This window comes from Bufo gargarizans, chromosome 1 (assembly GCF_014858855.1).
Source record: "Bufo gargarizans isolate SCDJY-AF-19 chromosome 1, ASM1485885v1, whole genome shotgun sequence".
Classification (NCBI taxonomy): Eukaryota; Metazoa; Chordata; class Amphibia; order Anura; family Bufonidae; genus Bufo; species Bufo gargarizans.
In genome coordinates, this window is record NC_058080.1 from 90532899 (window position 1) to 90604987 (window position 72089).

Sequence of the window (72089 nt, forward strand, 5' to 3'; positions counted from 1 at the left end):
GGTCCGGGGGTGGTATCGGACTGCCCGACCCGGAGATGTATATGAAGGCCATTCAACTCGCAAGAGTAGTAGACTGGGTTAGAAGCCCCCCTCATAAGTTGTGGATGGTACTAGAGAATGCTTTCCTGCCGTCCCCTGGTAGGGCCCTTGTCTTGTCCAATAGACCCGCCCCGCCCCCCAACACTATTCCGAATCCCATGATCAAAAACACCCTGAAGGTCTGGAGATGGTTTTTGTCTGCCGTAGGAGCTCTGACCCTCCCTTCTCCTTTCCTTTCTGTAGGAGACGTGATTTCCCTAGCCCCCAAAGAATTAAGAGATAGCTGTCCCTCTGCTCTTGCAAATGTAGAGCTGAAAGTTTCTAAACTCCTTAATGATGATGGAGGTATCCTTTCTGATCACGGTATTTGTGACCTTCTTAAGGTTACAATCAAAAACCCTTTCCTCTTGAACTTTATCAAAAGGGAATCACTCCTTTTTGCCACAGAAACCTCGCCTGCTCAGAGCCTTCTTTGGTTTGATAAGCTGATTGGGGCCTCTCAATACCCCACCAAAACCATATCCAATATCTACAAACAACTTAAATCCCCTCCCTCTGTTGTTAAACCTGCTATAATTGGGCTTTGGGAGGCAGATCTACAACGTACCCTGTCCCCCCCTGAAATAACGCAGATCTTGATAACCCCACATAAAATATCCAGATGTATTGTAATTCAGGAGAACAGCTACAAAATACTGTTGCGTTGGTACAAGACACCAGATAAGACCTGTCTCTATAATTCACAATACACTGATATCTGTTGGAGATGCTGCAAAGAAAGGGGCTCCTTCCTCCATGTTTGGTGGTCCTGCGTGCTAATCCAGCCATGGTGGTCGGAAGTATTTAAACTCAGTAATCAGATATGTCAGACCTCCTTCCCATGCACTCCAGAAATCTCACTGCTCAGCCTTGGTATAGGAAGATCTAAATCCCACAAAACTATGCTCTTCTCTTTCATGATAGTAGCTGCCAGATTACTAATCCCTAAACTCTGGCTGTCTACAACGGTCCCTAACCTTGATCATTGGAAGGGTAGGCTAGACCAAATCTATCGTTTGGAAGAGATATCACATTGGGAGTTACGTACTAGGCACATCTTTCTACAGGTTTGGGCCCCGTGGAGAGACTATAGAAAATTTGTTTAGCTGTTGCTAACTAACCCACTATATTGGAATTTCTGTTCAATTCTGTGTTTACACTTGGTCATGTATACGGCTGCCTACTTGCAATTGCCTAAAAGTACTTTCACATCAGTGTTTCTCATCACGAGAGTTAAATAGAAAGCTCGTCCAAATAGAGGATTCTTGAACGTTGTTATACCTATCCTGTTGGGTCCTTTCCGGCCCTCCTTATGTTTTAATGTGTATTTCTTTTATGGTCTTTCGGTTTGTTTTCTTTTATGTACTCAATGGCTGTATCTTATTTCAACGTAGATTGAAATGTCGGATTATTCGGTCTGATAAGTGTAAAACAATTGTGATCATAATTATGTTGTATATGACCATCGCTTTTTCTGTACGATGAAAATAAAAAATAATAAAAATTGTTAATAAAAATAAAAAAATAAAAAAACGCTGGCTCCCTCCCCTTTGTTTGAATCCATGGCCACTGCGTCTGCGCTGTGCAATTTACTGTCACACCCGATATGAGTGCTATTTTCTGTAGTTCTCTTCTCATCAGTTTAATCTCTGTTACGTCCCATATCAGGGATTGTCTTTTGTGAAAAAAAATTTAGTCCGGGTACCTTCGACTGCCTGCACAGTGACAGACCAAACTCTGATACACCAAACTGAATTGATTTTAGGAACTGGGAGATGGAAAAAGCAGCTTGGTCGGTCCTCTTACTCTCAAGTTGGGGCACTGCGCGTGCACGGAGCAATGTGCTGTGAGACCCTATTTGAGTGGTGTCTTAACTAGTACTATTCCTATCAGTTTAATCCCTGTTACGTCCCCTATCCAGGGACGTGTGTCAAATTGATTAACCATTGTCGATTTAACGAACCATTAAAAAAGAAAAAGAAAATGTATGTTTTTTTCTATGAAAAATTATCCAGCCGATCGCTTTTGGTCTGATTATAATGAAGCAACAGCCTTATCATCTAGGGTGTGGCAACATTGCCAACACACTCATAGAGGTGATGATCGCTTCATTGTGATACGCAAGCCCCTTCACCACAACAAGGTAACGATCACGAAGGGGAATTGACACTTGTATGTGCCTTTTTTTGTTTTGTTTTGCTTTTGCAGTCACAGTGCAGCACCAGAGGCCATAAAAATTAGGCATGTACACATGCCTGAAAAATAATGTTATTGTTGCAGCCGCAGTTGTAGCAGCGGCCGGAAAAATTGATGTTTTCAAGGCAGAAAGGTGACTAAAACATTGCGGCTTGAACCCTAGTTGGTGGCGGAGAATTCACGAAAGTCATCCGGTATGCAGACATTAAATACTGCAGCGTGGGGACCATTTTGAGGCCAAGGCATGTCATCAGGCCAAAGCATCCCCCACTGTCAGTCCCTTCGGGATCCATGCCTCATTTATCTTAATGAAGGTGAGGTAATCAACACTTATTTGACCAAGGCGACTTCTTTTGTCAGTGACAATGCCTCCTGCTGCACTGAAGGACCTTTCTGACAGGACACTTGAAGTGGGGCAGGCCAGAAGTTCTATCGCAAACTGGGATAGCTCAGGCCACAGGTCAAGCCTGCACACCCAGTAGTCAAGGGGTTCATCGCTCCTCAGAGTGTCGATATCTGCAGTTAAGGCGAGGTAGTCTGCTACCTGTCGATCGAGTCGTTCTCTGAGGGTGGACCTCGAAGGGCTGTGGCGATGCATAGGACTTAAAAAGCTCTGCATGTCCTCCATCAACAACACATCTGTAAAGCGCCCTGTCCTTGCCGCTGTGGTCATAGTAGGAGGAGGATTACTTTCACCTCTTCCCCAGTTAGATTCCCGTTGTGCTGTGACATCCCCCTTATAAGCTGTGTAAAGCATTTTTTTTTGTTTGGTTTTGAACTGCTGCATCCATTCTGACTGTCGGTAATTTGGTATCATTTCCGCGACTTTCTGCTTATACCGGGGGTCTAGTACTGTGGCCACCCAGTACAGGTCATTCTCCTTCATCCTTTTTATATGAGGGACCCTCAACAGACATGACAGCATGAAAGACCCCATTTTCACAAGGTTGGATGCCGAGCTACTCATTTCCCGTTCCTCGTCCTCACTGATGTCATTGACGGTCTGTTCTTCCCCCCAGCCACGTACAATACCATGGGTCCCAGATAGGTGACAACAACGAGCACCCTGGGATATCTGCTGTGGTTGGTCTTCATCCTCCTCAAAGCTACATTCCTCCTTTACTCCTCTTCCTCATACTCCTCTTGCAGCGTTGCCGCAGGTCCGGCAAGCGATGATGACAAGGCTGTTTCTGGTGGTGATGGTGACCACAACTCTTCCTCTTCCTCTTCACGCTCATCTACAGCCTGATCCAGCACTCTTCGCAGGGCAGCTCCAGGAAGAAAACAAATGGGATAAGGTCACAAATGGTGCCTTCGGTGCGACTGACTAGGTTTGTCACCTCCTCAAAAAGATGCATGAGCCTACAGGCATTGCGCATGAGCGTCCAGTAACGTGGCAAAAGAATACCCAGCTCCGCAGAGGCTGTCCTAGCACCCCGGTCATACAAATACTCGTTGACTGCTTTTTCTTGTTGGAGCAGACGGTTGTACATTAGGAGTGTTGAATTCCAATGTGTCAGGCTGTCGCAAATCAAGCGCATCACTGGCATGTTGTTTCGGCGCTGAATGTCTGAAAAGTGCGCCATGGCCGTGTAGGAATGCCTGAAATGGCCACACACCTTCCTGGCCTGCTTGAGGACATCCTGTAAGCCTGGGTACTTAGACACGAAGCATTGTACGATAAGATTCAACACATGTGCCATGCACGGCACATGTGACAACTTGCCCAAACTCAATGCCGCCAACAAATTGCTTCCATTGTCACACACCACTCTGCCGATCTCCAGTTGGTGCGGGGTCAGCCACAGATCCACCTGTGCGTTCAGGGCGGACAGGAATGTTGGTCCGGTGTGGCTCTCTGCTTTCAGGCAAGTCAACCCCAAGACAGCGTGACACTGTCGTATCCGGGATGTGGAATAGCCCCTCGGGAGCTGGGGGCATTCAGTTGATGTCCATCCAGACGCAGCAGCAGAAGAGGACTCAGCCGAGGAGGTTATCTAAGAGGATAGAGTAGGAGGAGTAGAGGAGGTGGCAGTAGGCCTGCCTGCAAGTCGTGGCGGTGTCACCAACTCCGCTGCAGTGCCATGCTTGGCAGCCGTCAGCAGGTTGACCCAATGCGCAGTGTAGGTGATATATCTGCCCTGACCATGCTTTGCAGATCAGGTATCAGTGGTCAGATAGACCCTTGCCCCAACACTGTATGCCAGAGATGCCATGACTTCCTTTTCAATCGCTGAGTAGAGGTTTGGGATTGCCTTTTTTGAAAAAGAAAATACGTCCGGGTACCTTCCACTGTGGTGTCCCAACAGAGAAAATTCTTTTGAAGGCCTCAGACTCCACCAGCTGGTATGGTAAAAGCTGGCGGCCTAAGAGTTCCGTCAAGCCAGCTGTCAGACGCTGGGCAAGGGGGTGACTCTGTGACATTGGCTTCTTACGCTCAAACATTTCCTTTACAGACACCTGACTGTGGGCAGATGAGATGGAACTGCTGAAGGTGAGAGGCGGAGTGGCGGGTGGTTGAGAGGGGCAAGGAGGACAGCAGTGGTTGACGTGGCTGAAGATGCTGGACCAGGAGGAGGATGGTGGCTTTGAGTTTGTGTGCTGCTTGTACTCATGTGTTGATCCCATTGGCGTTTGTGATGTGAGATCAAGAGAGGTAACTTGAGAGCAGGTGACTAAAGCTGAGCTGGAGGAGGATGGTGTGTCAAGGTTCTTAGCGGAAGCTGTTGAAGATTGGGTGTCCTGTGTAAGCCAGTCAACTATTTTCTCCGAATTTTTTGGGTTCAGGGTACGTAGCCTCTGAACACTGGGCATTATTCCAGGGCCAGTTGAAATCACAGCACCACGATGGCTCCTGCGGGTGGCCTGCCTCTGCCTTTTTATCTGCAAGTTATTTGTGAGTGACACGCTGTAACGGTATGAGTGGTGGCCTAGCATGTGGCCACAGTACAATCTGTGGGCCAGACACACACTGGCTTGCAACTGCAATTATATCACAGAAAAATAAAAATATTTGTTTTTTATCTGCAAGGTATTTGTGAGTGACACCCTGTAACGGTATGAGTGGTGGCCTAGCCAGTGGCCACAGTACAGTCTGTGGGCCAGACACACACTGGCTTGCAACTGCGATTATATCACAGAAAAATAATAAATTGATATTTTTTTTATCTGCAAGGTATTTGTGATTGACACCCTGTAACGGTATGAGTGGTGGCCTAGCCAGTGGCCACAGTACATTCTGTGGGCCAGACACACACTGGCTTGCAACTGGTATTATATCACAGAAAAATAATAAATCTATTTTTTTTAATCTGCAAAGTATTTGTGAGTGACACACTGTAACGGTATCAGTGGTGGCCTAGCAGCAAGTGGCCACAGTACAGTCTGTGGGCCAGACACACACTGGCTTGCAACTGGGATTATATCACAGAAAAATAATAAATTTATTTTTTTTATCTGCAAGGTACTGTGACACCCTGTATGAATGGTGTGCACACAGTACTGTCTCTGGGTCACTCACTGGCTTGCAACTGAAATTATATCACAGATAAATAATATAAATTGACTTATTTTTTATCTGCAAGGTATTGTCTGTGACACCCTGTATTAATGGTGTGCACACAGTACTTTCTGTGACTGAGCCTGCAGCCTCTCACACACGGGCAGGCAACTGCAATATAGATATATATATATATATATATATGTATCAAAAACATGAGGATGTGTCATGTTTCGTTCTAAGCGGATTACCTACTCCTCTAGTATTGGGGCTACCCTGGCTCACTAAACATAACTCCACCATTGATTGGCAAGCGGGCCAAATAAATGGTTGGAGTGACTTTTGCAGAGAGAATTGCCTCTCGACGTCTCTTTCAGAGGTTTCTACTAAGACTGTACCATCTTTTCTCTCAGAATTTTCAGATGTGTTTTCTGAGAGTGGGGTTCAGGAGCTGCCCCCTCACCGGGGGTACGATTGCCCTATTAATCTCATCCCAGGCGCCAAGCTGCCTAAGTCTCCTTTATACAATCTCTCCCAACCTGAGAGGGTCGCTATGCGTACTTATATCTCTGAGAGCCTGAGAAAGGGACACATACGACCCTCAAAGTCACCTGTTGCCGCTGTTTTTTTTTTTTTTTGTTAAGAAAAAAGATGGTTCTTTAAGACCATGTCTGGATTTCCGGGAGCTGAACAATATCACAATTTGTGACCCTTATCCGCTTCCTCTGATCCCAGACCTGTTTAACCAGATTGTTGGGGCTAAAGTTTTTTCCAAGTTGGATTTAAGAGGGGCATACAACCTGGTCAGGGTCAGAGAAGGGGACGAATGGAAGACGGCCTTCAATACCCCTGAGGGCCATTTTGAGAATTTGGTTATGCCTTTTGGTTTGATGAATGCTCCAGCCGTCTTCCAACATTTTGTGAACAGCATTTTTTATCGTTTAATGGGGAAATTTGTACTAGTGTATTTAGATGACATTTAGATTTTTTCTCCTGATTTCAAAACTCATAGGGACCACCTACGTCAGGTCTTGCTCATTCTGCGGGAGAATAAATTGTACTAAACTGGAAAAATATGTGTTTGCGGTTCCAGAAATTCAATTTCTGGGGTTTCTTCTCTCCGCTTCTGGTTTTTGCATGGACCCCGAGAAGGTCTGCGCTGTGCTTGATTGGGAGCTTCCTGAGAATCAGAAGGTGCTAATGCGCATTTTGGATTTTGCCAATTATTGCAGGAAGTTTATTTTGAATTATTCCTCTGTTGTTACGCCACTCACTGATATGACTAGAAAGGGGGTAGATTTTTCCTCCTGGGTCGATAGAAGCGCCTAAGGCCTTTTCTAGTATCAAGGAGAGTTTTGGTTCCGCTCCCATCTTGGTACAACCTGATATCTCTCTGCCTTCGTGGTTGAGGTGGACACTTCTGAGGTGGGTGTGGCTGCGGTCTTGTCTCAGGGTCCCTCTCCTGCCAAATGGCAACCGTGTGCCTTTTTCTCAAATAAACTCTCCTCTGCAGAGAGGAATTACGATGTGGGAGATAGGGAGTTGTTGGCCATCAAGTTAGCTTTTGAGGAATGGCGCCATTGACTAGAGGGAGCCAGACATCCTATTACCGTGTTTACCGACCATAAGAATCTGGCCTCCTTGGAGCCAGCCAAGCGTCTGAACCCAAGACAGGCCAGATGGTCCTTGTTCTTTTCAAGGTTTAATTTTGTTGTCACGTTTAGAGTTGAGCGAACACCTGGATGTTCGGGTTCGAGAAGTTCGGCCGAACATCCCGGAAATGTTCGGGTTCGGGATCCGAACCCGATCCGAACTTCGTCCCGAACCCGAACCCCATTGAAGTCAATGGGGACCCGAACTTTTCGGCACTAAAAAGGCTGTAAAACAGCCCAGGAAAGAGCTAGAGGGCTGCAAAAGGCAGCAACATGTAGGTAAATCCCCTGCAAACAAATGTGGATAGGGAAATGAATTAAAATAAAAATTAAATAAATAAAAATTAACCAAAATCAATTGGAGAGAGGTTCCATAGCAGAGAATCTGGCTTCCCGTCACCCACCACTGGAACAGTCCATTCTCAGATATTTAGGCCCCGGCACCCAGGCAGAGGAGAGAGGTCCCGTAACAGACAATCTGGCTTCATGTCAGCAGAGAATTAGTCTGCATGTCATAGCAGAGAATGAGGCTTCACGTCAGCCACCACTGCAACAGTCCATTGGCATATATTTAGGCCCAGCACACACACAGGCAGAGGAGAGAGGTCCCGTAACAGAGAATCTGGCTTCATGTCAGCAGAGAATCAGTCTGCATGTCATAGCAGAGAATCAGGCTTCACGTCAGCCACCACTGCAACAGTCCATTGTCATAAATTTAGGCCCAGCACCCAGGCAGAGGAGAGAGGTCCCGTAACAGAGAATCTGGCTTCATGTCAGCAGAGAATCAGTCTTCATATCATAGCAGAGAATCAGGCTTCACGTCACCCACCACTGTAAGAGTCAATTTTCATAAATTTAGGCCCAGAACCCAGGCAGAGGAGAAAGGTCCCGTAACAGACAATCTGGCTTCATGTCAGCAGAGAATCAGTCTTCATATCATAGCAGAGAATCAGGCTTCACGTCACCCACCACTGTAAGAGTCAATTTTCATAAATTTAGGCCCAGAACCCAGGCAGAGGAGAAAGGTCCCGTAACAGACAATCTGGCTTCATGTCAGCAGAGAATCAGTCTTCATATCATAGCAGAGAATCAGGCTTCACGTCACCCACCACTGTAAGAGTCAATTTTCATAAATTTAGGCCCAGAACCCAGGCAGAGGAGAAAGGTCCCGTAACAGACAATCTGGCTTCATGTCAGCAGAGAATCAGTCTTCATATCATAGCAGAGAATCAGGCTTCACGTCACCCACCACTGTAAGAGTCAATTTTCATAAATTTAGGCCCAGAACCCAGGCAGAGGAGAAAGGTCCCGTAACAGACAATCTGGCTTCATGTCAGCAGAGAATCAGTCTTCATATCATAGCAGAGAATCAGGCTTCACGTCACCCACCACTGTAAGAGTCAATTTTCATAAATTTAGGCCCAGAACCCAGGCAGAGGAGAAAGGTCCCATAACAGACAATCTGGCTTCATGTCAGCAGAGAATCAGTCTTCATATCATAGCAGAGAATCAGGCTTCACGTCACCCACCACTGTAAGAGTCAATTTTCATAAATTTAGGCCCAGAACCCAGGCAGAGGAGAAAGGTCCCGTAACAGACAATCTGGCTTCATGTCAGCAGAGAATCAGTCTTCATATCATAGCAGAGAATCAGGCTTCACGTCACCCACCACTGTAAGAGTCAATTTTCATAAATTTAGGCCCAGAACCCAGGTAGAGGAGAAAGGTCCCGTAACAGACAATCTGGCTTCATGACAGCAGAGAATCAGTCTGCATGTCATAGCAGAGAATCAGGCTTCACGTCAGCCACCACTGCAACAGTCCATTGTCATAAATTTAGGCCCAGCACCCAGGCAGAGGAGAGAGGTCCCGTAAAAGAGGATCTGGCTTCATGTCAGCAGAGAATCAGTCTGCATGTCATAGCAGAGAATCAGGCTTCACGTCAGCCACCACTGCAACAGTCCATTGTCATAAATTTAGGCCCAGCACCCAGGCAGAGGAGAGAGGTCCCGTAACAGAGGATCTGGCTTCATGTCAGCAGAGAATCAGTCTGCATGTCATAGCAGAGAATCAGGCTTCACGTCAGCCACCACTGCAACAGTCCATTGTCATAAATTTAGGCCCAGCACCCAGGCAGAGGAGAGAGGTCCCGTAACAGACAATCTGGCTTCATGTCAGCAGAGAATTAGTCTGCATGTCATAGCAGAGAATCAGGCTTCATGTCAGCCACCACTGCAACAGTCCATTGGCATATATTTAGGCCTAGCACACAGGCAGAGGAGAGGTTCATTCAACTTTGGGTAGCATCGCAATATAATGGTAAAATGAAAATAAAAATAGGATTGAATGAGGAAGTGCCCTGGAGTCCAATAATATATGGTTATGGGGAGGTAGTTAATGTCTAATCTGGACAAGGGACGGACAGGTCCTGTGGGATCCATGCCTGGTTCATTTTTATGAACGTCAGCTTGTCCACATTGGCTGTAGACAGGCGGCTGCGTTTGTCTGTAATGACGCCCCCTGCCGTGCTGAATACACGTTCAGACAAAACGCTGGCTGCCGGGCAGGCCAGCACCTCCAAGGCATAAAAGGCTAGCTCTGGCCACGTGGACAATTTAGAGACCCAGAAGTTGAATGGGGCCGAACCATCAGTCAGTACGTGGAGGGGTGTGCACACGTACTGTTCCACCATGTTAGTGAAATGTTGCCTCCTGCTAACACGTTGCGTATCAGGTGGTGGTGCAGTTAGCTGTGGCGTGTTGACAAAAGTTTTCCACATCTCTGCCATGCTAACCCTGCCCTCAGAGGAGCTGGCCGTGACACAGCTGCCTTGGCGACCTCTTGCTCCTCCTCTGCCTTGGCCTTGGGCTTCCACTTGTTCCCCTGTGACATTTGGGAATGCTCTCAGTAGCGCGTCTACCAACGTGCGCTTGTACTCGCGCATCTTCCTATCACGCTCCAGTGCAGGAAGTAAGGTGGGCACATTGTCTTTGTAGCGTGGATCCAGCAGGGTGGCAACCCAGTAGTCCGCACAGGTTAAAATGTGGGCAACTCTGCTGTCGTTGCGCAGGCACTGCAGCATGTAGTCGCTCATGTGTGCCAGGCTGCCCAGGGGTAAGGACAAGCTGTCCTCTGTGGGAGGCGTATCGTCATCGTCCTGCCTTTCCCCCCAGCCACGCACCAGTGATGGACCCGAGCTGCGTTGGGTGCCACCCCGCTGTGACCATGCTTCATCCTCATCCTCCTCCACCTCCTCCTCATCCTCGTCCTCCTCGTCCTCCAGTAGTGGGCCCTGGCTGGCCACATTTGTACCTGGCCTCTGCTGTTGCAAAAAACCTCCCTCTGAGTCACTTCGAAGAGACTGGCCTGAAAGTGCTAAAAATGACCCCTCTTCCTCATCCTCCTCCTCCTCCTCCTGGGCCACCTCCTGTTCCATCATCGCCCTAAGTGTTTTCTCAAGGAGACATAGAAGTGGTATTGTAACGCTGATAACGGTGTCATCGCCACTGGCCATGTTGGTGGAGTACTCGAAACAGCGCAACAGGGCACACAGGTCTCGCATGGAGGCCCAGTCATTGGTGGTGAAGTGGTGCTGTTCTGTAGTGCGACTGACCCGTGCGTGCTGCAGCTGAAACTCCACTATGGCCTGCTGCTGCTCGCACAGTCTGTCCAGCATGTGCAAGGTGGAGTTCCACCTGGTGGGCACGTCGCATATGAGGCGGTGAGCGGGAAGGCCGAAGTTACGCTGTAGCGCAGACAGGCGAGCAGCGGCAGGATGTGAACGCCGGAAGCGCGAACAGACGGCCCGCACTTTATGCAGCAGCTCTGACATGTCGGGGTAGTTGTGAATGAACTTCTGCACCACCAAATTCAGCACATGCGCCAAGCAAGGGATGTGCGTCAAATTGGCTAGTCCCAGAGCTGCAACGAGATTTCGCCCATTATCACACACCACCAGGCCGGGCTTGAGGCTCACCGGCAGCAACCACTCGTCGGTCTGTTGTTCAATACCCCGCCACAACTCCTGTGCGGTGTGGGGCCTGTCCCCCAAACATATGAGTTTCAGAATGGCCTGCTGACGTTTACCCCGGGCTGTGCTGAAGTTGGTGGTGAAGGTGTGTGGCTGACTGGATGAGCAGGTGGAAGAAGAGGAGGAGGAAGCCGAGAAGGAGGAGGTGGCAACAGGAGGCAAAGAATGTTGCCCTGCGATCCTTGGCGGCGGCAGGACGTGCGCCAAACAGCTCTCCGCCTGGGGCCCAGCTGCCACTACATTTACCCAGTGTGCAGTTAGGGAGATATAGCGTCCCTGGCCGTGCTTACTGGTCCACGTATCTGTGGTTAGGTGGACCTTGCTACAGATGGCGTTGCGCAGTGCACACTTGATTTTATCGGATACTTGGTTGTGCAGGGAAGGCACGGCTCTCTTGGAGAAGTAGTGCCGGCTGGGAACAACATACTGTGGGACAGCAAGCGACATGAGCTGTTTGAAGCTGTCTGTGTCCACCAGCCTAAATGACAGCATTTCATAGGCCAGTAGTTTAGAAATGCTGGCATTCAGGGCCAGGGATCGAGGGTGGCTAGGTGGGAATTTACGCTTTCTATCAAATGTTTGTGAGATGGAGAGCTGAACGCTGGCGTGTGACATGGTTGAGACGCTTGGTGACGGAGGTGGTGGTGGTGGTGTTGGTGGTACATCCCCTGTTTGCTGGGCGGCAGGTGCCAACGTTCCTCCAGAGGCGGAGGAAGAGGCCGAGGCGGCAGCAGCAGAATAGGCCGAGGCGGCAGCAGCAGAAGAGGTAGCAGGGGGAGCCTGAGTGACTTCCTTGGTTTTAAGGTGTTTACTCCACTGCAGTTCATGCTTTGCATGCAGGTGCCTGGTCATGCAGGTTGTGCTCAGGTTCAGAACGTTAATGCCTCGCTTCAGGCTCTGATGGCACAGCGTGCAAACCACTCGGGTCTTGTCGTCAGCACATTGTTTGAAGAAGTGCCATGCCAGGGAACTCCTTGAAGCTGCCTTTGGGGTGCTCGGTCCCAGATGGCGGCGGTCAGTAGCAGGCGGAGTCTCTTGGCGGCGGGTGTTCTGCTTTTGCCCACTGCTCCCTCTTTTGCTACGCTGTTGGCTCGGTCTCACCACTGCCTCTTCCTCCGAACTGTGAAAGTCAGTGGCACGACCTTCATTCCATGTGGGGTCTAGGACCTCATCGTCCCCTGCATCGTCTTCCACCCAGTCTTGATCCCTGACCTCCTGTTCAGTCTGCACACTGCAGAAAGACGCAGCAGTTGGCACCTGTGTTTCGTCATCATCAGAGACATGCTGAGGTGGTATTCCCATGTCCTCATCATCAGGAAACATAAGTGGTTGTGCGTCAGTGCATTCTATGTCTTTCACCGCTGGGGAAGGGCTAGGTGGATGCCCTTGGGAAACCCTGCCAGCGGAGTCTTCAAACAGCATAAGAGACTGCTGCATAACTTGAGGCTGAGACAGTTTCCCTGGTATGCATGGGGGTGATGTGACAGACTGATGGGGTTGGTTTTCAGGCGCCATCTGTGCGCTTTCTGCAGAAGACTGGGTGGGAGATAATGTGAACGTGCTGGATCCACTGTCGGCCACCCAATTGACTAATGCCTGTACCTGCTCAGGCCTTACCATCCTTAGAACGGCATTGGGCCCCACCATATATCGCTGTAAATTCTGGCGGCTACTGGGACCTGAGGTAGTTGGTACACTAGGACGTGTGGATGTGGCAGAACGGCCACGTCCTCTCCCAGCACCAGAGGGTCCACTAACACCACCACGACCATGTCCACGTCCGCGTCCCTTACTAGATGTTTTTCTCATTGTTATGGTTCACCACAACAACAAATATATTATTTGGCCCAATGTATTGTATTCAAATTCAGCGGGATATAAATTTGAGGCCTAGTATTTAGGCGCTGGGTGACCGGTATGGATTTAGTGACAGAATTAGACTTGGAAATGCACAGAAGCGTGTGTGTGAAGTTATTCTGAATGACCCAATGTGCACCTTGAATATTATATACCCTTTTTGGGATAGATTTCAAATAGCTCTGATATAGCAGGAACCACTAAATTATGAAATTGCTAAATTGGGAATTGTACTTCAACCCAGAACAAAAAATGTGCTTTGACGGGCACTAAATAACTTTCCCAGCTACAACAGGACAGCGGTAACGAGAGATTTAGAGGGATTTAAATTTGAGGCCTAGTATTTAGGCGCTGGGTGACAGGTATGGGTTTAGTGACAGAATTAGACTTGGAAATACACAGTAGCGGGTGTGTGTGAAGTTATTCTGAATGACCCAATGTGCACCTTCAATATTATATACCCTTTTTGGGATAGATTTCAAATAGCTCTGATATAGCAGGAACCACTAAATTATGAAATTGCTAAATTGGGAATTGTACTTCAACCCAGAACAAAAAATGTGCTTTGACGGACACTAAATATCTTGCCCAGCAACAACAGTACAGCGGTAACGAGAGATTTAGCGGGATATAAATTTGAGGCCTAGTATTTAGGCGCTGGGTCACCGGTATGGATTTAGTGACAGAATTAGACTTGGAAATGCACAGAAGCGTGTGTGTGAAGTTATTCTGAATGACCCTATGTGCACCTTCAATATTATATACCCTTTTAGGGATAGATTTCAAATAGCTCTGATATAGCAGAAACCACTAAATTATGAAATTGCTAAATTGGGAATTGTACTTCAACCCAGAACAAAAAATGTGCTTTGACGGACACTAAATATCTTGCCCAGCAACAACAGTACAGCGGTGGGTAACGAGAGATTTAGAGGGATTTAAATTTGAGGCCTAGTATTTAGGCGCTGGGTCACCGGTATGGATTTAGTGACAGAATTAGACTTGGAAATGCACAGAAGCGTGTGTGTGAAGTTATTCTGAATGACCCTATGTGCACCTTCAATATTATATACCCTTTTAGGGATAGATTTCAAATAGCTCTGATATAGCAGAAACCACTAAATTATGAAATTGCTAAATTGGGAATTGTACTTCAACCCAGAACAAAAAATGTGCTTTGACGGACACTAAATATCTTGCCCAGCAACAACAGTACAGCGGTGGGTAACGAGAGATTTAGAGGGATTTAAATTTGAGGCCTAGTATTTAGGCGCTGGGTCACCGGTATGGATTTAGTGACAGAATTAGACTTGGAAATGCACAGAAGCGTGTGTGTGAAGTTATTCTGAATGACCCTATGTGCACCTTCAATATTATATACCCTTTTAGGGATAGATTTCAAATAGCTCTGATATAGCAGAAACCACTAAATTATGAAATTGCTAAATTGGGAATTGTACTTCAACCCAGAACAAAAAATGTGCTTTGACGGACACTAAATATCTTGCCCAGCAACAACAGTACAGCGGTGGGTAACGAGAGATTTAGAGGGATTTAAATTTGAGGCCTAGTATTTAGGCGCTGGGTCACCGGTATGGATTTAGTGACAGAATTAGACTTGGAAATGCACAGAAGCGTGTGTGTGAAGTTATTCTGAATGACCCTATGTGCACCTTCAATATTATATACCCTTTTAGGGATAGATTTCAAATAGCTCTGATATAGCAGAAACCACTAAATTATGAAATTGCTAAATTGGGAATTGTACTTCAACCCAGAACAAAAAATGTGCTTTGACGGACACTAAATATCTTGCCCAGCAACAACAGTACAGCGGTGGGTAACGAGAGATTTAGAGGGATTTAAATTTGAGGCCTAGTATTTAGGCGCTGGGTCACCGGTATGGATTTAGTGACAGAATTAGACTTGGAAATGCACAGAAGCGTGTGTGTGAAGTTATTCTGAATGACCCTATGTGCACCTTCAATATTATATACCCTTTTAGGGATAGATTTCAAATAGCTCTGATATAGCAGAAACCACTAAATTATGAAATTGCTAAATTGGGAATTGTACTTCAACCCAGAACAAAAAATGTGCTTTGACGGACACTAAATATCTTGCCCAGCAACAACAGTACAGCGGTGGGTAACGAGAGATTTAGAGGGATTTAAATTTGAGGCCTAGTATTTAGGCGCTGGGTCACCGGTATGGATTTAGTGACAGAATTAGACTTGGAAATGCACAGAAGCGTGTGTGTGAAGTTATTCTGAATGACCCTATGTGCACCTTCAATATTATATACCCTTTTAGGGATAGATTTCAAATAGCTCTGATATAGCAGAAACCACTAAATTATGAAATTGCTAAATTGGGAATTGTACTTCAACCCAGAACAAAAAATGTGCTTTGACGGACACTAAATATCTTGCCCAGCAACAACAGTACAGCGGTGGGTAACGAGAGATTTAGAGGGATTTAAATTTGAGGCCTAGTATTTAGGCGCTGGGTCACCGGTATGGATTTAGTGACAGAATTAGACTTGGAAATGCACAGAAGCGTGTGTGTGAAGTTATTCTGAATGACCCTATGTGCACCTTCAATATTATATACCCTTTTAGGGATAGATTTCAAATAGCTCTGATATAGCAGAAACCACTAAATTATGAAATTGCTAAATTGGGAATTGTACTTCAACCCAGAACAAAAAATGTGCTTTGACGGACACTAAATATCTTGCCCAGCAACAACAGTACAGCGGTAACGAGAGATTTAGAGGGATTTAAATTTGAGGCCTAGTATTTAGGCGCTGGGTGACAGGTATGGGTTTAGTGACAGAATTAGACTTGGAAATACACAGTAGCGGGTGTGTGTGAAGTTATTCTGAATGACCCAATGTGCACCTTCAATATTATATACCCTTTTAGGGATAGATTCCAAATAGCTCTGATATAGCAGGAACCACTAAATTATGAAATTGCTAAATTGGGAATTGTACTTCAACCCAGAACAAAAAATGTGCTTTGACGGACACTAAATATCTTGCCCAGCAACAACAGTACAGCGGTAACGAGAGATTTAGAGGGATTTAAATTTGAGGCCTAGTATTTAGGCGCTGGGTGACAGGTATGGGTTTAGTGACAGAATTAGACTTGGAAATACACAGTAGCGGGTGTGTGTGAAGTTATTCTGAATGACCCAATGTGCACCTTCAATATTATATACCCTTTTTGGGATAGATTTCAAATAGCTCTGATATAGCAGGAACCACTAAATTATGAAATTGCTAAATTGGGAATTGTATTTCAACCCAGAACAAGAAATGTGCTTGAACGGACACTAAATAACTCGCCCAGCTACAGCACTAGGGACAGATTTAGCTGGATATAAATTTGAGGCCTAGTATTTAGGCGCTGGGTGACCGGTATGGATTTAGTGACAGAATTAGACTGGGATATGGCCAAAAAATAAACAGACTATTGCTGGTTAAATGCACTTGGTGTGACAGCTTCACCCTGATGTAGGCTTTAGCCAAAAAACAACCACACCATTGAGGGTTAAATGCACTTGGTGACAGGCGCAGCTTGCCCCTGATTTTGTATATGGCCAAAAAATGAACAGACTATTGCTGGTTAAATGCACTTGGTGTGACAGCTTCACCCTGATGTAGGCTTTAGCCAAAAAACAACCACACCATTGAGGGTTAAATGCACTTGGTGACAGGCGCAGCTTGCCCCTGATTTTGTATATGGCCAAAAAATGAACAGACTATTGCTGGTTAAATGCACTTGGTGTCACAGCTTCACCCTGATGTAGGCTTTAGCCAAAAAACAACCACACCATTGAGGGTTAAATGCACTTGGTGACAGGCGCAGCTTGCCCCTGATTTTGTATATGGCCAAAAAATGAACAGACTATTGCTGGTTAAATGCACTTGGTGTGACAGCTTCACCCTGATGTAGGCTTTAGCCAAAAAACAACCACACCATTGAGGGTTAAATGCACTTGGTCGCAGCTTGTGCTGGCGCACCACAAGACACAAAATGGCCGCCGATCACCCCAGAAAAATGAGACTGACAAACGGTCTGTGCAGCCTAAAAACAGTGAGCAATTGAGGATCAGCAGCTCAATGATCCACAGCTGCAGATCGATCAGTTAATCAAGTCCTTTGGAGGAGTTAATCTGCCTAATCTCGCCCTACTGTCGCAGCCGCAACCTCTCCCTACGCTAATCAGAGCAGAGTGACGGGCGGCGCTATGTGACTCCAGCTTAAATAGAGGCTGGGTCACATGGTGCTCTGGCCAATCACAGCCATGCCAATAGTAGGCATGGCTGTGATGGCCTCTTGGGGCAAGTAGTATGACGCTTGTTGATTGGCTGCTTTGCAGCCTTTCAAAAAGCGCCAAGAAAGCGTCACAAAAGCGCCAAGAAAGCGACGAACACCGAACCCGAACCCGGACTTTTACGAAAATGTCCGGGTTCGGGTCCGTGTCACGGACACCCCAAAATTCGGTACGAACCCGAACTATACAGTTCGAGTTCGCTCATCCCTAGTTACGTTCCGCCCTGGGGTTAAGAATGTGAAGGCGGATGCCCTGTCACGTTGTTTTCCGGGAGGGGGGAACTTTGAAGACCCGGGTCCCATTTTGGCTGAAGGGGTGGTTGTCTCTGCTCTTTATCCTGAATTGGAGGCAGAGGTTCAAGCAGCCCAGGCAGAGGCTCCTGATCTTTGTCCTCCTCGGAGGTTGTTTGTGCCTCTCTCGCTTTACGACACAAGGTTTTTAAGGAGCACCACAATACTGTCCCTGCTGGGCACCCGGGGGGTAGAGCCACAGTTGATCTCATTGCTCTGAGATTCTGGTGGCCGGCTCTTTGTAAGTCGGTTGAGGCTTTTGTGGCAGCCAGCGAGACCTGCGCTCGTGCCAAGGTCCCTCATTCACGGCCATCAGGTCACCTTCTCCCGTTACCCATTCCTTCCCGTCCTTGGACACATCTGTCCATGGACTTCATTACGGACCTACCTCTTTCCTCGGGGAAAACTGTGATTCTGGTGGTGGTGGACCGTTTTAGCAAAATGGTGCATTTCATTCCTTTTCCTGGGTTGCCCAATGCTATAACGCTGGCGCAGGCATTTATTGATCACATTGTCAAATTGCATGGTATTCCTTCAGACATAGTCTCTGATAGGGGCACGCAGTTTGTTTCCAGATTCTGGAAGGCTTTCTGTTCTCGCTTGGGGATTCGGTTGTCATTCTCTTCTGCTTTCCACCCGCAGTCGAATGGCCAGACAGAGCGCGTCAATCAGAATCCGGAGACATATCTGCGCTGTTTTGTGGCGGCGAATCAGGAGGATTGGTGTTCTTTTTTGTCCCTTGCTGAGTTTGCTTTAAATAACCGTCGTCAGGAGTCCTCTGATAAGTCACCATTTTTTGGTGCATATGGGTTTCATCCGCAGGTTGGGACATTCTCTGGAGAGGGGTCTTCTGGTTTACCTGATGAGGAGAGATTCTCCTCGTCTTTGTCATCTATTTGGCAAAAGATTTAGGATAATCTAAAGAGCATGAGTGAGAGATATAAGTGTCTGGCGGATAAGAGACGCGTGCCTGGTCCGGACCTGAATGTTGGTGATCTGGTGTGGTTGTCTACTAAGAATATCAAATTGAAGGTTCCCTCCTGGAAGTTGGGTCCTAAGTTTATTGGGCCTTACAAAATCTTGTCCTTCATCAATCCTGTTGCCTACCGTCTTGATCTTCCTCAGACTTGGAAGATCCATAATGTTTTTCATAAGTCCCTATTAAAACCTTATGTCCAACCCACTGTACCCTCCTCTTTGCCTCCTCCTCCGATTATGGTTGATGGTAATCTTGAATTTCTGGTCTCTAGAATTGTGGATTCTCGTATTGTCCGCGGTTCTCTCCAGTATCTTATTCATTGGGAGGGTTATGGTCCTAAGGAGAGCATGTGGGTCCCAGTGATGGACATTAAGGCCACTCGTCTCATCCTGAGAAGGTGGGCTCTGAGTGTCCGGAGTCCACTCGTAGAAGGTGGGGTACTGTCACCGCCAGATATCTGAGAAGCTCTGACAGACGTTCTACAGAACCTCCTGCTTCAGGCTCTTTTGTTTTGCTTTTGTTTTGTCATCTCGTTTCCCTCTCTCAGCTGTCATCTAGTGGCACTGATTGCATCACTTTAAATCCCCTGCTATACTGCATCTATTTGCGGTTTATACAACTTCCTGGATTGTGTGCATGTTGGATGCTAAAACTGATGCTTCTAAAGATAAGTCTGTACCTTTATTTGTGTTTTCCTGTTGGCTTGATCCTAGGTGACCCTGACTCCCTCCGTATTGGGTGTAGGTAGCCGGTGGTCGTCTCCCCTCACTATTATAGGGTGTTCAGGTGTCATACAGTTGAGGCACGAGGGCATGCAATTATCTATCATAGAGAGCTTTGCATGGGCTGAGAAGTCAGGGAGAGCGCGAGGGCTTTTACAGGGCTCACCCTTATGTTCCTTAGTTTGGGATCAAGTCAGTTGGCTCTTCATTTGTTGTCTTCTAGTTTTCTGCAACACCATCTGTGACAAACGGTACTATAAAAAAATATTATAACTGGTGTGAAATACCAGTCACCCCCCCCCAAAAACGACAGATTGAAGCAGGGTGTTATATACCAATATACTTTCTTTATAGTGTATTTGGGTACTGCAGTATTTGTTTGCTGTTTTGCTGTGTTCCCTCTGCTACACACAGTGACAAACGGTATTGGAAAAAATTATTATAACTGGTGTGATATACCAGTCGCCCCCCAAAACGACTGATTGAAGCGGGTTGTTATATACCTTCTTCCACAAACACTGCGCTTCTCTAAAGACTTTTGTCACAGGGTGATTTAAAAAATCACAGGCAGAGGAAGAGGCAGGCCCTTCCGCAGGGGTGGTAGGGGTCGGGCAGGAGCACCAGGCCGGAGCCTAAGTGGGAAGTTGCAGAAGGTGTGTGCGATTACGTCAAAGGACGCACCAGACTTGGTTGAGTGGCTCACTCAATGTCCGCGTCTGCACCCTCCTCATCCTCTCTATCTGCACTCTATTTACTCTCTGCTGTGTGCACCCGCAAAGACACCACCATCAACACCACCTCCAACATATACCCTCCCCTTGAGTCACAGGAATTATTTTCCAATCCATTACAAGACATTTACGATGCGCAGCCCTTCTTGTCATCAGATCAGGAAGATGAGGTAGCAACTGCCGCCATTCAGCAGTCTGACGACAGTACCCAGATCAGCCCAAGGAGATTTGTCCCCACTGTTGCTGCCTACTCCAAGATCTCAAATGTTAGTGGTGGGGAAGGTGACGTCGATGATGACGTGTCTACGGACGTCACGTGGGTGCCCACAAGAGAGGAAGAGAAGGGGAGTTCAGAGGGAGAGATGGACCAGCAGATAGGGAGGAGAAGCAGGCAGAATTTTCATTGTACAGGAGGCAAAAAGAAGACTGCTAATGTATCAGGAGCGAGCCATCTACCATGAATGGTCACATCTGGCGCTCCCAGGACGCCAGCACATGGCTCCGCAGTGTTGGCTTTTTTTAACGTGTCAGCTGCTGACAGTAGTGTTGCCACCTGCAGCCTTTGCTGTCAACGCATAAGTTGCGGTAAGCCAAATGACTGCCTTAAGATGGCACCTGGCCTCCCATCACCGAGCCCAGTGGGAGCAACGCCGTCAGAACCCACAAAGCCACACTCTAGGCGCCCACCGTCCAGCCTCTTCTCCTTCTCCTTCTCCTCTATCCTCCCAATTGTCCTCCACCCCACCTTCCATCATGCCATCCTCCCCTTTATCTGGCAAAAGGCAAGCTTCCATGGCCCAAATGTTCGAGCATAAAAAGATGATGATGCTGGATAACCCTCTTGCCCAACGGTTGACCGCTGGCTTGTCGGAACTGCTAGCCCGCCAACTACTGCCATATAAACTGGTGGACTCGGAGGCCTTTAGAAAATTTTTGGCCATTGAAACACCGCAATGGAAGGTCCCAGGAATGAAATATTTCTCCCAGAAGGGCATCCCAGAGCTATATGGCCACGTTCAGCGGCAAATGAATGTATCCCTGGCACACAGTGTCAGTGATGCAAAGAGAGGAGAGAGAGGTAGTCGGGCGGCACTGCTTGCACTGGTAATGCCGTAATAAACCAGACCGAGATGCGGTTAAACGTGCTTCTTAATGTGGTGCTCAGCAAGAAAGATACTGTAGACAGTAGATTGCAACATGAGGAGAAGGCAGAAATAAAGTTGCGGCACTCACCAAAGTATATAACTCTTTCTTTATTGAAGCTTCCTCAAAGGGTAGCTGGAGGATCCAGGGGCGGACACAAAGTTGCGAGCGGCGACGGCCGTTTCGCGCGCAAGATCGCGCTTCCTCAGGCCACTGAATGCGTCATCGCGCGTACGTGCGCTTTATGCAGGTGGATAGGGGGACGGCCGACGCCGTCAGCAACTATCTCGCTCCCACGGATATGACGTAGCTAAAATACATGCAATCAATAGGTTCGATCATAGTACAAGCATACTGGAAAAAAGACAACACCGACATTGGAGATATATAAGAAGAAAGCGGACATCAAGGGATATATAAAGTACAGCAGCACAACATATATATTGAAACTATAATGGTAAAATCACCTTTGTAGATAGATTCACCAAAGTGGGGAAGGGGGAGATGCGCTTATATTTAGGGCATATGCGCAACAATAGGCTCCTCTATATCGAGCGCATGCGACTCACAGGAACACCGACATATCTTGGCACTGACACAGTGTCAGTGCCAAGATACATCTGACCACAGACACGTGGTCTAGCAAACATGGGCAGGGAAGGTACTTAACTTTTACTGCCCACTGGTTGAACCTTCTGACGGCCGTCAAGCATGCCTCTTCTTTTCCTCCTCCTACTCTATCCTCCATCTCCTCCTCGGCTGACTCCTCCTTTTCCGCAGCTACCGTCTCTTTCGCTGCGCCCCCCAAGATCCCAAGAACCTATTTGACATGCCAGGTGAGACGTTGCCATGCTGGCCTTCATCTGCTCCTGAATGGCCCGCATATCCTGGTGGTGCTCCTTCTGCATTTTTGCCACTTTGCCACTTTGGCCAGTACTGTTGGGAAACAAAAATTATTATTATTATTATTATTATTATATTTTTTTATTGTTTCTATTTTTATTTGTATTTTTACAGTGTTCACCTAAGGGGTTAGGTCATAGGATATTTTTTATAGAGACGGTCGATATGTATGCGGCATATATGTACACGGCGACATGTTTGCTTGTCTATTTTTTACCTTTATGATTATATAGTTTATTAGTTTGTGATATTTCAGTACAGTATAATTTTATCTTGTTTGCTAGTGATAGTTCAATAGAGTTTAATATAATTTATTTGTTAAGTTAATAGTTTTAATGTAGATTAGTGGGGTTTTTTTTGTATTACTATAGTGTATGTTGTCCCCTCATTGTTGGCCCCTTTAATGTTTATGTACATGTTATGGATACATAATCATATTGCTATGTGCACATATTTACCCTCCTGGCGGGGGCTGGTGATCGCCTCCTCTTCCACCGAGTCCTGAGATGGGGCGGTGCTGGAGTGTCGAGCACTTTCCATCTCCACCTCTTTCACTTCTCCCACATCTGGTGGGTGTGGCTCAATAGGCTGGGAGGGTCCGGCCTATTCCTCCTCTTCCTCATCTTCCTCCTTTAACCTCCACAGCCTCCGCCGATTGCCTTTTCCGAATGGAGGGAATAGGAACTTCTGGAAATCACAGAATGTTCAGATTTTTGAAAAACAACTCAGAAGTCTTAACAGCATTAGATATAAATAAATTCCAATATGAAGGGATCTATATATAATTGCAGTTACTGCCAGATTTTTGCAGCATAACTCAATCAAAAATGAACAGCATGCAAACAGACATCCCCTCCGCAATGTCTTGATGAAACAATAGGGAGAGAGGAGACCTATGGGATGAGCGTATCATAGGATGATCTACTTCTCTACACCAGAGTCGCTACTTCTTAATCCCATCACTAACACAATAGAACAAAGGGACAAATAAACAAATACATTCATTGGGAGTCTCAGAGCAGAGTTAACCCTTATTGTGTTTATGGATTCACACCATGCAACTTTAATGGGGAATAGGAAAGATGTTGATTATAAACTCAACCAATAAATCATTTTTTATAGTTCACTCTAACCCAAATAGGTCGGAGTGGGGGTCTCCATAGTTCTGGGTCCATAGCCCGTAGGAAGGAGGCTAGCCCCCAGTCTTCTACTGCAGACCCAGTGATGGTTCACTCCGTCACTTGTACAAAATCAGCTGGTTACATCCGAAATCTCTATTGTGCTGTGTGTTTAAAAAAAATAAAAATATAAATAATATATATATATATATATATATATATATATATACACACACAATACAACCACAGCTAGGTTGAGATGTTGGATGTAATTTGGTTAATTTGGGGTGTGTCCCACCAGGTACTAATTAATCAGTTGTAAAGGGATATAATACTTATTTGCATTACTGTATATACAGTACCTTCCAAATGTATTCACCCCCCTTGACTTTTTGTTTATTTTGGTACATTACAGCCTTCTGTTAAAGGTTTTGTTATTCTGAACTCTGAATGGATGAAACAGAACACAATAGTCTAAGTCGGTGAAGTGAAATGAGAAAAATATCTAAATAAAATTATTGTTTAGAAATAAAAAAACGAAAACTGCCATGTGCGTATGTATTTAACCCCTTTGTTCGGAAGACCATAAAAAGCTCTGGTGCTACCTATTTAAGAAGTCACATAATAAGTAAAATGATGTCCACCTGTGTGCAATCTAAGTGTCACATGATCTGTCATTACTGGAGGAAGGTGCTCTGGTCTGATGAGACTAAAATTGTACTTTTCAACACTCAAAGTAAACGCTATGTCTGGCGCAAACCCAACACATTACATCACCCAAAGAACACCTTCCCCACAGTGAAACGTGGTGGTGGCAGCATAATGCTGTGAAATGTTTTTCAGCAGCCGGGACTGGGAAACTGGTCGGAGTTGAGGGAAAGATGGATGGTGCTAAATACAGGGATATTCTTGAGCAAAACCTGTACCACTCTGTGCGTAAATTTGAGGCTAGGATGGAGGTTCACCTCCCAGCATGACCCCAAACACACTGCTAAAGCATCACATGAGTGATTTAAGGGGAAACATGTAAATATGTTGGAATGGCCTAGTCAAAGCCTAAATCTCAATCCAATAAAAAATCTGTGGTCAGACTTAAAGATTGCTGTTCATAAGCGCAAAACATCCAACTTGAAGGAGCTGTATCCGTTTTGCAAGGAGGAATGGGCAAAAATCCCAGTGGTAGGATGTGGCAAGCCCATAGGGCCTTATCCAAAGTGACTTGGAGCTGTGATTGCCGCAAAAGGTGGCTCTACAAAGTATTTACTTTAGGGGGTTAATAGTTATACACATTAACCTTTTCTGTTATTTTGTCCTATTTGTTGTATGCCTTACAATTAACCAATTTAAAAAAAAAGTTCTGTGGGCATGTTCTACAAACTAAATTATGCAAATCATCAAACAATCCATGTTAATTCCAGGATGTGAGACAACAAAAAAAGAACAAAGTCAAAGGGGATGAATACTTTTGCTTAGCACTGTATTCATTACAGAGTGTTGGAAAAACATCCAAAAGTTATTTATGCATCTATGGTACCTGTGAAATGCCAGCTCCAGCACAATCCGCTGCTTCTTGGCATGGGACCGGGTGCGGTCATATCCCTGCCCCAACATCCGCTACAAGATAAAAATGCAAGAATATAATCCCAATTTTTAACAATAATAGTATTGCAAATAATTTACTCAAGTAAACTGCAAAAAGTATTTAAGTCTTTGAATTGAAAATATTTGATTTAGACTGCCTGCACACTGGCCTGTTTTTTCACAACTACGGACCGTACAAACATGGCCTGCCATCCTGCAGAGTGGACGAGCGCACAGCGTCATTGGTGTGTGTGTGTGTGGTATATAGTGTGTGTCTGTGTGTGTGCGGTATATACTGTGTGTGTGTGTCGCATATAGTGTGTGTCTGTGTGTGTGCGGTATATATTGTGTGTGTGGTATAAAGTGTACGGCATGACAATAGATGTACAATGTGCATGTGAAATATATTTCTCTGCTTTCCATACAAATACACTACTAACATACTGGGTGTGATGTCACAGGAATACTTAGTGCAACAATCACTAATATCTAGTGAGACCTTTCAAAATGTGAAGTTTTGTGCACTTAAGAAAAATTAGAATCGCAGAAGTTCACACTGGCAATTTTTTTTATAACACTCTTTATGCATATAAAGCGATTGTTCAGATGTTCAGTTGAAATTCAAAAAAATTTTGGGTGTGAAGTACCACTGCTATACCTAGTAGACAGGTTAAACGATAAAAATATTTGTCTGTTACATTTTCTGGTGAAATTCATCAATTTTTGGGTGTGATGTACCACTGCTATACCTAGTAGGCCGGTTAAAAAAATTATAATTGTCAGTTACATTTTCAGGTGAAATTAACCAATTTTTGGGTGTATAGTACCACTGCTATACCTAGTAGGCCTGTTAACAAAAAAAACTAAAAATTGCAAGTTACATTTTCATTTGAAATTCAAGAATTTTTGTGTGTGAAGTACCACTGCTATACCTAGTAGACATGTTAAACAATAAAAAAAAAATTGTCTGTTACATTTTATGGTCAAATTCACCAATTTTTGGGTGTAATATACCCCTCCTCTACCTAGTTGACAGCTTAATAAATTTAAATAATTTTTATTTTACATTTTCGGGTGACAATAAACAATTGTTTTCTGTCATAGACCCCTGCTCTACCAAGTAGACAGGTTAATTCATTTCTGTAATTTTTCTGTTAGGCTACTTTCACACTAGCGTTCGGGTATCCGCTTGTGAGCTCCGTTTGAAGGGAACTTTCAATGTAAAGTCTGGATGGATCCGTTCAGGCTACTTTCACACTTAGAAATTTTTTAACAATATAATGCAGACGGATTCGTTCTGAACGGAGCCACCGTCTGCATTATATGAGCGGATCCGTCTGAGACGGATCCGCTCTGAACGCAAGTGTGAAAGTAGCCTTACACTCTTGGGTTGACATTATACAATGTTAGATGTGAATAAACCCCTGCTCTGCATAGGTAACAGGGAATAAAATGTCTGAAATGCTTCTTTAATTGATGCGTACCACCTCCTTTGATTAAATGCTTAAACTTAAACAAGTTGTACCACATTTAAGCTTCAATACTTTGTCCCACATTTCCACTTTACTCTTTTGGTCAACATTTGCGCCTCAATAGCTTTTCCCACATTTCCGCTTGACTCTTTTGGCCCACATTTTGGCTTCTGTAATTTGTCCCACATTTGCGCCTCAATAGCTTTTCCCACATTTCTGCTCGATCCCAATTTTTTAAAATAAATTTATCTCCCTTAAATTTGGTCTCTTTTTCTCACGCTCCCTCTCCGGCCTGGAACCCTGATTCTTCACCACCCGTGATCACCATGGTAGGTGCATAAAAGAACATCGAAAGTTGCAGATATCAAATTGGATCGTGAACATCACGGGGACGTGCGACATGGTGGGGCAGTAAGTATGCATACGCCTACACAAACTAACTGACAGGGGTCAGCCCCTGCAACTTCTGGGTCTCCAAATTGGGTACATGGCCTGAGCTTGCCCTTTAAGCCTTGGAGGTGCTGGCCTGCCCTGCAGCCGTTGTATTGTCTGAACGTGTGTTTAGCACGACTGGAGTGGTTATCACAGGTTATATTTCCCAAATGTTTTGGGTGTACCCTAATTTAAAAAAAATATATACATTTTAAACCAAAAAGCAGTGTAGGCTGCCTCCTCCTCCTCCACCGCCACTTCCACCTACACCACCAGATCCACCGCTTCCTTAACCTCCTACTCCATATTGACCTGGTCCTCCTAGATCAAGATTATTATTTTTTATTTTTGCATATTTTATGTATTTTAAGTCATTTCCCTATCCACATTTGTTTGCAGAGCACTTGCCATGCTCTTAATCATATTTTGACAACATTTGCAGCCCTCTAGCCCTTTCCATGACATATTTACAGCCATTTTAGTGCTCAAAAACTTGGGTCCCCATTGACTTCAATGGTAATCGGGTTCGGAGTCAAGATCGGGTCAAGTTCGGGTCCCGAACTCAAACTTTTTTCCGAAGTTCAGCCGAACCTGTCGAACCCGAACATCCAGGTATCCGCTCAACTCTACTATTAGTAGAGACATTTAATCTGCTATGGTAGAGCAAAAATGTCCTTATAGCTTTTGCCTTTTGATAACTATAATTAAGGTTTATTAACAAGTTGCCTTTTCAACTCTGTATTGATTAGCCCGCAGTCTTCAGATTTTTATTTATTTTTGTTAAATTGCATATTTCATTAATAAGTGGTCATCAATTTAAACACTTAAAAACTAATTGATCATGAAGTCAGATTTAAATATTGATGACCTACGATCACATGTAAAAGTTAATTTGACTTTTAATAGAAGTAAAAAATGTAACTGTGATAGAAATTATAGAAAATATTAGTTTATTAAGCACAACTTGGTAAACTAATGGGTGATCTTTGGCACCTTAATTTGAAAAAACCCCAAAACAAAACTAAAAAAAAAACACTTCCAGGGGTGTATGTCCCACATCCCTAAAAAATTGTTTAGACTTTTATAATACTATATCCACCAGTGCACCTTGAAGACTTTGACACATATTTCTAACACAAGTTTGACAAATTATAGAAAGCTTCAAGCCACAACCCCTCTACTACTGCTTATTACTCTTTCTCCATAACCTACTTCACTCCCATCACTTATGTTAAGCTTTCCACTTTACTTGTAAAAACACACTTGACCCAATCCCATCCCATCTCAATCCCAACCTTACTATTGTGTTTATCTTAGACCTAATCCATCTCCATGAACCTATTGAAAATTACTGGTGTTTTTTCCCATCTTTATTGAAACATGTAGCCATCTCATTTATTCTTATAGGGGTTATATTCATGACTAGAGTTGAGCGAACACCTGGATGTTCGGGTTCGAGAAGTTCGGCCGAACATCCCGGAAATGTTCGGGTTCGGGATCCGAACCCGATCCGAACTTCGTCCCGAACCCGAACCCCATTGAAGTCAATGGGGACCCGAACTTTTCGGCACTAAAAAGGCTGTAAAACAGCCCAGGAAAGAGCTAGAGGGCTGCAAAAGGCAGCAACATGTAGGTAAATCCCCTGCAAACAAATGTGGATAGGGAAATTAATTAAAATAAAAATTAAATAAATAAAAATTAACCAAAATCAATTGGAGAGAGGTTCCATAGCAGAGAATCTGGCTTCCCGTCACCCACCACTGGAACAGTCCATTCTCAGATATTTAGGCCCCGGCACCCAGGCAGAGGAGAGAGGTCCCGTAACAGAGAATCTGTCTTCATGTCAGCAGAGAATTAGTCTGCATGTCATAGCAGAGAATGAGGCTTCACGTCAGCCACCACTGCAACAGTCCATTGGCATATATTTAGGCCCAGCACCCAGGCAGAGGAGGGAGGTCCCGTAACAGAGAATCTGTCTTCATGTCAGCAGAGAATTAGTCTGCATGTCATAGCAGAGAATGAGGCTTCACGTCAGCCACCACTGCAACAGTCCATTGGCATATATTTAGGCCCAGCACACACACAGGCAGAGGAGAGAGGTCCCGTAACAGAGAATCTGGCTTCATGTCAGCAGAGAATCAGTCTGCATGTCATAGCAGAGAATGAGGCTTCACGTCAGCCACCACTGCAACAGTCCATTGGCATATATTTAGGCCCAGCACACACACAGGCAGAGGAGAGAGGTCCCGTAACAGAGAATCTGGCTTCATGTCAGCAGAGAATCAGTCTGCATGTCATAGCAGAGAATGAGGCTTCACGTCAGCCACCACTGCAACAGTCCATTGGCATATATTTAGGCCCAGCACCCAGGCAGAGGAGGGAGGTCCCGTAACAGAGAATCTGTCTTCATGTCAGCAGAGAATTAGTCTGCATGTCATAGCAGAGAATGAGGCTTCACGTCAGCCACGACTGCAACAGTCCATTGGCATATATTTAGGCCCAGCACACACCCAGGCAGAGGAGAGAGGTCCCGTAACAGAGAATCTGGCTTCATGTCAGCAGAGAATCAGTCTTCATATCATAGCAGAGAATCAGGCTTCACGTCACCCACCACTGTAAGAGTCAATTTTCATAAATTTAGGCCCAGAACCCAGGCAGAGGAGAAAGGTCCCGTAACAGACAATCTGGCTTCATGTCAGCAGAGAATCAGTCTTCATATCATAGCCTAGAATCAGGCTTCACGTCACCCACCACTGTAAGAGTCAATTTTCATAAATTTAGGCCCAGAACCCAGGCAGAGGAGAAAGGTCCCGTAACAGACAATCTGGCTTCATGTCAGCAGAGAATCAGTCTTCATATCATAGCAGAGAATCAGGCTTCACGTCACCCACCACTGCAACAGTCAATTGTCATAAATTTAGGCCCAGCACCCAGGCAGAGGAGAGAGCTCCCGTAACAGAGGATCTGGCTTCATGTCAGCAGAGAATCAGTCTGCATGTCATAGCAGAGAATGAGGCTTCACGTCACCCACCACTGCAACAGTCCATTGGCATATATTTAGGCCTAGCACACAGGCAGAGCAGAGAGGTCCCGTAACAGACAATCTGGCTTCATGTCAGCAGAGAATCAGTCTGCATGTCATAGCAGAGAATGAGGCTTCACGTCACCCACCACTGCAACAGTCCATTGGCATATATTTAGGCCTAGCACACAGGCAGAGCAGAGAGGTCCCGTAACAGACAATCTGGCTTCATGACAGCAGAGAATCAGTCTGCATGTCATAGCAGAGAATGAGGCTTCACGTCACCCACCACTGCAACAGTCCATTGGCATATATTTAGGCCTAGCACACAGGCAGAGCAGAGAGGTCCCGTAACAGACAATCTGGCTTCATGTCAGCAGAGAATCAGTCTGCATGTCATAGCAGAGAATGAGGCTTCACGTCACCCACCACTGCAACAGTCCATTGGCATATATTTAGGCCTAGCACACAGGCAGAGCAGAGAGGTCCCGTAACAGACAATCTGGCTTCATGACAGCAGAGAATCAGTCTGCATGTCATAGCAGAGAATGAGGCTTCACGTCACCCACCACTGCAACAGTCCATTGGCATATATTTAGGCCTAGCACACAGGCAGAGCAGAGAGGTCCCGTAACAGACAATCTGGCTTCATGTCAGCAGAGAATCAGTCTGCATGTCATAGCAGAGAATGAGGCTTCACGTCACCCACCACTGCAACAGTCCATTGGCATATATTTAGGCCTAGCACACAGGCAGAGCAGAGAGGTCCCGTAACAGACGATCTGGCTTCATGTCAGCAGAGAATCAGTCTGCATGTCATAGCAGAGAATCAGGCTTCACGTCAGCCACCACTGCAACAGTCCATGGTCATAAATTTAGGCCCAGCACCCAGGCAGAGGAGAGAGGTCCCGTAACAGACAATCTGGCTTCATGTCAGCAGAGAATTAGTCTGCATGTCATAGCAGAGAATCAGGCTTCATGTCAGCCACCACTGCAACAGTCCATTGGCATATATTTAGGCCTAGCACACAGGCAGAGGAGAGGTTCATTCAACTTTGGGTAGCATCGCAATATAATGGTAAAATGAAAATAAAAATAGGATTGAATGAGGAAGTGCCCTGGAGTCCAATAATATATGGTTATGGGGAGGTAGTTAATGTCTAATCTGGACAAGGGACGGACAGGTCCTGTGGGATCCATGCCTGGTTCATTTTTATGAACGTCAGCTTGTCCACATTGGCTGTAGACAGGCGGCTGCGTTTGTCTGTAATGACGCCCCCTGCCGTGCTGAATACACGTTCAGACAAAACGCTGGCTGCCGGGCAGGCCAGCACCTCCAAGGCATAAAAGGCTAGCTCTGGCCACGTGGACAATTTAGAGACCCAGAAGTTGAATGGGGCCGAACCATCAGTCAGTACGTGGAGGGGTGTGCACACGTACTGTTCCACCATGTTAGTGAAATGTTGCCTCCTGCTAACACGTTGCGTATCAGGTGGTGGTGCAGTTAGCTGTGGCGTGTTGACAAAAGTTTTCCACATCTCTGCCATGCTAACCCTGCCCTCAGAGGAGCTGGCCGTGACACAGCTGCCTTGGCGACCTCTTGCTCCTCCTCTGCCTTGGCCTTGGGCTTCCACTTGTTCCCCTGTGACATTTGGGAATGCTCTCAGTAGCGCGTCTACCAACGTGCGCTTGTACTCGCGCATCTTCCTATCACGCTCCAGTGCAGGAAGTAAGGTGGGCACATTGTCTTTGTAGCGTGGATCCAGCAGGGTGGCAACCCAGTAGTCCGCACAGGTTAAAATGTGGGCAACTCTGCTGTCGTTGCGCAGGCACTGCAGCATGTAGTCGCTCATGTGTGCCAGGCTGCCCAGGGGTAAGGACAAGCTGTCCTCTGTGGGAGGCGTATCGTCATCGTCCTGCCTTTCCCCCCAGCCACGCACCAGTGATGGACCCGAGCTGCGTTGGGTGCCACCCCGCTGTGACCATGCTTCATCCTCATCCTCCTCCACCTCCTCCTCATCCTCGTCCTCCTCGTCCTCCAGTAGTGGGCCCTGGCTGGCCACATTTGTACCTGGCCTCTGCTGTTGCAAAAAACCTCCCTCTGAGTCACTTCGAAGAGACTGGCCTGAAAGTGCTAAAAATGACCCCTCTTCCTCATCCTCCTCCTCCTCCTCCTGGGCCACCTCCTGTTCCATCATCGCCCTAAGTGTTTTCTCAAGGAGACATAGAAGTGGTATTGTAACGCTGATAACGGTGTCATCGCCACTGGCCATGTTGGTGGAGTACTCGAAACAGCGCAACAGGGCACACAGGTCTCGCATGGAGGCCCAGTCATTGGTGGTGAAGTGGTGCTGTTCTGTAGTGCGACTGACCCGTGCGTGCTGCAGCTGAAACTCCACTATGGCCTGCTGCTGCTCGCACAGTCTGTCCAGCATGTGCAAGGTGGAGTTCCACCTGGTGGGCACGTCGCATATGAGGCGGTGAGCGGGAAGGCCGAAGTTACGCTGTAGCGCAGACAGGCGAGCAGCGGCAGGATGTGAACGCCGGAAGCGCGAACAGACGGCCCGCACTTTATGCAGCAGCTCTGACATGTCGGGGTAGTTGTGAATGAACTTCTGCACCACCAAATTCAGCACATGCGCCAAGCAAGGGATGTGCGTCAAATTGGCTAGTCCCAGAGCTGCAACGAGATTTCGCCCATTATCACACACCACCAGGCCGGGCTTGAGGCTCACCGGCAGCAACCACTCGTCGGTCTGTTGTTCAATACCCCGCCACAACTCCTGTGCGGTGTGGGGCCTGTCCCCCAAACATATGAGTTTCAGAATGGCCTGCTGACGTTTACCCCGGGCTGTGCTGAAGTTGGTGGTGAAGGTGTGTGGCTGACTGGATGAGCAGGTGGAAGAAGAGGAGGAGGAAGCCGAGAAGGAGGAGGTGGCAACAGGAGGCAAAGAATGTTGCCCTGCGATCCTTGGCGGCGGCAGGACGTGCGCCAAACAGCTCTCCGCCTGGGGCCCAGCTGCCACTACATTTACCCAGTGTGCAGTTAGGGAGATATAGCGTCCCTGGCCGTGCTTACTGGTCCACGTATCTGTGGTTAGGTGGACCTTGCTACAGATGGCGTTGCGCAGTGCACACTTGATTTTATGGGATACTTGGTTGTGCAGGGAAGGCACGGCTCTCTTGGAGAAGTAGTGCCGGCTGGGAACAACATACTGTGGGACAGCAAGCGACATGAGCTGTTTGAAGCTGTCTGTGTCCACCAGCCTAAATGACAGCATTTCATAGGCCAGTAGTTTAGAAATGCTGGCATTCAGGGCCAGGGATCGAGGGTGGCTAGGTGGGAATTTACGCTTTCTATCAAATGTTTGTGAGATGGAGAGCTGAACGCTGGCGTGTGACATGGTTGAGACGCTTGGTGACGGAGGTGGTGGTGGTGGTGTTGGTGGTACATCCCCTGTTTGCTGGGCGGCAGGTGCCAACGTTCCTCCAGAGGCGGAGGAAGAGGCCGAGGCGGCAGCAGCAGAATAGGCCGAGGCGGCAGCAGCAGAAGAGGTAGCAGGGGGAGCCTGAGTGACTTCCTTGGTTTTAAGGTGTTTACTCCACTGCAGTTCATGCTTTGCATGCAGGTGCCTGGTCATGCAGGTTGTGCTCAGGTTCAGAACGTTAATGCCTCGCTTCAGGCTCTGATGGCACAGCGTGCAAACCACTCGGGTCTTGTCGTCAGCACATTGTTTGAAGAAGTGCCATGCCAGGGAACTCCTTGAAGCTGCCTTTGGGGTGCTCGGTCCCAGATGGCGGCGGTCAGTAGCAGGCGGAGTCTCTTGGCGGCGGGTGTTCTGCTTTTGCCCACTGCTCCCTCTTTTGCTACGCTGTTGGCTCGGTCTCACCACTGCCTCTTCCTCCGAACTGTGAAAGTCAGTGGCACGACCTTCATTCCATGTGGGGTCTAGGACCTCATCGTCCCCTGCATCGTCTTCCACCCAGTCTTGATCCCTGACCTCCTGTTCAGTCTGCACACTGCAGAAAGACGCAGCAGTTGGCACCTGTGTTTCGTCATCATCAGAGACATGCTGAGGTGGTATTCCCATGTCCTCATCATCAGGAAACATAAGTGGTTGTGCGTCAGTGCATTCTATGTCTTTCACCGCTGGGGAAGGGCTAGGTGGATGCCCTTGGGAAACCCTGCCAGCGGAGTCTTCAAACAGCATAAGAGACTGCTGCATAACTTGAGGCTGAGACAGTTTCCCTGGTATGCATGGGGGTGATGTGACAGACTGATGGGGTTGGTTTTCAGGCGCCATCTGTGCGCTTTCTGCAGAAGACTGGGTGGGAGATAATGTGAACGTGCTGGATCCACTGTCGGCCACCCAATTGACTAATGCCTGTACCTGCTCAGGCCTTACCATCCTTAGAACGGCATTGGGCCCCACCATATATCGCTGTAAATTCTGGCGGCTACTGGGACCTGAGGTAGTTGGTACACTAGGACGTGTGGATGTGGCAGAACGGCCACGTCCTCTCCCAGCACCAGAGGGTCCACTAACACCACCACGACCATGTCCACGTCCGCGTCCCTTACTAGATGTTTTTCTCATTGTTATGGTTCACCACAACAACAAATATATTATTTGGCCCAATGTATTGTATTCAAATTCAGCGGGATATAAATTTGAGGCCTAGTATTTAGGCGCTGGGTGACCGGTATGGATTTAGTGACAGAATTAGACTTGGAAATGCACAGAAGCGTGTGTGTGAAGTTATTCTGAATGACCCTATGTGCACCTTCAATATTATATACCCTTTTAGGGATAGATTTCAAATAGCTCTGATATAGCAGAAACCACTAAATTATGAAATTGCTAAATTGGGAATTGTACTTCAACCCAGAACAAAAAATGTGCTTTGACGGACACTAAATATCTTGCCCAGCAACAACAGTACAGCGGTGGGTAACGAGAGATTTAGAGGGATTTAAATTTGAGGCCTAGTATTTAGGCGCTGGGTCACCGGTATGGATTTAGTGACAGAATTAGACTTGGAAATGCACAGAAGCGTGTGTGTGAAGTTATTCTGAATGACCCTATGTGCACCTTCAATATTATATACCCTTTTAGGGATAGATTTCAAATAGCTCTGATATAGCAGAAACCACTAAATTATGAAATTGCTAAATTGGGAATTGTACTTCAACCCAGAACAAAAAATGTGCTTTGACGGACACTAAATATCTTGCCCAGCAACAACAGTACAGCGGTGGGTAACGAGAGATTTAGAGGGATTTAAATTTGAGGCCTAGTATTTAGGCGCTGGGTGACAGGTATGGGTTTAGTGACAGAATTAGACTTGAAAATACACAGTAGCGGGTGTGTGTGAAGTTATTCTGAATGACCCAATGTGCACCTTCAATATTATATACCCTTTTGGGATAGATTTCAAATAGCTCTGATATAGCAGGAACCACTAAATTATGAAATTGCTAAATTGGGAATTGTACTTCAACCCAGAACAAAAAATGTGCTTTGACGGACACTAAATATCTTGCCCAGCAACAACAGTACAGCGGTGGGTAACGAGAGATTTAGAGGGATTTAAATTTGAGGCCTAGTATTTAGGCGCTGGGTCACCGGTATGGATTTAGTGACAGAATTAGACTTGGAAATGCACAGAAGCGTGTGTGTGAAGTTATTCTGAATGACCCTATGTGCACCTTCAATATTATATACCCTTTTAGGGATAGATTTCAAATAGCTCTGATATAGCAGAAACCACTAAATTATGAAATTGCTAAATTGGGAATTGTACTTCAACCCAGAACAAAAAATGTGCTTTGACGGACACTAAATATCTTGCCCAGCAACAACAGTACAGCGGTGGGTAACGAGAGATTTAGAGGGATTTAAATTTGAGGCCTAGTATTTAGGCGCTGGGTCACCGGTATGGATTTAGTGACAGAATTAGACTTGGAAATGCACAGAAGCGTGTGTGTGAAGTTATTCTGAATGACCCTATGTGCACCTTCAATATTATATACCCTTTTAGGGATAGATTTCAAATAGCTCTGATATAGCAGAAACCACTAAATTATGAAATTGCTAAATTGGGAATTGTACTTCAACCCAGAACAAAAAATGTGCTTTGACGGACACTAAATATCTTGCCCAGCAACAACAGTACAGTGGTGGGTAACGAGAGATTTAGAGGGATTTAAATTTGAGGCCTAGTATTTAGGCGCTGGGTCACCGGTATGGATTTAGTGACAGAATTAGACTTGGAAATGCACAGAAGCGTGTGTGTGAAGTTATTCTGAATGACCCTATGTGCACCTTCAATATTATATACCCTTTTAGGGATAGATTTCAAATAGCTCTGATATAGCAGAAACCACTAAATTATGAAATTGCTAAATTGGGAATTGTACTTCAACCCAGAACAAAAAATGTGCTTTGACGGACACTAAATATCTTGCCCAGCAACAACAGTACACCGGTGGGTAACGAGAGATTTAGAGGGAATTAAATTTGAGGCCTAGTATTTAGGCGCTGGGTCACCGGTATGGATTTAGTGACAGAATTAGACTTGGAAATACACAGTAGCGGGTGTGTGTGAAGTTATTCTGAATGACCCTATGTGCACCTTCAATATTATATACCCTTTTTGGGATAGATTTCAAATAGCTCTGATATAGCAGGAACCACTAAATTATGAAATTGCTAAATTGGGAATTGTACTTCAACCCAGAACAAAAAATGTGCTTTGACGGGCACTAAATAACTTTCCCAGCTACAACAGGACAACGGTAACGAGAGATTTAGAGGGATTTAAATTTGAGGCCTAGTATTTAGGCGCTGGGTGACAGGTATGGGTTTAGTGACAGAATTAGACTTGGAAATACACAGTAGCGGGTGTGTGTGAAGTTATTCTGAATGACCCTATGTGCACCTTCAATATTATATACCCTTTTTGGGATAGATTTCAAATAGCTCTGATATAGCAGAAACCACTAAATTATGAAATTGCTAAATTGGGAATTGTACTTCAACCCAGAACAAAAAATGTGCTTTGACGGACACTAAATATCTTGCCCAGCAACAACAGTACAGCGGTGGGTAACGAGAGATTTAGAGGGAATTAAATTTGAGGCCTAGTATTTAGGCGCTGGGTCACCGGTATGGATTTAGTGACAGAATTAGACTTGGAAATACACAGTAGCGGGTGTGTGTGAAGTTACTCTGAATGACCCTATGTGCACCTTCAATATTATATACCCTTTTTGGGATAGATTTCAAAGAGCTCTGATATAGCAGGAACCACTAAATTATGAAATTGCTAAATTGGGAATTGTATTTCAACCCAGAACAAGAAATGTGCTTGAACGGACACTAAATAACTCGCCCAGCTACAGCACTAGGGACAGATTTAGCTGGATATAAATTTGAGGCCTAGTATTTAGGCGCTGGGTGACCGGTATGGATTTAGTGACAGAATTAGACTGGGATATGGCCAAAAAATGAACAGACTATTGCTGGTTAAATGCACTTGGTGTGACAGCTTCACCCTGATGTAGGCTTTAGCCAAAAAACAACCACACCATTGAGGGTTAAATGCACTTGGTGACAGGCGCAGCTTGCCCCTGATTTTGTATATGGCCAAAAAATGAACAGACTATTGCTGGTTAAATGCACTTGGTGTGACAGCTTCACCCTGATGTAGGCTTTAGCCAAAAAACAACCACACCATTGAGGGTTAAATGCACTTGGTGACAGGCGCAGCTTGCCCCTGATTTTGTATATGGCCAAAAAATGAACAGACTATTGCTGGTTAAATGCACTTGGTGTGACAGCTTCACCCTGATGTAGGCTTTAGCCAAAAAACAACCACACCATTGAGGGTTAAATGCACTTGGTGACAGGCGCAGCTTGCCCCTGATTTTGTATATGGCCAAAAAATGAACAGACTATTGCTGGTTAAATGCACTTGGTGTGACAGCTTCACCCTGATGTAGGCTTTAGCCAAAAAACAACCACACCATTGAGGGTTAAATGCACTTGGTCGCAGCTTGTGCTGGCGCACCACAAGACACAAAATGGCCGCCGATCACCCCAGAAAAATGAGACTGACAAACGGTCTGTGCAGCCTAAAAACAGTGAGCAATTGAGGATCAGCAGCTCAATGATCCACAGCTGCAGATCGATCAGTTAATCAAGTCCTTTGGAGGAGTTAATCTGCCTAATCTCGCCCTACTGTCGCAGCCGCAACCTCTCCCTACGCTAATCAGAGCAGAGTGACGGGCGGCGCTATGTGACTCCAGCTTAAATAGAGGCTGGGTCACATGGTGCTCTGGCCAATCACAGCCATGCCAATAGTAGGCATGGCTGTGATGGCCTCTTGGGGCAAGTAGTATGACGCTTGTTGATTGGCTGCTTTGCAGCCTTTCAAAAAGCGCCAAGAAAGCGTCACAAAAGCGCGAAGAAAGCGACGAACACCGAACCCGAACCCGGACTTTTACGAAAATGTCCGGGTTCGGGTCCGTGTCACGGACACCCCAAAATTCGGTACGAACCCGAACTATACAGTTCGAGTTCGCTCATCCCTATTCATGACCTATTCATAGGCCATCAATATCAGATGGGTATGGCTCAGACACCTATAGGATAAATATCTCATTGGTTATCTTGCACCAAATATGTTGTGCTGGTTGAGCCATGTGAAAAAGTAGTGAAGGAAACTTTTGTACATAGACCTGTCCTTTCTGTCTAGCTATCATGCCATCTCACTATTGTATTCCAATTCACCTCAAAACTCCTTAACACCTCTCATCCAGCCCTCTTTTTGAGCTTTTATAATCTGGTTCCCAATGAAACCAAACCAAAGTGTCAACTGTCAAAGCTTTGCAATATCTGTTGACACAACTTACCAGTCCCTCTTGTTACAAAGTATCTTCTCCATCAGAATCACTGATTTGGTTCTCTCCTGGATCTTGGCCAACCATAAATTTAGTGTCTACCACATACACACTAGTGATGAGTGGCAGGGGAAATAATCAAATTTGCAATATTTTGTGAATATTTGGTATAATATTTGTCATATTTTTGTGTATTTGCAAATTCAAAATTATTTTCTTGATCGTGAAAAATTGGCAATGTAATATTTGGGTAATTCGTGTGAAATACAGGCATTGGTCACTATAGCTACATTTTTCAAGCTGCTAGAAGTTTCCTGAGACTGGAGAAAATGGTTAGCATGGCAGAACATTACAATATCTTTATATGCAGATAGAGTGCTACAATATATTTGAAAATTCCGAAATTGGCACTAATGATGCAAATATTTTGGCGCAATATGAGCAAAATGTTTACAGGTCTGACTACTTATTAGTGATTGGTGCACTTATTGATGTGAACTTGTGACATCACAGCACTATGTATGTATTTATGTAGCATACATACATAAAGTACATACATACATACAGTACATTGGAATAAGTAGGTGTGCAACCTTTAAATAAAAAATTATCCCAAATGAAAAATATACATAAATCTGAGTGAACGGCGGCACTTAGTAACCAGCAGGTCCTACCGGTACCCAGGGACGGTCGCCAGATGCTTCACCATCCGATGCAGATATCCGAAATAAACGGCTGGCAATAGTACACATGTGTGCAGGGTCCCTAGTCTGGTCCCTATAGCTATCTAGCCGGTCAGCCCTAATACTAAATAGTATGGTCGCAGCCTGACCACAGGGCACTCGTCCTTATAAGGACGACCCTGTCCGGAACCTGTCCCTCAATTGGAAATTCTATATGTCCCTAGAAATGCATGAAAAAAAATCCCTACACGCATGTTTCACTGCCAGGACATGAAGAAGTTCATCAGCGGAGATGGAAAAAAGTGGTGCATCCATCCATCGATTAAAGATCGATCACACTGACCCAGAAATGACTAAAATAAATCAGCTGGTCTAGAGGTATACCAAGATGGTCAGATCCTCAATGGGCTACCTCATAGATAGGAGGTGAAGGAATGGTGCAGTATGTAGATGCGCATACCTGCACGTGGGATGCCAATTGCACTTGTGCCCCCTCCTCATTTAAATAGCTACCTGGTTCCCGCTGTTGCCACCTGCGATGTTCCTAGCCCATGAGCGCACCCGCCCGCCCGCACGTCAGCGCGGTGCATGCGCCCATCACAGTATGGGAACGAGGTGTGATACGCAGGAAGAGTATAGCTTTGGCACTCCTGCGCATGCACGATCTCTTACTGGATCTCGCGAGATCGCTTTAGCCGTCTAAAGCGGCGAAGATCATCCGAAACAATAGCTATACAGAATCGATCTTTGTATTCGGTAGTGGACAGAACGATCGGACTATCAAATGTCTACCCGAATATTCTGGACCTCAATCGGCCCCATTTAAAGATATTCATAGCAATTTATCCTATGGGGGATAAAATCGGCCTGTGAGCGGTAGCACAAAAATAGAGACAGATTATGCTACTAATTAGTGGATACAGTGATGGTCTCTGCGTCTCACACCTTGTTCCCATACTGTGATGGGCGCGTGCGCCGCGCTGACGTGTGGGCGGGCGGGTGCGCTTATTGGCCAGAAACATCGCAGGTGGCAACAGTGGGAACCAGGTAGATTTTTAAATGAGGAGGAGGTACAAGTTCAATTGGCGTCCCACGTGTAGGTATATGCATCTACATACTACACCATTCCTTCACCTCCTGTCTATGAGGTAGCCCATTGAGGATCCGATCATCTTGGTATACCTCTAGACCAGCTGATTTATTTTAGTCATTTCTGGGTCAGTGTGATCGATCATTTATCTATGGATGGATCCACAACTTTTTTCCATCTCCCCTGATGAACTGCTTCATGTCCTGGCAGTGAAACATGCGTGTAGGGATTTTTTTCATGCACTTCTAGGGACATATAGAATTTCCAATTGAGGGACAGGTTCCGGACAGGGTCGTCCTTATAAGGACAAGTGCCCTGTGGTCAGGCTGCTACCATACTATTTAGTATTAGGGCTGACCGGCTAGATAGCTATAGGGACCAGACTAGGGACCCTGCACACATGTGTACTATTGCCAGCCGTTTATTTTGGATATCTGTATTGGATGAGCTACTACCGACACTACGTGTGGTGAAGCATCTGGCGACCGTCCCTGGGTACCGGTAGGACCTGCTGGTTACTAAGTGCCACCGTTCACTCAGATTTATGTATATTTTTCATTTGGGATAATTTGTTATTTAAAGGTTGCACACCTGCTTATTCCAAGGTATGTCTTTGCACACTTTATTTTGGACCTTACCAATTTTATCTGCATTTTCATAATAAATGTTATGTTTTAGGGTTATCTTTTCGGATTTATGCTTTGACTCCAGGTAATCCAGGGCGCAGACATATATCAGATCTGACATCTCACTTTTTTGATTAGCATTTAATTAATGTGCGCCAACCCTTTTCATTCAATGCTTAAACTTTAACAAGTTGTCCCACATTTGCGCTTGAATAATTTGTCCCACATTTGCGCTTGAATAATTTGTCCCACATTTGCGCTTGAATAATTTGTCCCACATTTGCGCTTCAATAATTTGTCCCACATTTGCGCTTTAATTATTTGGCCCACATTTGCGCTTTAATTATTTGGCCCACATTTGCGCTTTAATAACCTTTCCCATATTTCCATTCGATCAAATTTTTTTTTTATCCATTTATCTCCCTTGGATCTAGTCTCTCTTTCCCACGCTCCCTGTCCGGCGTGGAACTCTGATTCGCTGATAACCGTGATCAACATGGTAGGCTCAGAAAGGAACATCAAAAGTTAATAGAGAAGATATCCAAATGTATGGTGGACGTCATGGTAGCACCTCTGCATAGCTGACAGGAACATACATTTCAAAATATTGTCTGTTACATTGTCAGGTGACATTTTTCTAATTTTGCCGGATAGAAACCCCTGCTCTGCGGGGGGGGGGACCCTGGCTGCTGGCGTGGATGGCTGTGTGAAAGAGCTGCTCCTCCATGTCCCAGCATTTACAGCCCTATAATCAGCAGTGGCCTGATCAGAAATGGTCAAATACGTCCGAGTCAGGGGACTAGACCCCCCAGATACCCCTAGATCTCACAAAGTGCAACAAGACATGCAGAAATTCCTTAAAAAGAGGAGCTCACACTTTCCGGGAGCATGCGCCAAAATGGCGACGGCATGCATGAAGGAGAAGGAGGCCGAAGATTCAGAGGCGGACAGTGAGCTCTGCGGCACAACTGACGATCAGGACCCGGCACCGGTATCCAAGTCCTTTCTCACTAAAGTGCTTAGCCAAGCACTGGACAAAGCCCTCAGACCGGTCCTGACCGAATTGGCAGACATCAAAACTGAGATTTCCCAAGTGGGACACAGAGTTGAGGACTTAGAGCAAGCAGCGCACAAACTGAGTTCGCATGCCACAGGAGTAGCTGATTGCCAAAATGGACACGCCGAAGAGCTCAATAATTCTTGCTCACTGCTGGAAGATCAAGAAAACCGCAGCAGGCAGCATAATGTTTGGATAAAAGGCTTACCCGAATCCTGGGCTGCTGAATCGCTACACAAAGTAGCCATGGAGATATTCGCGGATTTGTTGGATCCTGACTCTGCTGCGACAATCACAATAGAGCTCATACACAGAGCCTTGAGACCCCAGCTGAAAACAAATGAGAGACCGAGAGATGTGGTCTGCGGCCTACTGTCTTTTGTGGACACTCATGTCATGGAGGCGGCACGTACTAGAGGCCGAATTTCATATGGTGGCACAGATATTGCGCTATACCAGGACATTGCGCCATCAACACTGGCAAAACGGTGCATAATGAAGCCTCTGCTTGATGCCTTATGAGCACAAAAGATTCCATACACTTGGATGTACCCTTTTGGACTGTCCATACACAAGAATGGAAAGCACATCGCCATACACACACTGGATGATCTAGACAAGGCGTGGGAGCACATTGGTATCCAGCCTATCGACATATCTATGTGGCTACCGGTGGCCTACCCGACAACACTCCTGGTCCTACCACAGCTTGAATCCTGGAGAAGAATCCATCGCACCAAGGCCAGCAAAGCGACCAAGTACCTGATGGGATCACAGATCTTCCACCCTGAGGACTTACCACGCCGAAATCTGGTCCAGTATTGATGGGAGCATGGGAGGGTCCCGGTGGTGGTCCTTTCATTGTGGATGGTCCCTACCCTTTAGTACATATATTGTATAAGGTGGAATTTACTGCCCCTTCACCATAAGTCCAGGGACCTACAGCTAGACCACTGCATAACCTAGGGGTTTGTGATAGCCACTAACCCCCAACGAGTGTTCCGGTGCATCTTGCACCTTGTTTGATGTTCACTAATAAGGAATTCTTGATAAATGTTCTCAGCACCTTATTACCTGACAGTTTACACTTGTATAGCTTAAATGACAATGTGTTTCCGTTTAATGTATTCAGCATCTCCCTAAAGGCTCTTTAATAGTGATGCCTGATAAGCACCTCATTTTGTTTTACTTAATGTACCCAGCATATTCAATGTATTCAGCATGCCTAATGTACTCAGCATAGTTGATGTACTTAGCCTAGGCATACCTAAAAGTATATTTGTGATGGTCAGACATAAGTACACCTTTGTTTAATGTACTTAATGTCTTCTTGCCTGAAAGTTTAGATTTGGGATGCAATTTAGGGGTATGTTCTTAATTAATGTACTCAGCACACCTCTACCTGACAAGATTAGACTTATGTCTACTAAGCTCATTCTCCCCCCCACCTCTCTCCACCCCATCCCTCCCCATTCCCTCTCCCACTTCTATTAGAATTTAGGAATTTATTAGATTATATAGGTCACTAAAATAGTGCTAACATTTCTGGCTGTGATGCCTGGGTAACATGACCAGGCTAGAAGTATTCTTGTGTTTCACCCCCTTGCTATCAATATTCACCATTAAAAACACCTGTTGTGATAGCCTCATATTACTGGCCTCAGATAACCGATTACCCAGTAACCGATTTGTTCTGTTGAACGTTTTTGTTCTCTCTATCGTCTCTTGATTTCTCTTCTTTTCTCTCCCTCCCCTCTTTCCCTCCCTATTGGTAGCCCACTCAGACCCTTCAACGTATCCTCTAGACGAATTCACAGATAATATCTCTGTCCTGAAAGTAGATAATTTTACCCACTGGGATGACTGATATAGTGGTCTCTACATTCAATGTGAAAGGTCTCAATTCACCTCAGAAACAAGGTCAAGTTATGCTTGCTCTCAAGAAAATGTGTTCCCATATAGTGTTTCTTCAGGAAACTCTCCTCTGCCAGAGGAAAATGCCAAGATTACCAAAGCATCCATTTGCGCACAGGTATCACAGTGTACAGCCAGTTTCAGCTTCTAAAGGGTTTGCCATAGCAATCCATCAATCTATCCCGTTTACCTTCCTACAGCAGCACTGGGATGCAGAAGGAAGACTCCTGTTAGTCAAGGGCTCAATAGCAGATCGCAAATTTACTTTGGCTAATTTTAATGTTCCAAATAAGTCTCCCGTGCATTGGCTTCTACAAGCTCTTGACACAATTAAACTTTTTGCTGAAGGACAGATAATTCTGGAGCTGACCTAAACCTAGTTTTAAACCCTGATATGGACTCATCTTCGGCTAAGTCCCATGTAACCCAAAAGCTTCTCAGTAGACTCCATAAGAAACTCCATGACTTACACTTAGTTGATGTAAGGCGTAGCCTTAACCCCACAGACAAGGACTTCTTTTATTATGTACCGCATGGGAACCATCACCTTGTCCGAACACGCACCTTGTTTGGCGAATTTCACCCTGGCCTCTCTACCAAAAAGAGAATGGAGTTGGAAGTTGAATGAATCTCTACTGCACAATCAACTTTATCTGGATCAGGTTAGGACCCAATTGACAGAGTACTTTGCGCTCAACTCCTCCACACACAGCTCGCAACCTATTATATGGGAGGCCCAGAAGGCGTTTATTAGAGGCTGCTTTATGTCTTTGGGCACTAGGGTTAAGAGGGAACAACAAAAAGCCGTTGACACACTCTTAGCAGATATAGCAACAATAGAGAAACCCCTGCTCTGCATAGGTGACAGGGAATAAAATTTCTGAAATTCTTCTTTAATTCATGCACGCCACCTCCTTTCATTCAATTCTTAAACTTTATCAAGTTGTCCCACCTTTGCACTTCAATAATTTGTCCCACATTTGCGCTTTAATAATTTTTCCCACATTTACGCTTAAATAATTTGTCCCACATTTGCGCTTCAATAATTTGTCCCACATTTGCGCTTCAATAACTTTTCCTATGTTTCTGCTCGATCAAAAAAAATGTAATCCATTTATCTCCCTTGGATGTGGTCTCTCGAAAGTTGATAGAGAAGATATCTAAATGGATGGTGGACGTCACAGGGATGTGGGATCAGGCAGAAGGTATCTAGGAGTCAACAAAGCATCAGCAGGGCCTTTCCTGGCTAACGTTTCCAAATCCATGAATAACTGTATTGTTATTTATCGTCACTACCTCCCCGAGTCGAGAGTGGGTAATTGCCGCGCGCCCCCTCCTTTCCTTCAATTCTTTTTAATAGCTTTTTAATCCGTTGTAATAGCTTCTCCCACATTTTCGCTTGATCAAAATTAAATTTCATGCATTGATCTCCCTTGGCTATGGTCTCCCTTTCTCACGCTCCCTCTCCGGGGTGGAACCCTGATTTGACGCTAACCGTTATCAACATGGTAGGCGCAGAAAAGAACATTGAAATTTGATAGAACATCACGGGGACGTGCAATATGGTGGGGCAGTATGTTTGCACATGCCTACAGGAACTGACTGATGGTTCTGCCCCCTGCAACTTCTGGCCTGAGCTTGTCCTTTACGCCTTGGAGGTGCTGGCCTGCCCTGCAGCCAGTGTATTGTCTGAATGTTTGTTTAGTATGACTGGAGTGGGTTATCGCTGGTTATATTTCCCAATGTTTTAGGGTGTACCCAAATTTTTTATAAACATTTTTTTTTTTTAACAAAAAGAAGTGTAGACTACCTCCTCCTCCTCCTCCAGCTCCACTTCCACCTACACAGCCACATCCACCACCTCCTCACTCATCCTCCTATATCCTCCTAGATAAAGATTATTAGTTTTAATTTTTACGTATTTTATGCTATTTCCCTATCCACATTTGTTTGCAGAGCAGTGCTATCTCTGAACTGACATTTCCCTCATCTGCCAACCATGCAAACTTGTTGGGGTGTGCCAAATTAGGGCTAGCCTCCCTGGCACTCTTCCCTCCACCCCACTTTCTAACTGTTACCCAGCTAGCTACCTCACTCTCCTGAGCCTCCTCGCTACCACCCTAACCCACATCTACCCCAAAAAGTGCTTTCTCAGTGAGCAGCAAACTCTGTTCCAAATTGTCAATGTCTCTCAGTGTTGAAACTCATCCAGTTAGATACTTGATGTGCGATTCCAAAGATATGCACCCTCAATTGGCTATTTCAGGACTGCATACATAAGACAAGATATTCACTGGACTGCACTGTCAATAATGGAACACATACTTAAATGGGGATTATGCAAGGAAAGAGAAAAACACAATATAGTGCAGCGATAAGAATCAACCTTATTGTAGTCCCCTCCTAAAGTCCCTGAATCTCAAGTCACGTAATCTAAAGTCACACAATTGATACAAACACACACTTAAAAATCAAACACGCAAACACTCACAAACTCAGGCTATTTTCCTTCTTGTATAAATGCAGATCTGAAACCAGCTTGATTTTTTCCTCTGTATGCAAAGTAATTTTCAATTTTTTTTCTTCTGTTTTTACTTATATTATCTGGAGAACTTTTATCTTTTCCTGACATGCAATAGCATATTATATATAACCATCAAGGATGGAATTGCAATTAGCCCTCATAGAAAATAGTCTCTCACATATAGCCTCAGATAAATATGTTATGTAATATCCTCATAATGTGCCTTCTCTCTAGAAATAAGCTATATAATTTTGTGAATTTTGTAATTTTAGTTCTCTGGGCCACTTTACCTGCTTCACAATAAGATCACCACCCCAGCACTGAGGGGAGGGGAAGGAAGCAGGAAGGACACTGAGAATTTTAGCCCACCTCTGAATGCAGGTGAGGGTGGACCAGAAGGATAAACAGCAGGGGGTATTGCCAGAGAGAAAAATTATATAAACACAATATTTTTATTGTGTTTGTAATGCAATATTTGTAATGCACTGTTAACTTTATTGCAATATTTTTGTGGGCTGAAACAGCTAAAAAATAGTTGCTATTAACTCCTCCCTGACCAGTGCCTCATCCGCCTCTTTAAAAGAGCAGGCACCTGGGACTAGTGTATGCGATTGACGATAACATCAAATGCATACATTTAACTCCTAAGATAACGTGGTCAAATTTGACATCAGCATCTGTGAATGCAAAAACCCAGAAGTGCACACATTGGCTTCATCTAGAGAGGATCAGGGGATCTGTATGCGGATTGTGGCAAACTCTGTCATCCTAACTGATTTAAGGCTGCCATACATAGGAACATAATGTGATCCCCATGGACTCCAATGATAATGCTTTGGAGTCTATGAGAGAAGCAATCTCATGATTGCTTGTTATAGTTATCTATGGGAGCTATAAAAAAGTGTAAAAATAAATAAATAATTATATAATATAAATGTTTTAAAAATATAAAAAATAACAAAATATTAAAATTCTAATCACCTTTCCCAAAAATCTAAATATATAAACAATAATAATAAAAAAATATCAAGGGCATCACCACGTGCTAAAATGCCTGTAATATAAAAATATTTATCCTATATGGCAAACTGCAAAATGGAAAAAAAAAATCTAAATGGTAAATTTATGGTACTTGGTCGCTTCATCTCCCATAAAATATTTAATAAAAAGTTATCAAAAAGTCATCCACACCCCAAAATAGTATTAATTAACTACTCTGCAAAAAACTAGTCCCCACATAGCTACATACACATAACTACAAAAACATTATAGGGGTCAGTATATAGCGACAAAAAGAAGAAAATATTTTTTCGAGGTTTTTACTGTTTGTCAGTATTAAAAAGCAAGAAAAACTAAACATATGTGGTATCTCCATAATAGTACTGAACTGGAGAATGAAAGTAATAGTTCAATTTTACTGTGTAGGGAATGCTATAAATGCAAAACCCATAAAGCTGTTGCGGAATTGCCCTTTTTTTTTATAAATTTCGCCCCATTTGGGAGTTTTTTCAAACTGCCCACTACATTGCATGTAATATTAAATGGTAGCATTAGAAAGTGCAACTTGTCCCACAATAAACAAGCCCTCAAAAGGCTATGTTAATGGAAAAATAAAAAAAGTTATGGACCCGGAAGGACAAAACATCTAAAACTAAAAAACCTCAGGGGCAGAAATGGTTAATTATTGCTTTTTCACATACTATTGTTGTGTACAAAATAAGCAAAGCACACAAAAAGGTATGCAACTCTTTGTGATATATGTTCATTTACATACTAAATTACCAGTCACAATACATTATGCTTTTCATCCATCTAAATAGAACTTAGTGAATGTAATTATTGCTAATATTAACCAGGTACATTGCTATGAATATCAATTTATACCACAAGAATGATACCAAATTCTTTAAGAAATTCTACAAATAATTATAATATATTTTATGGTGATATACTGTACAAAACCAGCTTTATAATGTAAATTGTTTATCCAAGTTTCCAAAAATGGTACATCTGTTTGAATTATAAACAAAATCCTTCAAAAGAGTCTGTTTGATTTAATGTTATTATTATTATTATTATTATTATTATTATTTTGCAAGCTAATATATTTTTGAGCTATCTAAAACATATCTAGACAAAATTACTTTTTTGCAATATGTTTTTTGTCTCTTTTTACAGTAGCAAGATAATGGAAAACTGGATAATGAATTATAGTATGAGACCCTGACTACAATTTCTGACAAATATGCACATGTTGGAAGTGGAAAAGGGTCTTCATTAATATAAGGTTTAGCCCAAAGGCTGTCAGAACTATTGGGCATAAAAGGAATCCATCTTATAAAGGTCTATACAAATTACAATATGGACAAACAGAAACCAATGTGGATAAATAGAACTGTAAAGAAAGCAATCAATGACAAAAAGAAACCATATAAATCTCTAAAACAGGAGGGTAGCACGGAAGCACTGAAAAACTATAAGGAAAAAATAGAAAATGTGAAAAACAAATAAAGTGGCAAAACTAGAGACCGAGAGATTAATTGCCAAAGAGAGTAAAACTAACCCTAAAATGTTCTTCAATTATATAAATGTTAAAAACTATTAATCTGAAGGTGTCGGCCCTTTAAAGAGTAATGAGGGGGGAGTCACAGAGAGCGCCAAGGAGAAAGCAAAGCTGTTTTTTTTCTCTCCAATGTATTCACTGAGAAAAATAAACTGTCAGATGAAATGCTGAATGTAAAAATAAATTCCCTATTAAAAGTGTCCTGTCTGGAGGGGGCAGAGCCTGCACAGGAGCTAGATGGCAGCGTGAAATGCAGCTCTGCTGTGTTAGATTCCCTCACAGCCTTTTATAACTAACACTTTGGACCCAGCATGGTCAAGATCGGTGGCCCCAGACCTACTGACACACAGGGGCACGCTAAAGAATCGATCCCACTTGAAAACATGGAGAAATTCATCAAGAAAGCCGCTCAGGCACATGTGGCTAAAGAATCTAAGATGGCACCTGGAACACGGTGTGCTGTAGGGAGCGCACAGAAAGCTGCTGCTACCTCTGAGAAGGTAAAGGAGGTCTCTCCCAAGGCTGATACCCTCCCCATCTCAAGAACCTTCTTTAAGGATGCTTTAGAAGAAGCTCTGGAGCCCCTTAGGTCGGACCTTACCTCTATAAAAGAGGACATGCACCACATCGGGAGGAGAGTAGAAGCCTTAGAGGATGTCCAGACTGCAATACTAACTTACCAGAGTGCTGTCTCCTCTACCCTGACCCTGCACCAGAAACATCTGAACTCTCTATATATTGTCTGGTATATTAAGCAAATGCTTTATATAAATATATAAAAAATATATTAGCGGGTCAAAAGAAAAATTATGCAAACTATATTGACCCGTGAGATGGACATAAACATCTCAGCAAGGGTTCAATCGAGAACCTGATTATTTTGTGCAATCAGTAAAACAAGGTACAAGCGTCTCTGCAATAAATATAAATGGTTTATTATACAATAATTTAAAATACAATCAAAAATGAATCAACATGGGGGCGGAGCTAGCGCCAGACCTGAATGGACGTGTGCGCTTGAGCTCTGCTGCTTGATCCCGGCCTTTTCACAGCTAATGATAGCTGCTAAGCATAAATTATGGGCAAAATCGCCCAGCAAAAAACGGGGGACTCGTCCCTCTCCCACAAACAGTTACCAAACTGTGGAGACATGGACAAGTTCATGTTCAGTGATGTTGAAGATCTTCGCAAACACCTCCCGATATCGAGGAAATACCTGGACTCTGCATTGCAGAGGGCAATGGAGCCGCTCGTGAGCGAAATATCGTCCCTCAGACAAGACATAAAACATGTGGGAGGCAGGGTTGACCCTGGAGAACAACCAGGCCGTGATCCTGGACTTCCAAGAAGCAACTGCCGTTAGTCTGCAAAAGTGCCAACTGCGTCTTAACAAAGCATTTAACGCCCTGGAAGATCAGGAAAATCGGGAAAGAAGAAATAACTTACGTTTTAGAGGGGTTCCAGAAATCGACTCCCCCCAAGATCTCTCAGATGTGGTAAAGGAGATTTGTGCGGGGTTAAGAGGCCCAGAACGTTCGGCCTCAATTATATTAGAGAGAGCTCATCGGGCTTTACGTCCAAGACCAAAAGGTAACGAACCCCCTAGGGACATCATTTGTTAATTTCTTCACTTCCAAGATAAGGAAGATATAATAGCTAAAGCACGATTACCGAATGGAGCGAAGTACAAAGGAGTTCCAATTAACATCTACCAAGACCTGGCTCCTATGACTCTCCAGAAAAGAAGAAGCCTCAAACCCCTCACTGACTGGCTCAGAAACCATAAAATCCTCTATCGCTGGCAATTCCCGTTCAGATTATCTTTCTCCTTTCAAGGCAAGAGGATTAACATCAAGTCTTACCTGGACTTAGGCCCTGCATTCGAGCTTTTGGATATATCCCCCTTGCCGATAGAAGATTGTCACGCTGTCCAGAATATATCATTGCTGCCGAGTCTCCCCAGAATAGTGCCATTCGAAATGAAGAACAATCCTAAGGCACAGAGACAAAGAGATAAGAAGAAGATTCAGCCTCTCACCCCAAGACGCATATCTACGGATGTTTTCTGAAAAGTAGAAGTGCTATCTCTCTGCATCTAATACTATAGATGATGAGTATAACTTTCTCATTCTTTCCCTATAACTCCCTTCTTCCACTCCCCCTGTGTTTGTCTATCTCTGTACTTTCTCTCTTTCTCCCTCTTGATTCTTATCCTAACATTTTGCTATAAAGGTCGGGACTGCTGTCAACTGTAACTCTTTACCACGCAATGTCTTAATGTCTGTCCCACGCTACAGTAATCACTATTATTAAAACTGTATAGAGTCATCAAGATGTGGGAGTCGTTAGACTTCACGAGATCTGTGGAGAGCTGTTGCCGGACAGAATAGGGTCCGTTGTTATGATTAATTATTTCCCCACTCGCTAATGCACAGCCAGATGAATTTCATGAGGCTACTCGATGGTATAAGTCACCTAACTATACCTAATCGCAGAGTTTTGGAAGGTCTGGCGATAATCAGCCTCATGATCTATTTGTGAGGATATAATCGCAGGGCAATCCTAACATCGCAATACTCCTGACACTGCAATGCGACAGAAATCTAGTGGACTCTCGAAATGATATCTTAATTAAAACCCAGCTCTCCATGGTCTCGGGGGGCAGCCATTCCTTACAACAGGGCTCTCTACAGCTCTTCTGGGTTGCGGTTACACCTCATAGGATATTGCCTCATGAGATTCATTAGTGCCCAAGTATAAGAAACACCTAGTAGCCCGTATATTCCTGCCCAAGATTTTGTAGGTGCTACCCTTCATTGAAACATTTCCAATTTCTAGGGAAGGCAATCAACGCCTTGGGCTTTATTATATACCCAGCGCCTTAGGTCTATATTATGAAGCCAGCACCTTTGGGCTAATCCATGTAATCAACATCTTTTTGCTACTATATATATTCAACACTTTTGAGCTATACTATATATTTAATGCCTAAGGGCTATAATAGGTATTCATGGCTTCCAGTTTCATACAAGACACTTACGTAAGAAATTCCCATAAGATCCCAACCCAATTTCCCTATTTCTCTTATAACTTGCCCAATTCCACCTGCCCTGTACTTTTCATTTATTAATCCTGCAGCATCTATGACAATTAGAATAGATGGTCGGGTCCATTATTGGCTAATGCCTTTCCCCCATTTGACCAGGTCCCACAGGACCCTTTTGTTATGGTTGCATTTGTTTTATTTTTGTTCAAATTCTGTTTGTTTTTTTATTTTATTTCCAGGTCTTTACATATTCAAGGGAGAGCTCATCCGAGACGGGTCATCTCATCACCAGGGATAAGATGGTTATATTTAACAATCCGACTAGACGATAAGTCCCATATTCTATTCATTATTACAACACATCCTTATGATATTTTGATTCAGCACTTTGTTTCTCCTCTCTATCTCCAAGATGGCTATTAGTATTGCCTCTTATAATGTTAAGGGATGCAATTCACCTTCTAAGAGGTGCCAGGTTTTTGGGATGTTGAAGAGAAATAAAGCAAACATAGTCTTTCTACAGGAGACACATTTCAAAATACAACATTTCCCCAATCTTTCTTTTTCTTTTTACCCTACTTGGTTTCACTGTGGTTCCCCTACATCAAACTCTAGAGGTGTTAGTATAGGATTCCAAATAAGGTTCCCTTTACTCTGGATGATCAACTATGTGACCCGGAGGGGAGATTTTAATGATTAAAGGTAAAATTGGGCAACATCTCTACACCTTTGTGAATTTATATGCCCCAAACGATCACCAAATCTCTTGGCTAAAATCAACTCTTCTAAAATTAGAAGCTTTTAGAGGTGGTGTTACGGTGGTAGGAGGGGACTTGAATCTAGTCCTAAACCCCTCATTGACTCCTCCTCCCAAAAATTGGCCCAATCCCAAAAAGGTATTCGCTCTTTACTATGTACTCTATCCAAAGCCCATCTGATTGATGTCTGGCGCACCATATATCCTGATTCCAAGGACTACACCTTTTACTCCCCAATGCACAAATCATATCAGCGATTAGACTATTTATTTGTTTCAAAAGAGCATCTCCAGCTGTGTTCCGGAGCTGAAATAGGATCCATAATCCTATCCGACCACGCCCCAATATTTATCCATATGACACCGCCTTTTAACCATAAACATAATAGCCATTGGAGGTTTAATGAACAACTCATCAACTTATCTGATAACATATCCAAACTGAAACAACTGTTAGGAGAATACTTTGATACTAACTGCACCCCTGAGGTCTCACCACAAACAGTCTGGGACACTCACAAAGCATACATAAGGGGCCATTGTATCAGCCTAGGAGCTCATCTTAAAAAATAAAGACAAAGACAGATGGATTCCCTCCATAAGAAAATTAGCTTCCTAGAAAGAGCTCATAAAATCTCCCTACTGGAGACACAATTGCAGGAGCTTTCCTCATGTAGGGCCTCTCTCAAGAATCTTTTAAACATAAGTTCCGCTAAGTTTTACTTACACTCTCAATACAAAATATTTGCTCATGGAAACAAGGCCTCCCGCTTTATGATGTCCAGGCTAAAAAGTAGAAAAATGCAAAACTTCATACACAAATTAAGAGCCCCAGACGGTGCCTTAACCTTTGAATCTAATAAAATAGCTTCCTTATTTAGAGACTATTATGAATCCCTCTATAATCTTAACTCACAACAATCCCCTCTGAGTAACACAATATCGCCATCGCCCCAATCTCTATATTTAGATAAATTAGCCCTTCCCTCGCTATCAGAACAAAGCAAGACTCGATTGGCATCTCCATTTTCCTCGGAAGAATTACTGGAAGCTATTAAAAATTCCCCTAGGGGGAAATGCCCGGGTCCAGACGGTCTCCCTGTTCCCTACTATTTGACGTTCCAGGAGATATTGATCCCACACCTTTTACCTGTGTACAATGCCACATTATTAAGTATACCCCTATCATCTGATATGATCAGAGCCCACATTACTTTAATCCCTGAAGAAGGTAAAGATCATACATATGCCCCAATTTTAGACCTATTTCCCTTTTCAACATAGACTTCAAACTTCTCGCCAAAATGCTTGCAAATAGACTGGTGGGACTTCTCCTGTCTTTAATCCAAAGAGATCAAGTGGGGTTTGTAAAACAAAGAGAGGGAAAGGATAATACAGCCCGGATCCTCAATATCATCCACTATGTAAAAAAAAAAAAAATCTTCCACTAGTTTTTCTCAGTACAGACGCTGAGAAGGCCTTCGATAGGGTCCATTGGTCCTTTATGTACTCAGCATTGCGGTCTCGCAATATTCCCTCCCCTTTCATTCTTGCAATAGAAGCTATGTACCTTCATGCCTTGCTTTAATTCGGGTAAATGACACCCTATCTGAACCCTTCAAAATTTGCAATGGCACCCACCAAGGATGTCCCCTTTCCCCGCTCTTATTTGTCCTCGCCTTAGAACCTCTTCTGCAGACCATTAGGCTAGATGGTGACATCCAGGGAATAACTCTAGGCGACCAACAGCATATAATTGCCGCCTTTGCGGACGATATGCTTTTAATAATAAGCAATCCCGAGACGGCTTTCCCTAAGATTTATAGACCTTTAGAAACATATGGACTATTTTTCCAATTTTAAGGTTAATCATAATAAATCACTTATAATCTCCACTGGCCTTAAAAAATCCTTAAAATACCATTTAGAAGCAAGTTCTCCTTTCAATTGGTCTGCCCCCTTCTTAACGTTCCTGGGGATTAAAATGTCCATGGATCCAAATCAACTTTTCAACTTGAACTATATTCCTCTCCAAAACAAACTGTCCGAGGACTTGAATTCGCTGGATGTCCCCATACTCTCATGGTTTGGGAGGAAAAACATTCTACTCTCCCTCATTATTCCTAAACTTACATACCTCCAACAGACCTTACCAATTCCAGTTCCATCCACATATTACTCTAAACTTAGGACCATGTTTCGAGCCTTCATATGGAATAAAAAAAAAGTCAGGTTGTCCTACAAATTATTATCATTTCCGAGGGAGAGAGGGAGGATTTCATTGCCAGATCCTGAACTATATGGCAAAGTGGTATTACTCACTAGAGTGGTAGATTGGATGATTGCCCCCAAGCAGAAATCGTGGGTCTCAATGGAAGAATCCCTACTTGGGCTTCCTTTTAGAGCAGCGTTATTAGGACGATTGTCAATACCGCCTCTACATCCAAATATCTCTCCAGTAATGAAGGCCACCCTACAAGAATGGAATTCCCTGCAGACCTCCCCCCTTTGTTCCCCATTCCCATCCCCTATTCTTAATATAATAGACATTCTTCAATTGGCTCCCCAGGCCCTACAAAACAGTTTACCTACTGGGATAACTCAGGCTAAGGTGAGATTAATTGATCTATACGTAGATGGACAACTGATTTCTGTTAAAGCAATGAGTAATCTTTTGAAGACCCCTTGGTCTAGCTTCAACGGTCTTCACTTCTTAAGGGCTTATATGTCTCAACACATTCAAATACAAAATTTATTGCGCCCTGTAACATGGTTTGAACACTTGATTTCCTCATACTCTTCCCCACATAAACCGATATCACAATGGTACAATAGGTTAAGGACTCCTCCTGTCGCGTTGACACCGGCTTTCATTCAGACTATGGGAAAAAGACCTAGATAAATCCTTCTCCCCTGAAGACATCATTACTATTTATAATTCCCCACATAAAGCTTCAAGATGTGTCAAAATTCAGGAAAATAACTACAAAATCATCACACGGTGGTATAAAACCCCTGATAAGACATGCTTGTAGTCAGTCTCGGCTTCTGACACATGCTGGAGATGCTCTAAGAATAAAAGTACATTTCTTCACATATGGTGGTCGTGCCCGATTTTGGATAGCTGGTGGGTTAAGATTTTTCATACTTGCAATAAAATTTGTAACTCCAACATTGTCCCATCACCAGAGGTTGCCCTTTTGAATCTCTTTCCTAGAGATCCCTCCCCATTAATCTGGCACTATTTAAACAATTAGTGTACGCTGCCAAATTACTAATCCCCCTACTATGGTTATCAGCTGATGTCCCAACTACGGAACAATGGCTCCAAAAAATCGACCAAATATACCCTCTAGAGGAATTATCTTCTTGGGAAATGAGATCTCACCTCAAGTTTCTGAAAACCTGGAGCAAATGGATCTCTTTTAGAGGGTATTAGACGGACCATCTGGCGAGGTTGGATCTTCCAAGGTTCAAGGTTTAGCGGATGGTTCGTCTAACTTTCCCCCTCCATTGATATCCTCCCAAGACCCGTCTCGGATGTGTCTCTCGGATGTGTCTCTCAGTTGTGCCTCTAAGTCGTATCTTCTAGATGTGATTTGCAATTAGGATTCGCAGACGTGAGTTTCAGATATTCTGCTTGTTATGTCTCTTTAATAAGATTTATGTCTTGGCTACGACACACTTTCTTTGATTTGCTGTCTTCCTAATGAACAACCTCTTAGAAAATAATATGATCCGTAATTTGTATCTGACAGACCTGGAATAGGTTCAGAAATGTTTCTTTTTTCTTTTGTATGATTCTGAATTGCTCAATAAAGATTATAAAAAAAATAAAAAAAATAATCAACATAAATTTCAATAATATACAATGATATGCAGTACCCAGAATTCACCACTATATGATACCAACAAAACACTACTCAACCAACACAAGAATATGATGCAAAGCAGCTTCAAATTTGTGAGAGATATATAATCAATGGATTATGCGGAAAACTCAATCAAGAAGATGACAGATATGAGCCCTTGCTCCGCCCAAAAATGATGACCAATCTTTCAGATAAAGGTAGTATTGCAACAAAACTTATAAATTATTGGCTTGATATCAAACTAGGGAATACAAAGATTCCCAACAAAGAGTTTATCCAATATTGTCCCCTTTATTCAGTTATATGCATCGTAACTGAAATCAGAGAAAATACTGATGTAGCAACTAACGTTACACGTCCGCAAATGAGCGGGTATCTGGCTAAGTATCAAGCCAATTAATTTAGATTAATACTACATAAAAACAAAATATACATTACCCAAGGGTCAAGTGATGTGCAGAGTCTTAGGGCAGACAGCTCTCAAGAGTTTTTCCCGATAATCTAAATGATTCTCCATAGATCGATAATCCCAATGTTTGTTTCTCTTTTTCCTTTTTCTCCCTCTTTTGGTATCTGGTTTCTTAACCCAAAACTTATGAGATGAACACGCCCTCCGAATTTGGAACTTTCCAATCATTGTTGGATGGGTTTGTTGCATTGATAAGGAGCATGACGTCATAATACTACCCAGAATGCACTTTTGCTACTGATGTAGTATTAACTGTTCATATCTAGGTGGCACTGTTGTATCATACCATTAAGGGTTAACTCATACATGCCTGATATTTTTAATACTTCACACCTCTGACATCTGGAGGCCTTGTCTCAGGGCTGAGGGACAAACTTTGATACATGAATATATACTTTGAGGAACATCTAGACAATTCTCACACTGTGGAATTCATGTTCAGATAGGAAAAACAATGAAGCCTCAGAATCTGCAGGTGCGGTGTATCTTCTAAATTTCTAAATGTATAATATATTGTTACAATAACACTAGCTTTTGAACAGCACAGTAATCTTCTCATGGACTTACTTCGGCCTACATGAAAATCCATAAAAACAGTGAATATAACTCAGCATTGCTCTTAAAGGCAATGAATACCCATTATAACTAAAATAAGTAGATATAACTGTTTAAACTTATGAAAAAGCACAACAATACGCTCCTTGAAGATCAGGAGAACAGGGGCAGACGCAACAATTTGCGCTTTAGGGGCATCACTGAAACTGTGGGCCCTGAGGCTATACCTGAGGCAGTCATGAACATTTGCATACAGTTGCTAGGCCCCATCACAATCTTTCAAGACCTGGCTCAGGCCACTTTATAGAAGAGGGCATTGAAGCGGCTTAATGATTCAATACACAATAACAAAATTCTGTATAAGTGGCTATTCCCCTTCGGAATATCCTTTTTTCATAATGGACAACGTCTATATCCATTTCTTCAAATGTATGACCTCCTGCAAACTAAACCCATTACCCATTGACAATTGGGACATCATTCAGAACAGCATGACACCACCAAACCTTCCAATAATTGTTCCCTGGGAGACGCCGCGTCCTGCCAAGTCTCAAAGATCCAGGAGAGGACGCCTACCACTCACCGAAGATTGAGAGACCTTTTGTCTAATCCCCAGGACCCTCTCTTTTCTACGCCCAAAAGAATTAACTTTTTTTTTTACACCTAAGTATAATAATAAGTAAAAGTACTTTTCCGGTTTAATGTTTAGATTATTGCTCCCCCTGCACTATGTCTCCTTTTAATGCCGGTCCATAATCCTAGCTGAGTTCCAAACTCTAGATTTAACTGAGGGTGCTATACTATGTCACACTATGTTTTGTACCGTTTTCCCCCCTCTACTATTGGAGCAGAACTACTCTAGTTTACAAGGTTTTTACAATCGTTCTTTGTTTTGTTCTCCATTTTATGTTCAATTTTTTTGTTCTTATGACAGGTACTACCAGCTAATTTTGCTGCACAACCGAAGGAAGGGGGGACGTCTCTGGAACCTCGCTGCTCCGCCTTGGGAGGCTAAGTACTCATATTGCCCATTCACACACGACATTCTAAAAATGAATAGCTGTACACAGTTAGACATCCCTTTGTCAGATGGCTGACCTGTCCATAGCCTCGTTTACCATCATGGGTTTTCACACCCCACCCAAACACAGTCAAATCTTCACATATGCGAAAAAAGAAAAATCCTCAGTCCTGATGCTTCAGGAGACGCATTTTAAATTTAATAAGTATCCTAACCTTACCCGTTCAATGTTTTCACACTGGTACCACCATATCTCAATGGATAGGGAAAATGGATCAGATAAATAGATTTTAAGAGCTTGCGGCCTGGGAGAGTCATAGGATCCATAATTTTAGATCTGGCTGGAAAGCATGGATTTCATATAGAAACTTTAAATTAATCCCTTTGCATGAGCACCTCTGACCTACCAAGGTGGAAAATGAAAATTAAGAAAATTACTATGTTTAGTGATTAATATTACTCAAAAGTCCTACCCTTCTAACGTGAATGTATATTTAGTACTTGTCAAACTATATGTTATTATAATATATACATCATATGTATGTTTTACATTTACTTTCAATAAAAATTTGAAAATAAATAAATAAAAATGTCCTGTCTGACCCAGGAAGAAGTACAACAGCGACTTAAAAAGATTAAAATAGACAAATTGCCAGGACCAGATGGCATACACCCCCGTATCCTAAGGGAATTAAGTAATGCCATAGCCAGACCCTTATTTCGGACGTTATACTGACAGGGAATTACCCACAGGATTGGCGCAAATGTAGTGGCAATATTCAAAAAGAGTCCAAAAACAGAGCCTGGAAAGTATAGGCCGGTAAGTTTAACATCTGTTGTGGGTAAACTGTTTGAAGGTTTTCTAAGAGATGCTATCTTAGAGCATCTTAACGGAAATAAGCAAATAACGCCATATCAGCAAGGCTTCATTGTTTTTTGTGAATGAAATGTTTGGACACCGGTAGGTCTTTACGTTGCTTTCTAATTGAATAACGATGCTGGTTAAATAACGTTTTAAAATCACAGGTTGTCTCCCCGACATATAACAAATTGTACGGGCACCAGAGGACATAAATGACATAAGAAGAATCGCATGTCAAGTAATGTCCAATGGCGTATGTCATTAGTGTCTTTGGATGTGTGAATTGCGTACGCTTAACCATGTACTTGCAGTTCACGCAATGTAAACACAGATAACACCCTAGTATTTTTTAAGTCAAAAATGTTTGTTGCGGAATCTTACTTGGTCCTATGTCATTTTTTACTAACTTGTCTTTAAAACTGCGAGATCTCCTATAGGACAATAGAGGTTTAGACAGAAATTCTGTAATATCAGCATGACCACTGGTTAAAATAGACCAGTGTTTGTAAATTATCTTGCTGATATGTGTACTAATGCCACTGTAAGTCGATACAAAATGTAAACACTGTCTGTTGTGGTCCCCAATAGTCTTTTTGTAAAATTTCCGATCTATCCTTCAATTGGAGACGTTTACGTTGTTCATTCATTATTCTCTGCGGGTAAGCCCTCTCCTTAAATGAGTGTACCATAGTATCTAATGTTCTATCTAGTTCACTGTCATCACTAATAATTCTCCTAGCTCTAGTAAATTGGCTAAAAGGTAAGGATTGAATCATCTTCCGAAGATGTGCACTATCATATCTCAAGGCTGTGTTCTTATCAGTCGACCTGACATATAAACTGCCATGCAGAATAGTACCTTGGAGGGATACATCTACATCCAGAAAATGTATTTTTTCAGATGAAAATTCCAACATGTACTGTATGTCTGGAAACAAACTATTGAGAAAAAAATGGAAAGACTCCAGTTCTGCAGTAGTCCCTGTCCATATAACAAAAACATTGTCTATGTATCGCCACCACCTCAGTACATGACTGAAGTGGTGGGACACATAGACGTAACGTTTTTCCACTTGGGCGAGGACCATGTTAGCGCAAGTAGGCGCCACATTTGTCCCCATGGGTGTCCCCCGTATTTGCATATAGTAATCATCTCTGAATAAAAAATAATTGTTATTAAGCATCAGATGCAGCAAAGATAAAAAATTGCAACATTTTGAAGTAAAATCAGAGGTATTCAAAGCCTCCTTAACTGCTTTCATACCCAAATAATGCTGAAAAGATATATACAGGCTGACAATACCAAAATGGCCCCCTACAGTATGTCAACCCTGGCTAGTTTCTTGAGGAAATCTATGGTGTCTTGTATGTAAGATTTCACTTTTATAGCATATTTGTGCAATATTTTATCCTGAAAAATCAAAGCATTGTTCAATACAGACCCCCTGCTGGAAACTATGAGCCTGCCTGGTGGGCAATGTACATTTTTATGTATTTTGGGCAATAAATAAAATAATAGAGTAATGGGATGTTGTGAGGCATCACGTGTTAGTGAGGCACAGACATGCGCAGAGGAGTCACATACTTGTCATACAATGCAGCGTCCGATCATGTGATGCATCACGTGGCGATGACTTGCGGATATGCGCACTGGGATTTTCAGGACACTATGCAATTATGCTGACCGAGTGTGTTTGTTTTTTAGGTGAGCGGTTGATGTTCCTGACGGGCTATTTCCCTTATACACCTGATTGACATATCCACTAATTATCAATTATGGAGAATGTAGGTTTTGTATATATGAATTTTTATAATTACACATTGGCACGAAAGCACAGAACACTTTATTATGTATATCATGTATTCAGAATTTTTGCTAATATTTTGATGTAAATTATGTGAGAATGTTGTCTATTATCACTAAGTAATTATCAATTATGTAAATGAATTGACACTTCATAAATATGCACTATGAACTTGCATGCATTGCTTAAGAACGGTCCCAGAAAGTGGACTGAAATGTTGCATGGGTGAATAAAGGATCTAAGATTTTTTCACCGATTGGAAGTGCTGCAGTCTATCCTTCATTATATATATATATATATATATATATATACACAGTACAGACCAAAAGTTTGGACACACCTTCTAATTCAAAGAGTTTTCTTTATTTTCATGACTACTGAAAATTGTAGATTCACACTGAAGGCATCAAAACTATGAATTAACACGTGGAATTATATACATAACAAAAAAGTGTGAAACGACTGAAAATATGTCATATTCTAGGTTCTTCAAAGTAGCCACCTTTTGCTTTGATTACTGCTTTGCACACTCTTGGCATTCTCTTGATCAGCTTCAAGAGTTAGTCACCTGAAATGCTTTTCACTTCACAGGTGTGCCCTGTCAGGTTTAATAAGTGGGATTTCTTGCCTTATAAATGGGGTTGGGACCATCAGTTGCGTTTTGGAGAAGTCAGGTGGATACACAGCTGATAGTTCTACTGAATAGACTGTTAGAATTTGTATTATGGCAAGAAAAAAGCAGCTAAGTAAAGAAAAACGAGTGACCATCATTACTTTAAGAAATGAAGGTCAGTCAGTCCGAAAAATTGGGAAAACTTTGAAAGTGTCCCCAAGTGCAGTCACAAAAACCATCAAGCGCTACAAAGAAACTGGCTCACATGCGGACCGCCCCAGGAAAGGAAGACCAAGAGTCACCTCTGCTGTGAAGGATAAGTTCATCCGAGTCACCAGCCTCAAAAATCGCAGGTTAACAGCAGCTCAGATTAGAGACCAGGTCAATGCCACACAGAGTTCTAGCAGCAGACACATCTCTAGAACAACTGTTAAGAGGAGACTGTGTGAATCAGGCGTTCATGGTAGAATATCTGCTAGGAAACCACTGCTAAGGACAGGCAACAAGCAGAAGAGACTTGTTTGGGCTAAAGAACACAAGGAATGGACATTAGACCAGTGGAAATCTGTGCTTTGGTCTGATGAGTCCAAATTTTAGATCTTTGGTTCCAACCACAGTGTCTTTGTGCGACGCAGAAAAGGTGAACGGATGGACTCTACATGCCTGGTTCCCACTGTGAAGCTTGGAGGAGGAAGTGTGATGGTGTGGGGGTGCTTTGCTGGTGACACTGTTGTTTTTTTTATTCAAAGTTGAAGGCATACTGAACCAGCATGGCTACCACAGCATCTTGCAGCGGCATGCTATTCCATCCGGTTTGCGTTTAGTTGGACCATCATTTATTTTTCAACAGGACAATGACCCCAAACACACCTCCAGGCTGTGTAAGGGCTATTTGACCATGAAGGAGAGTGATGGGGTGCTGCGCCAGATGACCTGGCCTCCACAGTCACCGGACCTGAACCCAATCGAGATGGTTTGGGGTGAGCTGGACCGCAGAGTGAAGACAAAAGGGCCAACAAGTGCTAAGCATCTCTTGGAACTCCTTCAAGACTGTTGGAAGACCATTTCACATGACTACCTCTTGAAGCTCATCAAGAGAATGCCAAGAGTGTGCAAAGCAGTAATCAAAGCAAAAGGTGGCTACTTTGAAGAACCTAGAATATGAAATTTTTTCAGTTGTTTCACACTTTTTTGTTATGTATATAATTCCACATGTGTTAATTCATAGTTTTGATGCCTTCAGTGTGAATCTACAATTTTCATAGTCATGAAAATAAAGAAAACTCTTTGAATGAGAAGATGTGTCCAAACCTTTGGTCTGTACTGTATATATATATATATATATATATATATATATCTCGATAAAATGAAACATTAGGTAAACTTGATTTGAGTTTAATTTGATGTATTTGTCGGCTGAGAGAAATCAGGTCTAAGGGTCCATTTACACGTCTGTTGTTTCTTTCCTGATCTGTTCTGTTTTTTGCGGAACAGATCTGGACCAGATCTGTACCCATTCATTTTCAATGGGTCCTGAAAAAAAATGGACAGCTCAATGTCTGTTTTTTTTTTCAGGACCCATTGAAAATGAATGGGTACAGAACTGGTCCAGGTCTGTTCCGCAAAAAATGGAACAGATCAGGAAAGAAACAACGGAACGTGTGAATGGACCCATAAAGTGATTTAAAATATATTGTAAGATTTTATCAAAATAAGGAATTGTAATATATATATATATATATATATATATATATATATATACTCTAAATTACCTAGGCTTTCTTAAAAAAATTGCATATCATTGATTGAATTTTATTTGTCACCAATTGTCTTATATATCAGTTTTCACTGTATTATTGTTATTTAATAAATATATATTTTGATTTACCACTGCCTTCTTTTTGTCATCTAACTTAGCGCAGATAACAAGCTCTTTTTAGCTTGGCATTTATGATAATAGGTTAGAATCTCCTCCTTTATAGATTCTAATTTATTCACATAAATAATATAGACTGTTAATCGGAGACAGCATAAATATTCCCCGACAAAGCCATATTTTAGAAAGAAAATAAATAAATAAAAAAAAAATAAAAATATATATATATATATATATATATATATATATATACTGTATATACACTCACCTAAAGAATTATTAGGAACACCTGTTCTATTTCTCATTAATGCGATTATCTAGTCAACCAATCACATGGCAGTTGCTTCAATGCATGTAGGGTTGTGGTCCTGGTCAAGACAATCTCCTGAACTCCAAACTGAATGTCAGAATGGGAAAGAAAGGTGGGCTACAACAGCAGAAGACCCCACTGGGTACCACTCATCTCCACTACAAATAGGAAAAAGAGGCTACAATTTGCACAAGCTCACCAAAATTGGACTGTTGAAGACTGGAAAAAAGTTGCCTGGTCTGATGAGTCCGAATTTGGCGTAAACAGAATGAGAACATGTATCCATCATGCCTTTCTACCACTGTGCAGGCTAGTGGTGGTGGTGTAATGGTGCGGGGGATGTTCTGGGCACACTTTAGGCCCCTTAGTGCCAATTGGCCATCGTTTAAATGCCACGGGCTACCTGAGTAGTGTTGATCACGAATATTCGAATTTCAAATTTTTATTGCGAATATAAGTACTTTGAAAATTTGCGAACATTTCAATATTGTGATATATATTCGTAATTTCGAATATTCGATTTTTTATATTTTTTTGATTTTTTTTTATCAGTACACATGATCCCTCCCTGCTTCTAGCTTGTGGGCCAATAAGAAGGCTGCAATATACTTGACTTTAGGAGTAGTGTTGTTTGTGGATTTTCGTAATGTGAATTTTTGTAATGCAAATGTTTTTTTGCGAATTTTTCAACCTACAACTATTAGACAAAGAAGATTATAGCACTATATTAGCTAAATTGCTCTATATTCGTTTTTTTCTAATTTTTCGCTATATTGCTATAACTTTGTTTTTTCGAATATTCATAATATTCTAAAACAAGAATATATAGCAATATAGCGAATATTCGAAAAAAACAAAACGAATATAGAGCAATTTAGCTAATATAGTGCTATAATCTTCTTTGTCTAATAGTTGTAATTTTTTTCTCATCTGAAGTTCAGATTGGAAAAAAATTACAACTATTAAAAAAAAGATTATAGCACTATATAAGCTAAATTGCTCTATATTCGTTTTTTTTCCGAATATTCGCTATATTGCTATATATTCTTGTTTTGGAATATTACGAATATTCGAAAAAACAAAGTTATAGCAACATAGCGTATATAAAAAAAAAAGAATATAGATCAATTTAGCTAATATAGTGCTATAATATTCTTTGTCTAAAAGTTGAAAAATTCACAATAAAAATTTGCATTACGAAAATTTGCATATTACGCGATCATTACCTTGCCGATTTGAGTAAAAAAAATTGTATAATATAACGAATATTCAAATTTGAGAATATTCAACAAATATTCTACTAAATATTTGCGAAATATTGCAAATTCAAATATGACCTCTGCTGCTCATCACTATACCTGAGCATTGTTTCTGACCATGTCCTTCCCTTCATGACCACCATGTACCCATCCTCTGATGGCTACTTCCAGTAGGATAATGCACCATGTCACAAAGCTCGAATAATTTCAAATTGGTTTCTTGAACATGACAATGAGTTCACTGTACTAAAATGGCCCCCACAGTCACCAGATCTCAACCTAATATAGCATCTTTGGGATGTGGTGGAACGGGAGCTTCGTGCCCTGGATGTGCATCTCTCAAGTCTCCATCAACTGCTGCTGCTGATGCTATCCTATCAATATGGGCCAACATTTCTAAAGAATGCTATCAGCACCTTGTTGAATCAATGCCACGTAGAATTAAGACAGTTCTGAAGGCAAAAGGGGGTCCAACACCGTATTAGTATGGTGTTCCTAATAATTCTTTAAGTGAGTGTATATATTATATATATTCCAGAAAAGTGAAAAAATTCATTTTAAAAGGGTTTTACAGGCTCCAGATATGGCTGATCTATGCTCTTGAATGGTGGGGATCCGACACTTAACACCTTCAGTATAAGCATGGAGCAGTGTTTCTGACTCCATTAAACGAGTGCTATCATTAGTGGCTTCAGAGAACAGCTGATTTGGTGGGGTGTCATGTGGAGGACCCCACCAATCTGATATTGATGAGTTATCATGTAAATTTTTAAGGCTGCAATGTCTTTCTCTGAGCTTAGCACATCCCTAGCAACCAATAGGCAAGTTGCCTACCCCTTACTATATAAGAACCTCCCCAGCAGCCATTTTCTGTAGTTTTATGGAGTTCTGAAAGAGACATCAGTGTCATTGCTGTGTTCTGTGCTTTACTGTTTAATTACATTAGATAGTTAGTTAGCTTATATATATATAATACAGATAGTTAGTGGGAGAGTTAATGTAGGTTAGATCGTAAAATAGTGTAGCTATTATAGGGTTCCAGTGCAGGGTGTTAGGTAGTGTGACAATACTTAGTGCACCAATCAGTAATATATAGTCAGACCTGCTAAAATGTGAAGTTGCACGTATTGCGCAAAAATATGTGCATCATTAATTGCCGATTTGCGCAATCGCAAATATATTGGAGCACTCTAACTGCATATAAAGCTATTGTAATGTTCTGCCGTGCCAACCATTTTCTCAAGTCTCAGGAATAGGGATGAGCGAACTCGAACTGTATAGTTCGGGTTCGTACCGAATTTTGGGGTGTCCGTGACACGGACCCGAACCCGGACATTTTCGTAAAAGTCCGGGTTCGGGTTCGGTGTTCGTCGCTTTCTTGGCGCTTTTGTGACGCTTTCTTGGCGCTTTTTGAAAGGCTGCAAAGCAGCCAATCAACAAGCGTCATACTACTTGCCCCAAGAGGCCATCACAGCCATGCCTACTATTGGCATGGCTGTGATTGGCCAGAGCACCATGTGACCCAGCCTCTATTTAAGCTGGAGTCACATAGCGCCGCCCGTCACTCTGCTCTGATTAGCGTAGGGAGAGGTTGCGGCTGCGACAGTAGGGCGAGATTAGGCAGATTAACTCCTCCAAAGGACTTGATTAACTGATCGATCTGCAGCTGTGGATCATTGAGCTGCTGATCCTCAATTGCTCACTGTTTTTAGGCTGCACAGACCGTTTGTCAGTCTCATTTTTCTGGGGTGATCGGCGGCCATTTTGTGTCTTGTGGTGCGCCAGCACAAGCTGCGACCAAGTGCATTTAACCCTCAATGGTGTGGTTGTTTTTTGGCTAAAGCCTACATCAGGGTGAAGCTGTCACACCAAGTGCATTTAACCAGCAATAGTCTGTTCATTTTTTGGCCATATACAAAATCAGGGGCAAGCTGCGCCTGTCACCAAGTGCATTTAACCCTCAATGGTGTGGTTGTTTTTTGGCTAAAGCCTACATCAGGGTGAAGCTGTCACACCAAGTGCATTTAACCAGCAATAGTCTGTTCATTTTTTGGCCATATACAAAATCAGGGGCAAGCTGCGCCTGTCACCAAGTGCATTTAACCCTCAATGGTGTGGTTTTTTTTTGGCTAAAGCCTACATCAGGGTGAAGCTGTCACACCAAGTGCATTTAACCAGCAATAGTCTGTTCATTTTTTGGCCATATACAAAATCAGGGGCAAGCTGCGCCTGTCACCAAGTGCATTTAACCCTCAATGGTGTGGTTGTTTTTTGGCTAAAGCCTACATCAGGGTGAAGCTGTCACACCAAGTGCATTTAACCAGCAATAGTCTGTTCATTTTTTGGCCATATCCCAGTCTAATTCTGTCACTAAATCCATACCGGTCACCCAGCGCCTAAATACTAGGCCTCAAATTTATATCCAGCTAAATCTGTCCCTAGTGCTGTAGCTGGGCGAGTTATTTAGTGTCCGTTCAAGCACATTTCTTGTTCTGGGTTGAAATACAATTCCCAATTTAGCAATTTCATAATTTAGTGGTTCCTGCTATATCAGAGCTCTTTGAAATCTATCCCAAAAAGGGTATATAATATTGAAGGTGCACATAGGGTCATTCAGAGTAACTTCACACACACCCGCTACTGTGTATTTCCAAGTCTAATTCTGTCACTAAATCCATACCGGTGACCCAGCGCCTAAATACTAGGCCTCAAATTTAATTCCCTCTAAATCTCTCGTTACCCACCGCTGTACTGTTGTTGCTGGGCAAGATATTTAGTGTCCGTCAAAGCACATTTTTTGTTCTGGGTTGAAGTACAATTCCCAATTTAGCAATTTCATAATTTAGTGGTTTCTGCTATATCAGAGCTATTTGAAATCTATCCCAAAAAGGGTATATAATATTGAAGGTGCACATAGGGTCATTCAGAATAACTTCACACACACCCGCTACTGTGTATTTCCAAGTCTAATTCTGTCACTAAACCCATACCTGTCACCCAGCGCCTAAATACTAGGCCTCAAATTTAAATCCCTCTAAATCTCTCGTTACCGTTGTCCTGTTGTAGCTGGGAAAGTTATTTAGTGCCCGTCAAAGCACATTTTTTGTTCTGGGTTGAAGTACAATTCCCAATTTAGCAATTTCATAATTTAGTGGTTCCTGCTATATCAGAGCTATTTGAAATCTATCCCAAAAAGGGTATATAATATTGAAGGTGCACATAGGGTCATTCAGAATAACTTCACACACACCCGCTACTGTGTATTTCCAAGTCTAATTCTGTCACTAAATCCATACCGGTGACCCAGCGCCTAAATACTAGGCCTCAAATTTAATTCCCTCTAAATCTCTCGTTACCCACCGCTGTACTGTTGTTGCTGGGCAAGATATTTAGTGTCCGTCAAAGCACATTTTTGTTCTGGGTTGAAGTACAATTCCCAATTTAGCAATTTCATAATTTAGTGGTTTCTGCTATATCAGAGCTATTTGAAATCTATCCCTAAAAGGGTATATAATATTGAAGGTGCACATAGGGTCATTCAGAATAACTTCACACACACCCGCTACTGTGTATTTCCAAGTCTAATTCTGTCACTAAATCCATACCGGTGACCCAGCGCCTAAATACTAGGCCTCAAATTTAAATCCCTCTAAATCTCTCGTTACCCACCGCTGTACTGTTGTTGCTGGGCAAGATATTTAGTGTCCGTCAAAGCACATTTTTTGTTCTGGGTTGAAGTACAATTCGCAATTTAGCAATTTCATAATTTAGTGGTTTCTGCTATATCAGAGCTATTTGAAATCTATCCCTAAAAGGGTATATAATATTGAAGGTGCACATAGGGTCATTCAGAATAACTTCACACACACGCTTCTGTGCATTTCCAAGTCTAATTCTGTCACTAAATCCATACCGGTGACCCAGCGCCTAAATACTAGGCCTCAAATTTAATTCCCTCTAAATCTCTCGTTACCCACCGGTGTACTGTTGTTGCTGGGCAAGATATTTAGTGTCCGTCAAAGCACATTTTTTGTTCTGGGTTGAAGTACAATTCCCAATTTAGCAATTTCATAATTTAGTGGTTTCTGCTATATCAGAGCTATTTGAAATCTATCCCTAAAAGGGTATATAATATTGAAGGTGCACATAGGGTCATTCAGAATAACTTCACACACACGCTTCTGTGCATTTCCAAGTCTAATTCTGTCACTAAATCCATACCGGTGACCCAGCGCCTAAATACTAGGCCTCAAATTTAAATCCCTCTAAATCTCTCGTTACCCACCGCTGTACTGTTGTTGCTGGGCAAGATATTTAGTGTCCGTCAAAGCACATTTTTTGTTCTGGGTTGAAGTACAATTCCCAATTTAGCAATTTCATAATTTAGTGGTTTCTGCTATATCAGAGCTATTTGAAATCTATCCCTAAAAGGGTATATAATATTGAAGGTGCACATAGGGTCATTCAGAATAACTTCACACACACGCTTCTGTGCATTTCCAAGTCTAATTCTGTCACTAAATCCATACCGGTGACCCAGCGCCTAAATACTAGGCCTCAAATTTAAATCCCTCTAAATCTCTCGTTACCCACCACTGTACTGTTGTTGCTGGGCAAGATATTTAGTGTCCGTCAAAGCACATTTTTTGTTCTGGGTTGAAGTACAATTCCCAATTTAGCAATTTCATAATTTAGTGGTTTCTGCTATATCAGAGCTATTTGAAATCTATCCCTAAAAGGGTATATAATATTGAAGGTGCACATAGGGTCATTCAGAATAACTTCACACACACGCTTCTGTGCATTTCCAAGTCTAATTCTGTCACTAAATCCATACCGGTGACCCAGCGCCTAAATACTAGGCCTCAAATTTAATTCCCTCTAAATCTCTCGTTACCCACCGGTGTACTGTTGTTGCTGGGCAAGATATTTAGTGTCCGTCAAAGCACATTTTTTGTTCTGGGTTGAAGTACAATTCCCAATTTAGCAATTTCATAATTTAGTGGTTTCTGCTATATCAGAGCTATTTGAAATCTATCCCTAAAAGGGTATATAATATTGAAGGTGCACATAGGGTCATTCAGAATAACTTCACACACACGCTTCTGTGCATTTCCAAGTCTAATTCTGTCACTAAATCCATACCGGTGACCCAGCGCCTAAATACTAGGCCTCAAATTTAATTCCCTCTAAATCTCTCGTTACCCACCGGTGTACTGTTGTTGCTGGGCAAGATATTTAGTGTCCGTCAAAGCACATTTTTTGTTCTGGGTTGAAGTACAATTCCCAATTTAGCAATTTCATAATTTAGTGGTTTCTGCTATATCAGAGCTATTTGAAATCTATCCCTAAAAGGGTATATAATATTGAAGGTGCACATAGGGTCATTCAGAATAACTTCACACACACGCTTCTGTGCATTTCCAAGTCTAATTCTGTCACTAAATCCATACCGGTGACCCAGCGCCTAAATACTAGGCCTCAAATTTAATTCCCTCTAAATCTCTCGTTACCCACCGGTGTACTGTTGTTGCTGGGCAAGATATTTAGTGTCCGTCAAAGCACATTTTTTGTTCTGGGTTGAAGTACAATTCCCAATTTAGCAATTTCATAATTTAGTGGTTTCTGCTATATCAGAGCTATTTGAAATCTATCCCTAAAAGGGTATATAATATTGAAGGTGCACATAGGGTCATTCAGAATAACTTCACACACACGCTTCTGTGCATTTCCAAGTCTAATTCTGTCACTAAATCCATACCGGTCACCCAGCGCCTAAATACTAGGCCTCAAATTTATATCCCGCTGAATTTGAATACAATACATTGGGCCAAATAATATATTTGTTGTTGTGGTGAACCATAACAATGAGAAAAACATCTAGTAAGGGACGCGGACGTGGACATGGTCGTGGTGGTGTTAGTGGACCCTCTGGTGCTGGGAGAGGACGTGGCCGTTCTGCCACATCCACACGTCCTAGTGTACCAACTACCTCAGGTCCCAGTAGCCGCCAGAATTTACAGCGATATATGGTGGGGCCCAATGCCGTTCTAAGGATGGTAAGGCCTGAGCAGGTACAGGCATTAGTCAATTGGGTGGCCGACAGTGGATCCAGCACGTTCACATTATCTCCCACCCAGTCTTCTGCAGAAAGCGCACAGATGGCGCCTGAAAACCAACCCCATCAGTCTGTCACATCACCCCCATGCATACCAGGGAAACTGTCTCAGCCTCA